We start from the raw sequence: 72,089 nt of genomic DNA, 5'->3' as shown, positions 1-72,089 counted from the left end.
GAGCTTTTTGTTTTATTTTTTTAAAGCTTCGCTCCTTTCCCCTTTGTCCCACTACTAGTGGGAACATTGGAGGCTTCAAGGAGGAGTGGATTTGGAGATAATGCCATGGGTGCTGACCTTGGTTCTGGGGACCCTGGTTCGAGTCCTGGCATCAGCTCAACATCATGTGATCCTGGGCAAAATCACTTAATTTACCAGTGACTTACGAAAAATGAATTTGACCTTGATTAATGTCGCTGGTGCTTGTTTGACATGTTCCAATCCCTAGAGCTGAGTACACAAGCCTAATATAACAAATATTGTGAAGTATGCCTACCTTCTGTCCTCACTTCTTTCGTAGACCAAATTTAAATGCATTCTTGTGCAGTTATTTCTGAAGCTTTCTAAGGCGATCTTCTTTCTAAGCCAAATATGCTAACAAATTGATGCTGCTAGAGAAAAAGATGTATATATCCTCTTGAATCACTTAAATCACATGTGTATGATGTAAATGTTCCCTAGGCCTTCTTGGAAAACTGTGGCTGGGCTCCTATTGGCACGGCAACAACTGGCCATGCTCCAGATAATCACAGATTTTTGAATTGTGTCAGAAAGCATGTTTTGTGGATCCCCTTTTTCTGATATCTTGTATAGGGGCAAGGATGTGGCGCAAGAGCCAGAGCTGAAGACTGTGGAACTGGGGAAACAGGTTCAATTCTTGGTGTCTGCTCAACATCCTGTGATTCTGGGCAAATCACTTAATCTCCCTGTGCTTACAAAAAATGAATGTTTGCTTGTGTAATGTAAAAGATGCTCCTGTAAGACGCTCCAATACCTTTGGGTCATGTTCGCACTATATAAAACAGCAAAAATATTTTACAAAATGTTGTGAGCACTCCTGTTTCCGGGTGCTGCTCAAGACTGGAAGTGGAGCACAACCTAAGGATGGCAGAAGCAAGAATCCATCCACACATTGACTGTCTCTGTGGAGAAAAACAGGCACACCCCTCACCTGTGTTTTGGGAGTGTTTTTACTAATCTATCCTAAATTTTGTGTTTTATTTGAAGAATAAAGCACCAATGTAATTTTTTGGGGATATTGTTTTCTTGGAGACTTTTCATTTGAACTTTATAATAAGCACAAGCACTACAAAAACTTTAGTTTACTAAACACTCTTAATTTATTTAATATTATTTTCCCTATACGACCAGGGCTCTGCAGGAGGGAATGGCCATCAATGACGCAGAGTACCAGCTTCCAGAACTTTTTTGTCAGAGGGTAGTGGTGGGGAGGCTCGATGTGTAAAAAGGTTTAGATGGGGGGCTCAGCCGACAAAAGTTTGAAGACCTCTGCCCTAAAAGAATGAAAGGCTGACTGAGTTACAACATTCAAGCCTTCAATCTTCAGGCCCCTGTTTACAATAGGAACCCTGACCACCCAGCTACCAAAACCAGCTCTACCTCTACTGGACAACCCTATCTACTGGTTTTTGCGTGTGTATGCAGGTATGTCTGTCTGTCTGTATGTATGTATGTATTTATGTAGGTATGTCTGTATGTATGTATGTCTGTCTGTATGTATGTATGTGTGTCTGTATGCATGTATGTATATAGGTATGTCTGTATGTATGTCTGTCTGTATGTAGGTATGTCTGTATGTATGTATGACTGTATATGTGTATGTATTTAGGTATGTCTGTATGTATGTATGTAGGTATGCCTGTCTGTATGTGTGTATGGATGTTTGTATGTATGTAGGCATGTCTGTATGTATGTCTGTAGGTATGTTTGTATGTACGTCTGTATGTGTGTATGTATGTATGTAGTATTTCTATAGCGCACATCTAGCCAAAAGTCAGTGAAGATGATGTAGGCCCTAACTCACATGAACAGAAGATGCATGTATGTTACATGTGTTTTACGTGTTTGATACATTCCACCACCGATTTGGCATTTTGCCTTATGCGTTCTTTGAAGGGGGGGGGGGCTAAATATATGGAAACTAAGTTCCTGTTTGCAAGTGGGAGGATGTAATTTTCAAATATTGAGGCTTTTTAAAACAAGCATTTGCAATGCAATAGGTCTTGCATTTACGTGAGTTTAAGCTATTGGCATTGTAAATGACAATGCCTTATATTTATGTTTTAAAAAAAGGCATTTTCATTTGCAATGCCAATAGCTTAAACTTGCGTAAATGCGAGACCTATTGCATTGCAAATGCTTGGTATCTTGTCTTTTTACCTGTGCGTTCAAAGATAGTGGTCAAATGTCATGTTATTTATTCTGACAAATTGCTGCTTGCTCTTTTAACATGGAGATTGGTGTTTAGTAGTCTTTCCCTTACTGCAAACTGTGAGGTTTTTGTAAACTGAACTACCTGACAATCTTTCTGTGGTGCAAGCAGCGTGAACTGTAAATGAACTGAAGCATGATGGAAAAAAGATTTGAATGTGATTAAAACAAATGAAGACACTTTACTTGGTGATGCGCATAGTAATATGTATTCAGTGAACACAATTTCCACACATTATCTTTTTAACGCTATATAGTTTTATCAGTACAACTGCATGTTTGCTCAAATTTAGTGGACATTTCAATGGAAAATGTGCTGTCTATAAATGACACTTAGCTACCATACCATGCCTTAGAAATATAGTTGCAATACTATGCTCCTAAATGCCCAATCAGCTACATGCTACACCCTCGCCACTCCTGCTGATTGGGTGTGGCTCATTTGCTACACTTGTTTTTATAGGACAATTGGATTTTTCACAATCCCCATGACTTCAGTGATGTAAAACTGATGGCAGCACCCCCGCTCTAAAAATTGTTCCGGTACCACTACCTATCTCTGTAGCACACCTTGTAGCACAGAGCTATAAAAGGCAGGTGGACTAAGAGTGATCTATATGTTTTACAGTGGTGGAATAGGCACCTAATCCATTATCAGGCAAGGGCCCATCATCACCTATGTACTTGCCCATTGGTCACTACCAAACCACCTATGAGAGCTACCTTCTTGTTGCAGGATTAGAGATTCCGGTAGGTACTCGGATGATAATTGTCTTAATCTTTTCAGAGACAAGAGGGAACCAATGGCAATCACCAGACACAGCACCAGAAATAATAAGATGCGCTGATATCCACCATGGACACCTCTAACAAGACACCCCAAAAGCCCCAATGGAAGCCACACATATACCATATACCTCTGACTAGGCCACATTGCTGCAAAGGGGGCGTATGCCATGTGTAACATTTTTATTCAGTTCTGCACTTAACTGCCATTGCTTTGGGAATTTTCTCTTATTGCTATAAGGAGACCAATCCAACTACAAGACCCAAAATGCATAGCACTCTCTTGCTGCATGAGATAAGGTTGCTAGAAAGTCAGGACTGGACAAATTAGTTCTCCAGGTGCACCTGGAAATCTTTGCAAATAGAAGGCACAGGACTGTGGCAGACAGGAAATGACCGTTACAACCTGGCCAAATTAAACAGGCAATGCCAGCTGACATATACTAGAACCTTTATGTGGCCTGGCTCAGTAGTGCCACTGGATGATGTGGTGCAGTATCAGCCCCTGTACCTGGGCACATAGAGTGCAGCTCCACAAGAGAGCTCAGACTAAACGTTGCAGGGGTTCAGGAAATCCATCATCATCCAGCCCTGTGCAGACACCATACGACTCGCGTGAAACATAGCCTTACCCCATGTAGCTAAAATTATTAATTTAAAGCGACTACCCCATGTAGCTACAATTATTAATTTAAAGTGACTAACCTACCCCTCCAGACAGCAGCAAGTTGATACTGTGTACATGCTTTTCTCCCTGCCTACCTTTTACTTATACAGCCTCATGTAGAATAGTGAATAGGATGTAGTGACTCTCATACAGCTGGTAATTCTCTCGTACCTTGTGTAGAGTGGCGAAAAATAAAGCAGTAGTGTATCTATTGTCCCACGGGAGTGGTTCATGCATTTGCTATGGTTATCCATGGCCCACTCAGACATATACACATCTGCATATTATTCAGCGCACATATACACACAGACACTGATCTGCATGTATCCACAGTACACATGTGTAGGAAAGTAGGATCTGCTTCTTATGGTTACCCCCACTTTTGGCTTCATGTGATACTGTTTTAAACTAGTCTGACTGGGATCCTGCTAATCAGGACCCCAGTCTATCAGCTTTCTCCCTAAACTGTTATGTCATGTACTTAGGTGCATCCAAATTGGATACTGGGGTACCCTTGTCAGTCCCTAGTATATGGTACCCATGTACCCAGGGCATAGGTACCCAGAGGACTCCCATGGGCTGAAGCATGTATTAATGCACCCATGAGAGACCATGCAAAATGGGTCTACCGGCTTGCCATTGCAGCCTGTGTAAGTTGGTGCATGCACCACTTACTTAAGATATAGGTTTACTATATCTAAGGGTCACTACGCTTAAAAGCTATGTCACCCCTATAGCAGGCCTTAACAATCCTGAAGGCAGGGTGCTTGGTTCTAAGTGAGAGGGTGCCACTGCATGAGCAGGACACCCATGCAGCCTACGGAGTCCATTCTCCAGGTTGTTAGTGCTGCAGCCATTTACGACATATAGAGTGGCATTATGCGACCGCGTGATGGCCAACTCTAAAATGGCTGAAAGTAACCTCATGATGTTTGGTGTCAAACATTATGGAATCATACCCCCACACCAGTAAGGTATGATTCCATCCCTCAGAATCATGCTTTGTGAGGTCTCTGGTGTTCCCGGTACCAGCCTTCTAGTCCCGGGCAGCCCAAAAGTGTTGCTGGCGACCAGAGACACATTTCTGCACTCCTGCTGCTGAGCCAAGCTCGAGCTGGGGAAGGCAGAACAATAGGCATCCTGTCACAGGGAGGTGTGACCACCTCCCAGACAGAATTTAGACTATTAGACCTGGGTGGGTGCCCTTGCCAGCGATGAAAGTCTGCATGAGGGGCACGTTTGGTGTCCCTGTGCATAGTCCAGTTCAAACCAGTCCTGGGAGCCGTTGACTCCTTCTCTGGCGCAAAACTGGACAAAAAACATGGGAGTAACCTCCCCACTGTCCAGACCCTCTCCTGAGAGGTCCCCTGAATCTGTCCAACACTCTCCTGTGGGTCCAGAAGGGCTTACCTGGCTGTAGGACCCTCGATTCGATGTGGAAAAGATTCTGAATCAGAAACCACTGAACTTCGACCGTCTGGACACTCTGGACTTTGCTGGACAACATTTGGGCCGGACTTCGTTTCCCTCTCAGTCCGAAGCATCGCCTGTGTCCGTGCACCATACAGGCTCCGTGCAGGACCTGTGGAGCATCAAGGACAACTGAAGATATCTCCCTTGAAGTGAAGGAGTCATACCCCTGCAACCGCAGGCACCACATCATGACTGACCGGTCTACTGCTTCTGAGGTGGTTTTCTACGTCCCTTGAGGTCCGAGCTGCCTCTCACCGAGTTTGAGGCCAGAATCCCTTGTGCGGGCTGCAATATCCGTACCCCTGTGCACCGTGTACTTTTGTAAGTTCATATGCTTGTTGTAGTTTCCAGGACAAGTGCACTGGGCTCCAAGTAGCCCCAACATTTCCTACAAAGAACACCGGCCTCTTCGCACCGAGTGCTCGCCGGGCTGTTGCTTTGTGAAACTGCTCGAGGTCTCCTTGCGAATCCTGTGCCTCCGGCCTGTGGGTCCACTTGAGGGTCAACACTGCTTTTCTTGGGCTCCCCTAGTTGCTCCGGCTTGCCCTGACTCCCCTGTATTTGGTGAGTCTCCTGGACCTTGCTGGTCTGACCCGTAACCTTCCTTCACCTTCTGCATGGGTTGCCGCTGCCAAGGCTTGTTGGTGGTCCCGCCGCACACCGACCCCTCAGCATTCGACATCCTTCGTGGGACAACTCGAATTCAGCTCCTGGTCATCCTCAATGTCTCCTAGTCCCTGTGGCTGCAGAGTCAAGAACCCCTCAACGCACCTGAAGCACCCGATATCGGTGGGCATTCGTCTACCGAGCCGCTGGTCACTCATGAGTGACCCAGACTCTGTCCCCTCTGCTTTAAGGTTCTCTTCAACAAGAATCCACCTTTGGATTCTGATGGACACTTTTCTTCTTCCCAGCAGGGGCTCTTCTTGGAAGTCCTCCATACAGATCAACAGCGGTTTCCGACACCACTTCAGACCTATGCACCTTGCTTCCCTGGGATAGGTAATGCTGGTACCATGGTATCACAGGGTGGGGTGGCTCTCCAACCTCCTAAGTTCAACAGGGTTTCTTGGAAGTCCACTTAGAAGGGTCCTTAAACTTTAAAGCTGCAACCGGTACTCTCCTAATGAATTGTACGGCGCACACAGTCGTGTTCTCACACTGCACCCGTCCTCCGTGGAGTCCCTACTTACTCACATTGGGTGGTTCCTTGGGGTCCCAGTGATTCTACATCCTCTAGACACTGTCTTGACTCCAGTTGTGGTTCTTATACCACTATTTTAGTATATTGTTTGGTCTCCCCCTGGAGCCCACTTTGTATTAGTGCTATTGTTGGACTTGGCCCTTTGTGGCTAAAGTTCTCTAAACCTTTTGTCTTCCCCCTAGACCTTTTTTTAGACATGGTGTTGCCAACTTAGATGCTTTGGGCACTTTGCCAGTGCTGATCAGTGTCAAAGTGCAAGTGCTCCCAGTGTAAGTGTAATGGTAATTGGTTGTCCATGATTGGTATGTTTGCCTTACTAGCAAGGTCCCTAGTAAAGTGCACTATGTGTGCAAGGGCTGGTAACGCAAATGCTACTAGTGGGTCTGCAGCACTAACTGTGCCACCCACACAAGTAGCCCTAAAGAGAGAACTCAGGCCTGCCACTGCAGTGCCTGCGCGCAGTTTGTTAAATTGCCTTGTTGTACAGACAAGTGCACCCACTTGCCAGGCCTTACCCTTCCCTTTTATGCACATCAGATATCCCTATGGTAGGCCCAAGGTACCCCCCTGGGCACGGTGCAGTGTATGTGAAAGGTAGGACATTTACTGAGGTGTGCACCATGTCCTAACAGTGAAATACTCTCCATTTCGCTTTTCACTGTTGAAAGGCCATCTTGCCCATAGGACAGAATGGGGAGACTGTGTAATATGTTTCCAGCCGATCTCCCCATAGGCTTAAGATGGAGAGATGAAGTTTAGTGTGCCTGAACTCACAATTTAATAACACATCTTTTTGTGAAGGTGGTTTTTGCATTGTGTGTTTAGAAACCACTCTTTTAGAAGTGGCTGGGTTTTTGTGTTCTAACATTTCTGTGTGTCTCTGCCTGGCTGTGGATTGACTGTCTGGATTTGAATGTGATAGGATCTGGGAAGTGTCTTGACCCAGGGGAGGTGTAGGTGAGACAGCAATAGGCTGACCTGCATCTGGAGTGTAGGGGGGAGGAGTAGATCCTGGAGGTGAAGAGGCCTGGGCTGCCGCCATAAAACAATGGCTCCATCTCCTGCTGAGTGATTGAGGAACCAGACCCCACTATCAAAGGAAGAAGGTGTCACTGGCAGGGAGACTCCCAAAACTGATTTAGACAGTGGTCAGTGCCCCCGGAGCACAAAGACTTCAAAGGCTTTGAGGGGTATAAGTATTAGAGCCCCATGTGTTTAGAGGGCTGCTGTTCGTCTGGAGGAGGAGAATTGCTGCTGATGGACCCCCAGGGGGAGACCTCCACAAGGGACTGCCTCCCTGCTGGAGATCCCTGTGTGCTGGCCTACCTGGACCCAGCTGGACCCCAAGAACTTCTAATTCCTGCCTGCTGGATTATTTGGCCAGCTTGTCCCCAGGAACTTTGGGGGGCTTAGCGCCTCGTTAGCGCTTTATCTTTGTTGCCCAGGGGAAGAGGAGAGCGTAGATACTGCAGCATGGGGCTGCAGCATGGGGCTGCAGACGTGCTGCAAGGGAATCCCGGCGTGTGGGATACATCCACGTTTTGAATGGGTGCCCACCCCGCATCTGTGCTCCTTCCTGAAGAGGGAGCCCACCTCGCACTTCAAAAATGGCTGAAGGGGCTGCTGCAATCGAGTGCGGAGAACCGGAAGTCAGGCACAGTCAGCCTGACTGTGGTCGGGGCCGCGAGACACGAGCGGATGCCAGCCGGAAGTAAGGAGAGGTGCTGCGGCTGGTCGTCGGGGCCCCGTGGTACCGGAAAAGAGAGCCCCACATATGCTGAGTTGCTGTCCCGGTGAATGAGGGTGGTGCATGTGGCCGTGTTGAATCTCCCGGAGGCAGTGCTGATCTCTGTGTCGGGCGCAGCACCTAAGGAGACGAAAAGAGCCCAGGAGAGCCTCGTAGGCTCACCAGACGATGAGGAGCGGAGTCCACGAAGGAGCCCCGGTGAGTGGGGCTCTTTGATGCATAGTGGGGCGCCCCGAGGCACGTTGTCGGTGCCTGGAGCTGCGTTAGTGCTCCTTGGGGCACCGGGTGGTCCGGGCTGATTTCCTTTGGGGGCAAAATGGTCCTTAGAAGCGGAACTGGAGAGGCACAGTGGTGAACTTGGTGTAAGGGGGTGTGTCTGGGCATATTGTCAGTGCCAGCCCCCCCCGTGGTTGCTCTAAGGGACCCGTAGGTGCTCGGGCTGTTTTCACAGCTACCCCACCTGACAGTGGGAAGCTACAACGTTTGGGGGCCATTTCTACTATTAAGGAAGGGGTGAGTTGCACCCCTGCCCCAAAGCATTGCGCACCATGGTGGCCCTGACATTCTGGACGAAAGGGCGCTTGTGCCCTAGTGCAAGGCCAGTTGGTCTGGGGCTACTTTGGATGGTGGAAGGGCGCAAGGCCCTAAGTGATGTATCAACCTTGTGGCAGTGTTACTAGGGTGCGCTGCTGAGTCACTGCATAATGTGTTTATGCTTATGTGTTTTAGGATGATGCATAATGTGTTTATGCCTACTGCTTATGCCTAATGTGACTTATGCAAAGTGTCTGTGCCAGTAGTTACTGGTTGTTTAATTTTACTACTAAGTGAGTTCTAATGGTTCTGACAGTGGCCTGATTGGCCCTGTCTTGTATATAATCCCCTGTGAATATTGCCTAGTTCCAGTGCGCACAGTGTATATTGTGTGATTACTATTCAAATGTGTTTTGGATAATACAAAGGCTATTTTTATATATATGATCAAAATCAAAAATGAAGAGAGAGGAAAAGGTTGGAGCCAGTTCACTTCCCCTGAGGTTATATGTATATATCAAAGGGAAATAGCTACCATGTAGAAGCTCCTAGGGTGTGTTTGCGAGACAACGCATTTGTTGTTTAAGAAGACCCTCATTCACCAACCTAGTTGGTGACATGCTTCATCATCGGGTCCCACCCAAGGTACCGAGTGCACCTCGGGTGTGCTTCAACACCTGGATGCTGAGGAGCTGGTTTTGTGCAGTGAGTGTGCAGTGAAAGTTAAATGAATGTGATTTAATACACTGTCCGTAGGGTCCCAATTTACAACAAAAGACTATTTTAATGTGTGGGCCCTCTGCAGTGGTTAGAAACGAGAGGTGGATATGTGTGGAGGTAATTAGGCTCCAATATCCTCTGCGGTCAACATGTTTCAGCCAGACTCTCACTACTGGGCTGGTTTTCTTCAGGACCTTATGTGTGTGATAACTAAAAAGGGTGGTCTAAAACTGGGTGTATTAGAGACCATCAATGTGGCGCACTCGCTAAGGTGCGTTATGTGATAGAGGATAGTAGCGGCGCATTCCTGTTAGGAGGTAAAAACAACAAACAAACATACACATAATACATTTAGAAAGTGTCTCAAGGCACATCTAAAAATTATGACTAAGGAGCATGGTGTCCATGCTCTATGCGGATAAATAGCGGAGTGACGGACTGCGGCGTAATAGTGCATTGTGCTGAATAAAGACAATGTATACGCCTCATTTTAGATGCTTTACCATGTGTTTAGTCAATATGCGGTAATGCATGATAGTGGTGATAGATAGGAACCCATATACTCCTTACTCAGAGATTCTCTGGAAAATGCCCCATGAGTTCCATGTGGGGGCCCGACCTATTGCCACACTCTGTACAGAAGAGAGAGAGAAAAGGTACATACAGCGTAGTTAGCTTGTGTGCCCTGAAACCATTGGACTACGTGTCCGTCATTGGCTGGAAACGCCCAAATCGCACCCCACTTACTTCTTCAAGATCTAGGACCCGCCTCCGTACCTAGTCTCGCAAGTAATCGTTTATTATTAGATCTTAGAGTCCTATTGGTGCGATATAGTTGCACCATGGACTGAAACAGCGGGGGGTCATTACCAGAGATAGATTTGTGGACGATACACATTGCCTTAAACCTGATTCTTTCCTGGACAGGAAGCCAAGGCAGCCGACTGAGCGCCAACTTAACAGAATTACGTTTCGGAACATTCATTAAGAGACGGGCCGCGCAATTCTGGACAATCTGAAGTATCCTAATAGTTCCTTGAGGCGCACCCAGATAGACTGCATTAGCATAGTCCAGCCGTGACAAAACGAGAGCCTGGACCAACATACGTCTGGCATCAAACGGAAGAAGAGGAAGAATCCTCCTTATCAACCTGAGAAGCCCATTGCAGTTACCAGCAACTTTACATGCTTGGGCTTTAAAATTCAAACTGCAATCAAACCATACGCCCAGACTCTTGATTTGTTTCTTCGAGACAGGAGGGGGACCAAGACAGCCAGGCCACATAGGATCCAAATTCATAGGGGCAGCATTTCTGTCTTGGCACCATTAAATTTAGGAAAGGACAGATCCATCCACTCAGAGACCTTCATAAGACAGGAAGTTAAACCCGGCTCAAATTTATCTTGCTGACTGAGAGACACCACCAACTGGGTGTCATCAGCGTAAGTAACAATATGGATCCCCCAGGGAAGTACCACATCCGCAAGGGGCCTCATGTAGATGTTAAACATGGTAGGACTTAAGGAGGATCCCTGGGGGACTCCATACTGCAAAGGGGTCTGCTTTGAGAGGAAATCTTCTTCAAAGACAGCAAAAGATCTGTCTGCAAGGAAGGTCTGCAGCCATTTCAGGGCAGTTTCTATTACCCCCACCTCCCTGAGTCTTTGTAACATAATTTGATGGTTCACGGTATCAAAGGCTGCGCTGAGATCTAACAAAACAATTGCAGCGCAGCCTCCGTTGTCCAAGATTTTTCTAGACTCTTCGACCACGGCGAGGAGGGCGGTCTCTGTGCCCTGTTGGCACCTGAAGCAGGTCTGAGTGGGATGAAGGCAGTTATTTTCATCAAGGAAAGCTACCAGTAAAGAGTTGACATATTTTTCTGCTAATTTACTTGTTCCTGGCAGCAAAGAAATGGGGCGATAATTGGCCCAATCCTCAGGGTTTAAATTAGACTTTTCAGAAGAGCTTTAACTCTTGCTTTTTTCCAGAGAGGAGGGACCTGCCCCATTATAAGGGATGAGTTTATCACATCCTGGATAACTGGTGAGACTATCTCTGAGACATGATTGAAAATAGCCGGAGGGGCGGGGTCTGCCGGGGATCCTGATTTAAGTTGCCTCAGAAGTTCCTGCAAAAAGGGTAGGGTCAACGGGGGAAACTCCTCCAGCATGACTTGATATATTGGTGGAGAAATATTTATATCCAAATTGTTTTGCTGAAAAGTAGAATAAATGTTGTAAACTTTAGTGGAGAAGAAATTTGCTATTTCATCGCAACGCTTTTGAGCGTTATCGCATTCAATAGGAGGGCTGGGAGGAGTAAGAAGGGATTTCACAGTTTTAAAGATTTCCAGAGGGGAATTAGATACAGAGGCAAATTTTTCATGATAATAACTAACTTGAGCGGCTTTTATTTCATTTTTATAGAGCTTAAGTGCTTCTCTATATTTACTCTTGCTCGTCTCTGTAAAATCTTTCCTCCATTTCCTTTCAAATTGTTTACAAGATTGTTTAAGCTCTCCACGTTTATGAGAGTACCAGGCTTTCTTATTAGGTCCTACTCGATGGCATAATTCTTTCCTAGGGAGGACTGAATTAAAAGAGGACTCCAGCCAACTGTTGAAATTATCATTAGCCACCGAAGGATCAGAATGAGACAACGGGGTAGAGTTCATTAAATTCATTGCCCAGCTTTCCACAGAGAGTTTGGACCATATGCGGCCACATTTTTTTGTTCTAGTAAACGGCTGCAATAAATCTTGTGGGGTCCAGACAAAAGATAATAGCAAGTGATCAGACCAAGGAACCGCGATGGACTCAACCATAGTAATGTTTGTAAGTTTAGTAAATAAAGGAGCAAGCAGATGACCTAAGTTGTGGGTAGGGCCGGTCACTATTTGCATGAATTGAAACATTTCCAGGCCTTCAATAAGGTCCTGCAAAGAAGAGGAGTCAAGATCATCAAAATGTATATTAAGATCACCCAAGATAGAAAAATTAGACGAAAGGCTAGCCCCATTGATGGCTATATCTGGGAGATCATTGCAGAAATTGCCCAAGGCTCCTGGGGGACGATATATCAGGATTCCTGAAAAGATACAGGTAGGTGAGAAACTTATGCTAAAGGATAGGCTCTCACAATCGGATAAAAGGCTATTGGTGGAACTACATCTATGAACATTTTTGTAAATAATGGCAATTCCGCTGCCACGGCCACTAACACGATCTTGCCTAAGAATGGTATAATTGGTAGGAAGAGCTTGAACTACATCAGCATCAGAGTCCTTGTTAGTCCATGTTTCCGTCAAAAAGAGGGCATCTGGGCTCCTCTCTTCGAGAAGTATGTAAACTTCACTTGTGTGTTTAGGGAGGGAACGACAATTAAGTAATAACAACGAAATAGATTTTCCTTTGCTCTCGCTAATTACATGGGGGGGGGTAGTATGAGAGAGCTTAAAATTGAAATTACAGAGAGAACATAACGTATTCCCCTCCTCCAAAGACATAGTATGTGTACACTCACTCCTGATCTCACCTCTAATTCTGAGGGGCTGCTCCCTATTATAACAATAATCATCTGACAGAGATCTAACAGGGGTCCTGGCCCCTAGCCCCGGCCTGGCATGGACGCGCCAGCGGCACGCCCGTGCGTGCGTGCGCTGTGCGTATGCGTCATCGGCTCATTTTGAGGCCGAGAATGCGTGAGTGCCTGTCGGCGTCCCAAGAAAACTAGAGCGCCGACCTAAGTTAGTCAAAGATAGCGGAAGTTCCCCCTGAGCATTTAACACAACTCAAAGTGCCCCACAAAGTAAGTTCAATACACAACAATTGTAAATTTTATAAAAATATTATAAACAATAGCAGCAGTTAAAAGAAAAAAAGCTTCTCGTTCCTGACCAAGATCAGAGCGAAAAAAGCGCCACAGCGTGGCCGCGTCGTCTGCTCAATTTGAGGCCGAGTATGCGTGAGTGTGCGTCGGCGTCCCAAGAAAACTAGAGCGCTGACCTAAGTTGGTCAAAGATAGCGGAAGTTCCCCCTGAGCATTTAACACAGCTCAAAGTGCCCCACAAAGTAAGTGCAATACACAACAATTGTACATTTTATAAAAATATTGAAAACAATAGCAGCAGTCAAAAGAAAAACAGCCTCTCGCTCCTGACCAAGATCAGAGCGTAAAAAGCGCTATCATGCATTACGGACACCACGCTCCTGAGACACAATTTTTAGATGTGCCTTGAGATACCTTCTAAATATATTATGTGTATGTTTGCCTGTTGTTTTTAACTCCTAACAGGAATGCGCCGCTAGAGGAAACTATCCTCTATCACATAACGCACCTTAACGAGTGCGCCACATGGATGGTCTCTAATACACCCAGTTTTAGACCACTCTTTTTAATTATCACACACATAAGCTCCTGAAGAAAGCCAGCCCAGTAGTGAGAGTCTGGCTGAAACATGTTGACCGCAGAGGATATTGGAGCCTAATTACCTCCACACATATCCACCTCTCGTTTTTAACCACTGCCGAGGACCCACACATTAAAATAGTCTTTTGTTGTAAATTGGGACCCTACGGACAGCGTTTCAAATCACATTCATTTCACTTTCACTGCACACTCACTGCACAAAACCAGCTCCACTGTATCCAGGCGTTGAAGCACACCCGAGGTGCACTCGGTAACTTGGGTGGGACCCGATGATGAAGCATGTCACCAACTAGGTTGGTGAGTGAGGATCTTCTTAAACAACAAATGCGTTGTCTCGCAAACACACCCTAGGAGCTTCTACATGGTAGCTAGCTCCCTTTGATATATACATATTTGTATATATAACCTTGTGTAGAGTTTCTTTTGTGGTGTGCCTAGTATGTCGTGGCTGTGAGTGTGTGTGCGCAAACGCTTTACACATTGCCTCTGGGATAAGCCTGGCTGCTCGTGCCAAGCTACCAAGGGGGTGAGCAGGGGTTTTCTTCAGCGTGTAACTCCCTTGCCATGACTAGAAGCAAGGGTCCCTATTTGGACTAAGGTACCTACCTCAGCCAACTGTAGACCCCCAGTTCTAACAGCTATTTACTATTGTTTCTGTGCTACAGTCTTGTGTGCTTTGTGAGTATCTTCGTGTAGAAGATACTGTGCCATACTTAGAGCGTGTTATAATAATAAATACATATTTGTATAACTACTGTGTGGTTCTCCTTTCATTTAACCAATACTATAAGGTTGCATTCTGGTAAAACAAGCTGCTTAATATTCCTTCAAGAGTAAGCCTGAAGGCTGCTCTCCACAGCTACCACTTGGATAGCTTTCTAAGGTTATTTTACACCTCTTAAATCACCATAAGGGTTGTTTGGACTGGTGCAAGGTGCCCACTTTAATTAGTGGACAGCATATACCAGGCCAACTTCTCACATTCCTGTGCAGCGGTTGGGATTCAAGCCTCCATTGTTGTACTGATTAACTAAAAACCGCTAAGTACTAGGTACATATAATACTAGCTTAGAATAAGTAAGTTCTATTGAACTTAGGGTTGGGTAAGTCAAGGGTCTAGCACAACCTTTCTCCAACCCCTGGGAGTTTAGTTCCCACTAGGTTAGCTGGTGCAACACCTCACCACACTTAGTATGTCTACTAAAGTAGATGCCAGTGGCTCTCTGCTCTCTAGATACAGTGAGCTTTCATTTCAAGAATTGAAAGCCCTGTGTGCCTCCAGAAAGCTGAAGACAGGGAGAAGTGCCAACACTCAACTTCTAATAGAGATGTTACTGTTAGATGACCTAAGGAAGACTCTTGGCCAGATGAACAGGACAGAGTGGGTGGGACAAGGAATGAAGACAGGTCAGGAGATGACACCTTTTATGACCTGGAATCTAACCCTGACCATGGGGACCAAGATGGGTCTCAACTGGATAACTCAGATCTTCCAGAAGGCAGTGGAGAAGGCCATAATGACCCCCTCTTCGCCCCTCCTGGCAGAGTGCAGAGTTTACCAAGGAGACCCAGATCTCCCTCTGCAGAGTCTAATCACTCAGGACAGTCTGCAGGGACCTCTGTATCTAGCAAGAGGGACCATTCTTATGATAGAGAATACCAATGTCTTGAACTTGAGAAAGCTAGGATTAGGCTCAGGCAAGAGCATTTGGCCCTTGATAAAGAGTCCCTTGAAGTCCAGAGACCTGAAAAAAGTTGGCATTAGAGTCCCCTGGTGGGAGCAACAGTGTCCCTAGTATTAAAGAACATTCCTTTGATAATAGGAACCTGAGCAAGATTGTCCCGCCCCACCATGTTGGGGATGACATCCATAAGTGGATAACTGCTTTGGAGAGGGCCTGTAAAGTTCAGAAGGGTCCTCAAGAGCAGTGGGCAGCAGTTGTGTGGCTCTCCTATGGTGACAAAGGTAGAGATAAGCTCCTCACTATTAGAGAATAGGATGCTGACAGCTATTCAATCTTGAAGAGTGCTCTCATTGATGGGTTTGGCTTAACCACTGAACAGTACAGGATTAAGTTCAGAGACACCCAGAAGATACACAATCAAGATTGGGTAGACTTTGTGGATAGCGCCATCAAGGCTCTGGAAGGCTGGTTGCTTGGCAGCAAAGTGAATGATTTCAAGGGATTGTACAATTTGATTATGGGGGAGCAGATCCTTAATAATTGCAAAAAGAAGTTATCGCATCAGTACTTGGTTGACTCTGTTTTTTTTTTTAATTTTTGTTTTTTTTTCAGTGGCAGAGGCATACAAATACAAGGATGAGAAAAACATTTTAAACAATGACAATCATTCGCATAATTGCTGATACATTATTAACAAAACCAAGTAAGAAATAAATGAAAAAAAAGAGAAAATAAACCGGTGAGACATAGAAAACATAAGATATCTCTTTTTACAGATGTGGTCGTTATTAGATTAAATCCAGTTATCAATAGGAGACCATAGTTTCCTAGCAAATATCTTCTTTCTGTGTCCTTTCAATTTGTACACTGCTTTATCCATTCTATAAACATTTAACAACTTTCCCAACCATTGCTCGAATGATGGTGGATCAGCATCTAACCATCTTGAGGTAATACAAAAACGGTAAATGGACATTCCAATAAAAAGAAAATGTTCTTGATCAGCAGATAAGCTCTCAGATGGAACATATAAGCCAAAAATAATCACAGATGGACATAACTTGATATTAGTATTAAGCAAATTAGTCAAAAACTTTTCTATCCTATTTATATATACAGTTAGTTCAGAGCAGCTAAAAAACATATGACATGAGTCTGCTGCTAAAGTTCCACAACGACTACAATTGATACCTTTCGTAGCTTTCCATTTGGCCAGTTTTGCCGGTGTATAGTAAAGATCTAGAGATGCCATGTAATGTTGACTTTTAAGAGAACTGTTGATTAATGTTTTATTGCTAATCTCAAACGCCCTTGCCAGATCTATCCCTTCTATACACAGTTTCCTTTCCCATTTCTGGGCTTGTTGGTCGAGATCATCATGCAGCCTGTTGACCATTAGTTGATAGATTGTACCAATGCGACTATCCCTCCTGCCGCTCTCCATAACAACATTGGTCTCCATTGCGTCACTATATAAGAGGTTTTTTTTTTCCAGAAAACTACGAATTTGTAAGTATTTAAAAAATTCGTTTCTGGAGAGACCCAATATATCTTGAAGTTTGGAAAAGGACATTAGAGCCCCATTTTGGTACAGTTGCCCAATTGAATGAATCTGTCCCAGACGGAATCGATTCGTGGGGATATCTTGAGAAATACCAGATAATGAAATATTGCAACAGATGGGTGTATAAAAATTATATTTTGAGATTATCCGTAAAGCTTTATTAATTTGTCTCCAAACCAAAAAAGCAGAGAGAAGAACCTTAAATTTTGTTTTTTTGTAATAACTCGGCTCCGTAAATATCAATAAACATTGGCGCACATGAGCACCCATAAGCATTTCAAAAATGGATGGTGACATAAAGGTTTCGTTGACATGATCATAAAATAATAAAACCTTAATTGTTTTAAGAGTTATAGCCCAATAGTACATTCTAAAGTTCGGAAATCCCAACCCACCACGCCCTTGCGGTAAGGTGCACCATTTTAGAGATCTTCTTGAGCGGCGATACCCCCATAAAAATCTGGACAGCATCGTATCTATTTTATTAAAAAGGGACATAGAGAAAAATAGGGGAATGGTGCGAAAAAAATAAAGACATTTTGGAAAAATCAACATCTTAATGACATTGGTCCGTCCAAATAAAGATAAATGTAGATTATTTATCCTTTCTAAGGTTCTGTTAGTGGATATGAGTAAAGGATCCAGATTTAGTCCAACAATGTCATCTATTTTAGATGATATAGTTACACCAAGGTATGTAGCAGTATCATTTAGTAGAATATCAGTGGGTGTACCAGTTTTAGAATGTACAATTTGGGTTTTTGAGATATTTAATTTGTATCCAGAGAATTTACCAAATTCACTAGCAATTTCTATTATTTTAGGTAAGGCGGAAGAAGAATCAGAGGTTACAATGGCCACATCGTCTGCGTATGCTAAGACTTTGTGGTCTATCTCATGGAGTCGGACAGGTGGAATACCGGGTTCTATAATTAATCTATTCAAATAGGGTTCTAGATAAAGTGCAAATAAAAGTGGAGAGCAGGGGCACCCTTGCCTGGTCCCCCTGGTAATTGAAAATGGACTAGAGATATCCGTGCCTAATCTTATTACACCCTTTGCATTAGAATAAAGTGACTGTATAGCTTTAATAAATTGTGGTGGAAAACCCTTCCATTTTAGTACAGACCAAAGGAACCCCCAGTCTACTCTGTCAAACGCTTTTTCAGCATCGAGTAGGATAACTCCGACTGGGGATTCCTTTGCTTGAGCCCAATCCAACAGTGCAATAACACGTTTAACGTGATCTGTAGTGTCCCTGTGTTTAATAAACCCGTGTTGAATATTAGAAACCAAACCCGGCATAACATCGTTTAGTCTATTTGCAAGAATTTTAGAATAAATCTTACTATCAGCTGTAATCAGGGAGATGGGACGATACGAGCCTAATTCCTTTGGATCCTTGTTCTTTTTGACAAAAACAACTATAGTAGCTGTGGACCAGGAGTCAGGAGCTTTGTCTTGAAATGCTACATTAAAAATTTTAAGCAACTCTGGTTTCAGCAAGAATCTAAATGTCCGATAAAATTCAAGAGGAATCTGATCGGGCCCCATAGCTTTACCAGCTGCAAGACTCGTAATAGCCCTTTCAATCTCTTCCCAGCTTATTGACCTAGAAAATAAATCTATATCATCTGTGCACAAAGAAAGTTGGTTAATGTTTTGTAAATAATCTGTGGGATTAAGAGTCTTGTCAGTTTCATTGTTAAAGTCGTTATACAGCATCTTGTAGAAGCCCTGAAATGCCTCTAATATTCCTTCCCTACTTTCGTGAAGGACCCCATTTGTATCTTTAACACATTGTATTTCGTTAAAAGAAGATTTTTGTCGTAAGCGCTGTGCTAGAATTTTTCCCGTACGTTCGCTAAATTCGTAACGTTCCGTTTTATATTGTTTAAATTTTGCAGCTACTTCTTCAGCAATATGTGTACGAAGACCTGAACGTTCAATGGTTAATCGTGTTTGTACATCCTCTATATTAGCATTGTTTTTACATGCGATAGATAATTCCAGCTCGACCTGCCTTATCTTGTTTAACCTGTCCCTGAGATCTGTTTGGTTTTTTTTCCTCTTATAATTTGCAAAACTGATTGTCTCGCCCCGTACAATAGATTTGAAAGAGTCCCAGACTACTTGTGGAGAGGCAGTATCGTTGTTTATTAGAAAGTAATCTTTAATAATATTAACCATAAATTGAAGGTATTCTTCATCTAATAATACATTTCTTTGAAATGACCAGGATCTAGTGGAGTTTTGGCAATCAGTAGAAAATTGCATCTCAGCAATTATAGGATTATGATCTGAAATGACTTGTGGTAATATCTCAATACGAATTTTCTCCAAAAAAACTGAGGATACAAAAAAGTAGTCTAAACGGACAAATTTTTGATAAGGAGTAGAAAAAAAAGTATATCCGGGGTCATTATAATGAAATTTATTCCAGACATCAGTTAACCCATTACTTAGTACCAGGTCTCTAAGTGCTTTATAAGTTTTAACCTTTCGACCCGTATATCTCTTCTCTGATTTAATATTCCAGTCGGCTGACATATGTATATTTAAGTCTCCACAGACTATAATCGGTTGTGTCCAAGTGGATAGCTCTGTATTCATAGTGTTAAACAATTCGGCATCGTCCAGATTGGGACCATACATACAACATAAGGTAAATTTGCAGCTTCCAATTTTTAGCTCAGCCAGTCCCCATCTGCCCCATTTATCAGAGAGTGTTTTTAAACATTTCCCTATTCCCTTTCGCATACAAATTGCAACGCCTCTTTTGATACCCATTTGCTTAGATGTAATCAAAACTTCCAATCCCAAATTATTCAGAAGAAAAGGTTTATCCCATGAAATGTGAGTTTCCTGTATACATAGCAGATCAATATTCAGCACTTGGAGCATTGTTCGGAACATAGCAATCTTCTTTAAATCATTAAGACCATTGATATTAATAGTACATATTTTCACCTTTTTATACATATCAAAAGTGATAGAAAAAAATTATCGACCATCATCACAAGTATTTGCTCTTCAATGTTATCATTTAAATGCCTTATATTCATCCCTGTGTTGAACACCTCTGCCTTACACCCCCACCACCAACCCTTGCCCTTGCCCACCCCCACCCTTGTTCCCAGAACCCCTCCCCCCACCCTCCCCACTATATGAGGCACAGGAACTTTCAGTTCCTGGAGCGTATGGATGCCGTGTCCCTAACCCGTGGCGTCCTTACTAGAGAAAAAAAAGAAAAGAAAAAAAAGAAGAAGAAAAGCGAGAGAAGGAGAAAGTTCAGAAAAGAAGAAAGGAGAGTATAGAGATAGAGAAACATAATGGTCCTGCATTCAAATAATTATTAAACAGTATAATTATTACGCTCAAGTTCTAGATTTATCATACTATACATCGAAGATCTTCTTGTTTATTCAAAGAGATTCCAAGTACTCCTTAGCTTTGATTATAGAAATAAAGTATTTTGTTTGGCCCTTGTATATAGTCTTTAGTTTTGCAGGACCTTGAAGAAATACTGCTACTTCTTTCTTCTGAAAATCAGGAATTAGTTGCTTCAGTTGCCATCGTTGAGCCACAGTAGCTTTGCAGTAGTCTGGTCGCACAAAGAACTGACAACCTAGACCATCCGCTTTCTTATCTGGTCTGGCGTTTACAAATATCACTTCGCGGGCAAGGAAATTATTGAATGACACCAGAATGGCCCTAGGATAGTTTTCTTGACCTTGTCGTGGTTTCCTTGTTGTGAAAGGGAATCTATGTGCTCGTTGTATTTCCCGAGCCCAATCCCAATCAGTAATTTCAGGAAAAGCATCGTTTAGTAAATTAATGATAAACTTCCTCGGGTCCCCTCCTTCTTTATTTTCAGGGATCCCCAAAAAACGCAAGTTGCTTCTACGGGCCTGATTTTCCAAACTAGCTAGTTTGTCAGATAGGTCATCCTTTTGTACTTTGAAATCTCCCACTTCTTGTCTTTGAGCCATACATTCTTCTTCTAGTACAGATATCCTGGCCTCTGCTTCAGTGACCCTATCAGCATGCTCTGAACATAATTTGATTGCACGTCGTACTGCGTTTTTGACTTTGGCACATGTCATTTGCGTGCGTTGATTCTCGGCCTTGCTCTCTGCTCTATGACACATCATAGTATCAAATATTGTTTTCAGTGTAATCTCTTCGTTGTTCTCTTGCTGTAGACTAGGATCAGGTATAGCGTTATGGCTAGACCCCGGAATATCATTGGCAACAGAAGCGGTGGATATTAAATTAGAAGATAGGGGATTCGTATTGTTTGGTGAATTAGAAGCAGCCTCTTGGCTCATTGTGCGAGAAGATCTCTTCTTCCTCCGCTTCTTTTTTATAATGGTTGCCGCATTAGTATTATCAGGACTCATACTGATCTCACCCTCAGAAGATAGGCTCTCACCACTAAAGTCTGCCCAGTCTTTATTAAGACCCGTCGCTTCATCGGATGAGAGTTCTGATAGTGAAAAAAAATTTTCAGGGAGCTCTTGATTATGTTGATGCCCAGTAGTTTCTTTTACACTTCGTGATTCGCTTGGTGCTTCATTTGATAGTAATACCAGCGATGGAAGAGAGCATGCTCTATTGGTGATAGCTCCACCCGGAGCTGGAACTGCAAGTCCCATAATACCCTTCCTCGAAGAGTCGGTCGGTATCAGAATGGGTATCAGAGTAGAAGGATTATTAGAGTTATTCTGATTATCACCGCTTGTAGATGATTGATTAGCAGACTGTGCTGCGGTTATATCAGTGCTTTGATTATCATTATCAGTTATTTTCTTTTTTGCAGCATGCTTTTTAAATAGATCTGGTAAAGTTTGTAACACAGAGCTTTTTATGCCGGGTATTTCATTAGATTTAACAGCAGCCCCCTTATTAGAGTTCTTACCCTGTTTGGTGATGGTTTTACCAGGGATCAGTGGTGTTGCCTCTGCCATCTCGGTCTCCTCGTTCTCTTGCTCCACGTTGTTCAAATCAGACCCAGGGCCGTTTTTTCTGTTGCTGCGTGTAGCAATAGAAAGTGGAAGTGGCGTCCTCTTTTTCTTCCGTGAGCCACCTCTGCCGGGAAAAACGCTGCTCTGTGCCCAGCACAAACAAAGTGTAGCACGCCACGGCGGAGACCGCCGATTGAACTCAAAGAAGTTTAGCAACATTCGTAAGCTCTGCCTGACGCAAGGATAGTTTGTAGCAAATTGTTATTACTATATGCTGGAATAACGCAATGTGATTATTTCTTCTCCGTTTTTGATACGTTTTGTCTCCGTGGCTCTGTGGCTCTGTGGCTTTGTCTGACCTGCACGAGCCAAACTCCGGTGAAATCAAAATCAATTATGGGACACTTTCCCCGCTGCTAAAATCTACTCGGAAATGGTCGACGCCTCTCTGCCTCTCTGCCAGCGCGGAGCTTCGGATCCAACCCTCCGGTCAAGAAATGGAAAAAACACCTTTCAGGTTCCGCGCTGCTCCGTTTTCCGTCTCTCCGTCTCTCCGAGTAGCCCAGCCCAGCCCGGGCGGCTTCCACAACAGCGATAGTAGCAGCAGCTGGCCGATACTGACCAGCGTGTTCCACGGTCACCGTCACCAGGTGAGATGAGCCCAGCTGAAATGAGCCCGTTTAGCTGTAATTATCCATAACATCGACACGAGAACCCCATAGCCGGTTTTCGCACATTTAGATTCGTAGAATAGCTAGATTTCTCCTTCTCTGACGATGGAACAATAGAACGCCAGGAGCGAGGGAGCTAGCTGCCTACACAGCCTTCCCACGGCAGCCATATTGCCTCCGGAGTACTTGGTTGACTCTGATCTGACTTCTCCCCAAAGAATTGGGAAAGAAGGCAGATAACTGGGTCAGAACCAAGGTGAAGCAGAAAAACCATAACAATGGTGGTGACCAAAAGAAGCAAGATGCTAAAACTCCAGATAAGGATGGAGACAAGGGTAAAGGTCAAAAGTCTTCATCTGGGCCCCAAACCCCTCCATCTGGTGCAGAGTCACAATCCAGCAAAGTTAAAGGCAAAAAGAAACCTTGGTGTTATCTCTGTAAACAGAAGACACATTGGACAAGAGATGCTGACTGTCCAAAAGCCAAGGACAATCCTACTACCACCACTGCCCTTAAGGCAACTGAGCCCCCTAGCACTAGTACAGGTGGTATTCAATTGAACAAGGGATTAGTTGGGTTAACCTTGGGCTGAGAGATGGGTTCTGGCCTAGCCAGAACTCCAGCTCAGGATGTGCTTGTCTGTGATGGTGGCATGGATCTTGCCACCTTGTTTGTCAGTCCCAGTAACCTGGGCAAATACAGACAGCAGCCTTTGATCAATGGTAAGGAGGCCGTGGCACACAGGGACACAGGTGCAAGTGTCACTATGGTGACAGAGAATCTTGTGGGCCCTGACCAAATCATACTTGGAGAAATGTACCAAGTGACCAATGCTAACAATGTCAGGACTGATCATTCATTGGCAGTTGTTAATTTCAGCTGGGGAGGGGTAACTGGCCCTAAGAAAGTTATGGTTAGCTCAGACCTTCCAATGGATTGTTTGTTGGGCAATGATTTTGAAACTTCAGCCTGGGCTGAAGTAGAGTTAAGGACTCGTGCAGCAATGCTGCGCATCACTGCAGATGTGTTTGCTGTGACCAGGTCACAGACTAAGCTGGCTAACACTGAACAGGCCTTCAATCCTGGAAAAATGGACCAAGGGCCTTCCAAGAGAAGGTGTTACACATCTCCCCACCCCTCGAGCGACAAACGAGATATTTACCGTTCCAGTTTCACCTCGAGGTGGTGGGGGCGCTTCCTGGCGAGTCGGTGCCGAGGAACTCTGGTGGTGGCTGGTCGGGTGGTGGAGTCGGGACGGAGAGGGCGCGGCGGCGAGGAGCCTGGAGGCAAACGGGCGCAGCGGCGCCAAACGAACTACAACTCCAGTGACGCTTTGCGGTACTTCCGCAAGCCTTCCCGGTCACGTGAGGACCAGCCGGAAGAGGAAGACGGCATAAAAACGCCGTCCAGTCTTCCGAGCGCTGCTGGCTATTCCTTTTCGAAGCAGCCTTGGACACGGAGCGTTGTCCTGCTTATGACCTGTGTAGGCTAAGGGTGCACCTGCACCACTCGAGAACCTTGAAGCAGTGTTCCGTTTCTTCAATCCTGAAAGTGGAAATTCCTTTATGTTTGGCAGATAGTATTTTCCGCCGTTCCGGTGGGGAACCCTGCACTTGTTATTCTTTATATGTTAATTGGGTGCTAAGTTCTGGGACCTTGAGACACTGTGCATTGCTCACCCATTGTGGGCTATTTGGTGTTTAGGCGTGCAGGACTACTTACAGTGCCACAAAGCCTTGTGTGGGTGTATTGGATACCTTGATATGTAAACCGGAGTCAAAAGACGTATTTTGATTCCACTCTTTATGTTTTAACAGGGGGTTTAAGAGGCGGCCTACTGCTCTTCCCCTGTGAGGTGAAGCACTACAATTCTTATGGTGTGTATGGTTGTAGGTGTGAAGGGTGTTGGTGACACAATGAGCAAAAGCGTGATATGGTATGTGTTTCATGGTGCCTTTCTTTCCATCATTAGAGCCTCGACTATTGCACAGACCTGTGTTCATATTTATATTGGTTCCAGGACGGTTACACCTGGGGAAAGCTGTTCTTATTTTCTTTACAGGTATGGGTCACTCACAGGTTTAGATTAAACAAACCGTGACCAAATCGGTGGCTAAAGTGTTGAGTGTCTTTTCCTTTTCAGATCTCCCTCCCTGCTGTTCCCATCCTTTCCTTCCCCTACTTGACCATCCCACTCTCCTGTGCTTTTATAGCATTCAGGGTTGGGGCTGTCGAGAGGTGGACCCCTTTTGGCATCAATCCGCTCCTGAGGAATCATCGAGCTGACAGAATAACCAGCCCACGTATCAAGTCCTCCTGGGCGGGTCGATGCAAAACATGGCCACGTTAGAAGATGTCCTAGGTGCCTTAGTGTTAGTACAGCAGGAGTTAGCCACCTCTCGTGAAGAAACAGCAGCATTAAAACAGAGAATAGAAGGGATACAACGGAATCCCTTTGATGTAGGGACCAGGAGGTTTCCATCAGGAAGTTTTTCTTCATCTGCTGCGCCGTTTAGCGTAGAAATGCCTGTCCCTATCACGCTGGCTGCGCCAGAAAGGTTCTCAGGAGAAGCCCATAAGGTTCAAGTGTTCATTACTCAAATCCTGCTTCATTTCTCTTGTAAACCGAAGGCCTTCCCTTCCAATCAATCCAGAGTTGCCTTCACCATCTCTTATTTAAATGGCGGCGCGGCTCAGTGGGCTGTTCCTTTGGTGCGGCGCGATGATCCACTGTTGTATGATTGGGACGCGTTTCGAGAGGAATTTGAGCGTGTGTTTGACTGTAGAGCAGCAACCTTTACAGCTGACCGTGAGCTTCTTGAATTAAAACAAGGGAGCAAAGACCTGGTAGCTTATGTGAATACCTTTCAGCGTTTGATCGCAGAAACAGACTGGCCCAAGGGTATGCAAAGTGCACTGTTCTATCAGGGCCTTAGGGACGAACTCAAGGATGTGTTAGCTACTATTGACCCTCAGCCCACCTCATGCAAGGCTCTTATTAGTGTAACTCAGAGATTGGATCATCGGTTGTCTGAATGTCGGTTTGACAAGAGGCGGGGGGAAAAACCCGCTCCAAGATTTGAACGTACTAGAACAGCCCCAGGAGGGTATAACAATGCATATGAGCCCATGGAAATAGGTTCAGTTCGAGCATCTCTTACAGCAGATGAAAAAGAGCAGAGACGCAAAAGTGGGTTATGTCTGTATTGCTGAAAGAAGGGTCACTATGTGAAAGATTGCTTAGCAAAACCTAAGGGAAAGGTCAGAGAGGCACTGTCTCGTGCAGTTGTGGAAGCACAGAAGACGGAAAACCCCAAAGCCCAAGAAGACAGGAAGGGAGGTCCTTGGGCATAAAGGTGGTCCCTTCGGTTCAGGAAGCATGTGAAGGCCCGGCGTCCCACTTTCATGTAACGTTACAGCTATATATTAATGATCAAAGACACTCTCTCAGGGCAATGGTGGATTCAGGAGCTACAGGACTCTTTATGGATGAAGAGCTGGCTCACAAATTAAAAATAGAACTCCTTACTAAAACCGAACCAGAAATAGTGATGACAGTAGACGGGCGACAACTGGTTTCCGGCCCTATTCGTTACTGTACCAAAGACCTTGAGATCTCATGGGAAGAGAAACATTGGGAAACACTTACCTTCAATGTTATACAGGCACCCCAATATGGTATCTTATTGGGTCTTCCTTGCAAACACAATCCAGTTATTGATTGGGAAAGGGAGTTGTTAGAATTCCCCTCGCCACATTGCCTAGAACATTGCAGTAGGAACCGAATTAGTCCTGCAAGAGAACTATCTCAAACGCATGTGATTGCCACTGCCGAGGAGAAGGAGGTAGACCTACCTACACCATACCATGATCTTCGGGATGTGTTCGATGAAGAGCAAGCCAATGTATTGCCACCGCATCGTAGTTATTATTGTCAAATTGACCTTGTACCAGGGGCCATGGTACCGTGTGGAAGAATATATGCCCTCACGGAGCCGGAAAACGAACACCTACGGCAATATCTAGACACATATCTAAAGAATGGGTTCATAAGGCCATCCAAATCACCGGCAGCCTCGCCTTTATTTTTTATACCAAAAGCGAATTGCGAGCTTAGGGCTTGTGTGGACTTCAGAGCCTTGAACAATATCACGATTAAGAACCGTTACCCCTTGCCACTCATTCCGGTCTTGCTAGATCAAGTACGACAAGCCGTGATATACACCCGTTTGGATCTTAAAGGGGCTTACCATCTGGTAAGAATGCGCAAGGGAGATGAGTGGAAAACGGCCTTCCACACTCGATATGGACTATTTGAATATTGTGTGATGCCTTATGGTCTGTGCAATGCACCAGCAGCGTTCCAGTTCTTCTTGAATGATGTGCTGCGTGAATTCCTGGATATCACAGCCATCATTTACATTGATGATATCTTAGTGTATTCTAACAGGGAAGAAGATCATATAGTGCACGTACGTGCTGTTCTGCTCACTCTCAGGGAGCATCATTTATTTTGTAAAATAAGCAAATGCGAGTTCCATGTGAGGAAAGTGGAATTCCTGGGGGTAATGCTATCTGCTGATGGACAACAGATGGCCGTGCGCAAGGTGCAAGCAGTTACGGACTGGTCTCCTCCCAAGAAAGTAAAAGAAATGCAATGCTTCTTGGGGTTTGCAAATTTCAATAGGCGTTTTATACATCAGTTCTCCCAGGTCGCAGCTCCTCTCACCAGATTACTTAGGAAAAACGTTCCCTATAGGTGGACTGAAGAAGCCCAAACAGCGTTCACTGTATTGAAAACAGCTTTCACCTCTGCACCTGTTCTAGCTCATCCCGATAGTGAAGTGCCCTACATAGTGGAGGCGGATGCTTCGGATGTAGCCATAGGAGCGATTTTATCACAAAGAAATAGAGAGAGTGGGCAACTCCATCCTGTGGCCTACATGTCACGGAAGTTGAATACGGCTGAGTCACATTATACCATGGCAGAGAAAGAACTCCTAGCCATCAAAGACGCCTTTATGGAATGGAGACATTACCTGATGGGAGCTAAACATACTGTAACAGTGTATTCCGATCATAGGAATCTGCAGTTTATGAAGTCAGCTCGGTTGCTCACCCCACGACAACTGCAATGGATGCTGTTCTTTGCCGAGTTCGATTTCATCGTTACTATAGACCTGGAGTGGAGAATAAGAAGGCAGAGGCTCTCTCTCGCCATGATAATTCTTCTGACATGGCTAAACAGGAAATGAAAGCCATCATTCCCTCAAGCAAAGTTATTTGTTTTGTTCAAACAGACCTGTTCTTGGACCAGGTGAAACAAGCTATAAAGAGTTCCTATTGGAGGGCCTGGATGGAAAAGAACTCTGAATGGCATATAATGAATGGACTTCCGATGCAAAGAAAACAATTGTTAGTACCTACGGCTGCTTTAGGAAAAACCGTCTTCCGCTGGTGCCATGAAGATCCTTGTGCTGGACATACAGGAACATACAAAACCATGGAAAAGGTGTTGCGGCGGTTCTGGTGGCCTACAGTTAGACAAGACATTGCAAAACAAGTCCAGCAGTGTGTAGCGTGCAATCAAGCCAAGGCAGACCATAGAAAACCCCAAGGTTTGCTTCAACCATTACCCACTCCTGAGAACCCTTGGGAATACATATCCATGGATTTCATAGTGTGTTTACCCAAAGATCAAGGGTACACAACGATACTGGTAGTAGTGGATAGCCTCACTAAATTGGGTCACTTCATCGCTTGTTCAGGTCTTCCGTCTTCATCCCAGTTGGCAACATTACTACTCACTCATGTTATTCGTTTTCATGGATTGCCCAAGGTCATCATCTCAGACAGGGGCCCACAATTCACCAGCCAATTTTGGAAGACATGGTGCTCAACTCTTCATATCTCCAACAACACCTCTACGGCCTTTCATCCGCAAACAGACGGTTAAACGGAGCGTTTGAACCAAACACTGAAGCAATACCTACGTTGCTACGTAGACCAAACAAAGGAGAAATGGGTGGATCTTCTATGGTTGGCTGAAGTGGCAAATAATAGTGCTCAACACAGCTCGAGCAAAATGACACCTTTTTTTTGTACCTATGGGTTTCATCCTCGTTTCCTCCCCATAGCCGAACCCAGTTGTGATGAAAAGGTTCCTGATATACGAGAACGTGTTGGACTAATACAAGAGGCCCTGAAAACAGCTCAGAAGAATCTACTGAAAACCAAAAAACAATACAAGGAACATGCCGACAAGCATCGTCGTCCAGACCCGGAATACAAGAAGGGTGACTTCGTATGGCTATCTACAAAACACCTGAGGTTCCAGAAGTACAGCATTTTTAATCCAAGATACTTAGGCCCATACCGAATACTGAAAAGAACCAATCCAGTGGCCGTCAAACTAGCCTTTCCCTCCAACATGAGGATTCATCCGGTCTTCCACGTCTCCCTGTTAAAACCGTCTGCTACACCAGCCCGGAGAAAACAACCACCTATCTTGATTAATGGTGAGCCCGAGTATGAGGCGAAGAAAATATTGGATTCCAAATGGAAGCGAAATTCCTTATGGTATCTTATTGCTTGGAAAAACTACGGACCTGAAGAGAATTCGTGGGAACCCGCAACAAACGTGCATGCTCCTCGCCTTGTGTCACTCTTTCACAGAAACAATCCTGGTAAACAAGGTCCGAGGAGAAAACCCCCAGAGGAGGGATGTGCTGTTACACATCTCCCCACCCCTCGAGCGACAAACGAGCTAGTTACTGTCCCAGTCTCACGTCGAGGTGGTGGGGGTGCTTCCGGGCGCGTCGGTGCCGAGGAACTCTGGTGGTGGCTGGTCGGGTGGTGGAGTCTGGACGGAGAGGACGCGGCGGTGAGGAGCCTGGAGGCAAACGGGCGCGGCGGCGCCAAACAAACTACAACTCCTGTGACGCTTTGAGGTACCTCCGCAAGCCTTCCCGATCATGTGAGGACCAGCTGGAAGAGGAAGATGGCATAAAAACGCCGTCCAGTCTTCTGAGCGCTGCTGGTTATTCCTTTTCGAAGCAGCCTTGGACATGGAGCGTTGTCCTGCTTATGACCCGTGTAGGGTAAGGGTGCACCTGCACCACTCAAGAACCTTGAAGCAGTGTTCCGTTTCTTCAATCCTGAAAGTGGAAATTCCTTTATGTTTGGCAGATAGTATTTTCCGCCGTTCCGGTGGGGAACCCTGCACTTGTTATTCTTTATATGTTAATTGGGTGCTACGTTCTGGGACCTTGAGACACTGTGCATTGCTCACCCATTGTGGGCTATTGGGTGTTTAGGTGTGCAGGACTACTTACAGAGCCACAAAGCTTTGTGTGGGTGTATTGGATACCTTGCTATGTAAACCGGAGTCAAAAGACGTATTTTGATTCCATTCTTTATGTTTTAACAGGGGTTTAAGAGGCGGCCTACTGCTCTTCCCCTGTGAGGTGAAGCACTACAAATCTTATGGTGTGTATGGTTGTAGGTGTGAAGGGTGAAGGGTGTTGGTGACACATTGAGCAAAAGCGTGATATGGTATGTGTTTCATGGTGCCTTTCTTTCCATCATTAGAGCCTCCACTATTGCACAGACCTGTGTTCATATTTATATTGGTTCCAGGACGGTTACACCTGGGGAAAGCTGTTTTTAGTTTATTTACAGGTATGGGTCACTCACAGGTTTAGATTAAACAAACCGTGACCAAATCGGTGGCTAAACTGTTGAGTGTCTTTTCCTTTTCAGATCTCCCTCCCTGCTGTTCCCATCCTTTCCTTCCCCCGCTTGACCATCCCACTCTCCTGTGCTTTTATAGCATTCAGGGTTGGGGCTGTCGAGAGGTGGACCCCTTTTGGCATCAATCCGCTCCCGAGGAATCATCGATCTGACCGAAGGAGCAGGAGGGGTAAGGCTGTGTCTTCTCCCCTCCTCCCCCCCCACCCCCCGACTCAGTGTGCGGATCAATCTCTTGAGGGAGATGATCTCAGTTCCTGTGAAGGAACTGTCTCAGATGAACTGGAACCTGATCAGGTTGAGTTCTTGGGGACAGGGGGCCCTTCCAGGGCGGACTTGAGTTTGGAGCAACAAACCTGCCCCTCTCTTGAAACCCTCAGACAGGAATCTGCTGCTGAGGCTGTTGGGAGTGTCAGTGGATCCCACATGATCTATTGGGATGAAGGACTCCTATACTTAGAGGGTAGAGACCCCAAGCCTGGTGCCACCAGAAGGTTACTCATACCTCTGACGTTTAGGGGCTTCCTACTCACCTAGGCACATGATATTCCCTTAGCAGGGCACCTAGGCCAAAGTAAGACTTGGGACAGGCTTGTCCCTTACTTTCACTGGCTTCACATGTCAGAAGACACAAAGGGGTTTTGTCGCTCCTGTACCACCTGTAAAACCAGTAGTAAGTCAGGTGGTACCACAAAGGCCCCCCTCATATCACTACCTGTGGTGGTGGTTCCCTTTGAGAGGGTTTGGATGGATATCATTGGTCCCATGAACCCTCCAACAGCATCTGGACACAGTTACATTCTAGTGGTGGTGGTCCATGCCACTAGGTATCCGGAGGCCATAACCCTTAGAACAACCACAGCTCTTGTGGTGGCCAGGGCCCTCCTGAGAATTTTTTCCAGAGTGGGTTTCCCTGAAGAGGTCTTAACTGACAGAGGTACCAACTTCATGTTAAGTTACATTACTGCAATGTGAAAGGGGTGTGGAGTGAACTACAAGTTCACCACACCCTATCACCCACAATACAATGGATTAGTTGGAAGGTTCAACAAAACCCTCAAGGGCATGATCATGGGCCTCCCAGAAAAGCTTCGGCGAAAATGGTATGTCCTGTTGCCCTGCCTTCTCTTTGCCTACAGAGATGTCCCACAGAAGGGGTTAGGCTACAGCCCTTTTGAACTTCTGTTTGGGAATCCAGTTAGGGGTCCCTTGTGTTTGGTGAAGGAGAAATGGAAGTTACCTCTCAAACCTCCAAAACAAGACATAGTGTACTATGTACTTGGCCTCCGCTCTAGGATGGCTGAGTACATGAAGAAGGCCAGTAAAAACCTTGAGGCAAGTCAAGAATAGCAAAAAGCTTGACATGACCAAAAGGCTGTCTTGACTGTTTATCAGCCAGGACAAAAGGTTTGGGTGTTGGAGCCTGTGGCCCCAGCAGCCCTCCAAGACAAGTGGAGTGGACCTCATACCATTCTTGAGCAGAAGGGAGAGGTCACCTACTTGGTGGACCTTGGTACTCCCAGGAGCCCCCACAGCGTGCTCCATGTGAACAGGCTCAAGCCATACATTGACAGGGCTGACATGGACATGCTCATGGCAACTGATGAGGGTCAGGAGGACGAGAGTGACCCACTCCCTGATCTCAGAACCCTGATGATGGATCTGTTGATGGTGTAGTCTTGGCAGACAGCCTCACTGGTCAACAGCAGATTGATTGTAGGAAGGTCCTCAATCAATATAGGCATTTGTTTTCTCTGACACCCAGTCAAACCACCTGGTGTACCCATGAAGTGAACACAGGTGAGAGTCTACCTGTCAAGATTAAAATGACAGGCAGCCTGACCATGTCAGAGATTACATTGGGACAGAGGTCCAAAAGATGCTGAAATTGAGAGTAATTGAGCCCTCAGATAGCCCTAAGGCTAGCCTAGTAGTCCTGGTACCTAAACCTCACACCCAGGATGGTAAGAGAGAGATGAGGTTTTTGTGTGGATTACAGACGACTCAATGCAGCACTAGGACTGATGCTCATCCAATTCCTAGGGCAGATTAGCTTATTGATACTCTGGCCTCAACCAAGTATCTAAGTACATTTTACCTCACTGCTGGCTATTGGCAAATCAGACTAGCTGAGGAGGCCAAACTAAAAACAGCATTTTCAACCCCTGGTGTACATTATCACTTTATTGTGATGCCCTTTGGTTTGAAGAAACCACCTGCCACATTCCAAAGGCTGGTTAATACCATCCTTACATGATTGGAAGCCTATAGTGCAGCATATCTAGATGATAAAACTGTTTGTAGCTCCACCTAGGAGGATCACCTTGTTCACCTGAAGAATGTTTTGGAGGCTCTGCAGAGAGTAGGTCTCACTATTAAAGCTACTAAATGCCAGATAGGGCAGAGCAAGGTTTTGTACCTGGGCCACCTTGAGGGTGCAGGCCAGGTTCAGGCATTGCAGAGCAAGATCCAGACCATCATGGACTGGGTTGCTCCAACTACCCAGACTCAGGTCAGAGCTTTCTTGGGCCTGACTGGGAAATACAGAAGATTTGTGAAAGGATATGGATCTATAGTGACTCTCTTGAATGATCTCACATCAAAAAGAATGCCAAGGAAGGTTCAGTGGACAGTTAGCTGTCAGAAGGCATTTGATGACCTGAAGCAGGCCATGTGCACTGCTCCCATTCTTCAGAGTCCTGAGTACTCCAAACAATTTATTGTCCAAACAGATGCATCTGAGTTGGGGGTAGAGGCTGTGTTGTCACAACCTAACGCAGAGGGTCAGGATCAACCAGTAGCTTTTATCAGCAGAAGGTTGACACCCAGAGAGAAATGTTGGTCAGCTATAGAGAGGGAAGCCTTAGCTGTGGTCTCTGCCCTGAAGAAGCTGAGGCCATACCTGTTTGGCACTCACTTAATTGTTCAGACAGACCTTGGTGTAGAAGGTGAGTCGTCTGTTGAGGTATGTCGGTCCGGTGTTGTGGAGTGCTTTGTGTGCGTGGGTGAAGAGCTTGAAGGTGATCCTCTTGTTGACGGGGAGCCAGTGCAGGTCTTTTAGGAGGGGAGTGATGTGACTGCGGCAAGGGATGCCGAGGATCAATGATAAAACAGATGAAGGGTGAAAACCCCAAACTTTTGAGGTGGTCCATTTCCCTACAGGGGATGGACTATACAGTGGAACATAGACCTTGGAGTAACCATGGCAACGCAGATGGACTCTCCAGATATTTCCACTTAGAAAATGAAAACTCAACTGGGCAAGGCTAGTCTTACCTCCTTACTTTGGGGGGGGTTGTGTAGGAAAGTAGGATCTGCTTCTAATGGTTAACCCCACTTTTTGCTTCATGTGATACTGTTTTTGACTAGTCTGACTGGGATCCTGCTAATCAGGAACCCAGTCTATCTGCTTTCTCCCTAAAATGTTATGTCATGTACTTAGGTACACTCCAGATTGGATACTGGGGTTCCTTTGTCAGTCCCTAGTATATCAATCAATCAATACATTTGTATAGCGGACTAATCACCCATGAGGGTCTCAAGGTGCTGGGGGGAGGGGTGCTGCTACTGCTCGAATAGCCAGGTCTTGAGTAGCTTCCTGAAGGTAAGTAGGTCCTGGGTCTACCGTGGGTCTACCGTAGGAGGATGGGGAGGGTGTTCCAAGTTTTGGCGGCGAGGTGGGAGAACAATCTGCCGCCGGTGGTCGCTCTTTGGATGTGGGGGACGGTGGCGAGGGCGAGGTTGGCGGAGCAGAGCTGGCGGTTCGGTGTGTAGAAGGTGAGTCGTCTGTTGAGGTATGTCGGTCCGGTGTTGTGGAGTGCTTTGTGTGCGTGGGTGAGGAGCTTGAAGGTGATCCTCTTGTTGACGGGGAGCCAGTGCAGGTCTTTTAGGAGGGGTGTGATGTGACTGCGGCGAGGGATGCCGAGGATCAAGCATACAGAGGCGTTCTGTATGCGTTGTAGTCATTTCAGGAGTTTTTCCGAGGTTCCTGCATAGAGAATGTTACCGTAGTCCAGTCTGCTGCTGACGAAGGCCCGGTTGACCGTTCTTCTTGTTTCAGTGGGGATCCACCTGTAGATCTTGCGGAGCATGCGGAGGGTGTTGAAGCAGGAGGACAAGATGGCGTTGACTTGCTTGGTCATGGAGAGTGTTGAGTCGAGGATGAACCCTAGGTTGCGTGCGTGTTGGTGCTGCTCCCAGTGCGGTCGGCCGTCAGGAGTCGTCCCACGCCGAGGGAGTGGAGCCAAGGATGAGGACTTCCGTCTTGTCTGAGTTCAGCTTCAGGCAGCTGATCTTCATCCGCTCGACGACGGCTTTCATTCCTTCGTGGAGGTTGATTTTGGCGGTGAGTGGGGTCCTTGGTGAGGGAAAGGATCAGCTGGGTGTCGTCGGCATAGGAGATGATGTTAAGGTTGTGCAGTCTGGTGACGTGAGCAAGTGGTGTCATGTAGATGTTGAACAATGTCGGGCTGAGGGATGATCCTTGGGGTACGCCGCAGATGATCTTGGTGGCTTCGGATCGGAAAGGGGGAGGCGGATGCTCTGGGTTCTGCCTGAGAGGAAGGAGGTGGTCCAGTTCAGTGCTTTGTCTCGGATCCCAGCATTGTGGAGGCATGTGCATAGGGTGCGGTGGCAGACCGTGTCGAAGGCGGCTGACAGGTCCACGAGGATGAGGGCAGCGGTTTCGCCATTGTCCAGTAAGATCCTGATGTCATCAGTGGCAGCGATGAGGGCAGTTTTGGTGCTGTGGTTGCTGCGGAACCCGGACTGGGACAGATCCAGGATGCTGTTCTCCTCGAGGTGGCGGGTCAGTTGTCTGTTGACGGTCTTCTCAATGACCTTTGTTGGGAACGGGAGCAGGGAGATGGGTCGGACGTTCTTGAGGTCCTTGGGATCCACCTTGGGTTTTTTGAGTAAGGCATTGATCTCGGCATGCTTCCAGCTTTCCGGGAAGGTCGCTTTCTCGAAGGAGATGTTGATGGCCTTGCGGAGATGGGGTGCGATGGTGGAGCTGGCTTTGTTGAAGATGTTGTGTGAGCATGGATCTGACGGAGAGCCGGAGTGGATGGTTTCATGATTTTTATGGTGTCGTTGTCGTTTATGTTGGTCCATGTGAGCAGGGGATTGGTGAGGATGGTGTTGTTGCGGTCGGAGGTCTTGGTGACTGTCAGGCATTCAGGGTGTTGAAGCTGTCATGGATGACTGCGATCTTGCAATGGAAGAAGGTGGCGAGGGAGTCGCACAGGTCTTGCGAAGGTGGGATGTCGTTGGTGTTGGAGTTGGGGTTGGAGAGCTCCTTCACGATGTTGAAGAGCTCTTTTCTGTTGTGTGCGTTGTTTTCTAGGTGGTTTATATGTACCCATGTATCCAGGGCATAGGTACCCCAGAGGTCTCCCATGGGCTGAAGCATTTATTATGTCACCCATGAGAGGCCATGCAATATGGATCTACAGGCCTGCCATTGCAGCCTGTGTAAGGTGGTGCATGCACCACTTACTTAAGATATATGTTTACTATATCTAAGGGTCACTACACTTAAAACCTATAAGTCACCCCTAAAGCAGGCCTTAACAATCCTATAAGCATGGTGCTTGATTCTAAGTGAGAGGGTGCCACTACATGAGCAGGACATCCCTGTAGCCTACGGAGTCCATTCTCCCGGGTTGTTAGTGCTGCCGCCATTTACGACATATAGAGTGGCATTATGTGACCGCATGATGACCAAATCTAAAATGGCTGAAAGTAACACTATCGTGTTTGGTGTCACACATTATGGAATCATACCCCCACACCAGTAACCGGTGTTGGAGGTATGATTCCACCTCTCAGAAACAAGGTTTGTGAGGTCCCTGGTGTTCCCGGTACCAGCCTTCTAGTCCCTGGCAGCCCAAAAGGGTTACTGCCGACCAGAGACACATTTCTGCCCCCCTGCTGCTGAGCCAAGCTCAAGCAGGGGAAGGCAAAACAATAGGCATCCTGTCACAGGGAGGTGTAACCACATCCCAGACTGGATGTAGTGTATTAGGCCTGGTTGGGTGCACTTTCCAGCGACCGAAAGTCTGCATGAGGGGCACATTTGGTGTCCATGTGCATAGTCCAGTTCAAATCAGTCCTGGGAGCCGTTGGCTCCTGCTCTGGTGCGAAACTGGACAAAGGGCATGGGAGTAACCTCCCCACTGTCCAGACCCTCGCCTGGGAGGGTCGTCTGAATCTGTCCAACCCTCCCCAGTGGGCACAAAAGGGCTTACCTGGCTGTAGTACCCTAGATTCGATGTGGACAAGATTCTGAACCAGAAACCACTGAACTTCGACTGTCTGTACACTCTGGACTTCGCAGGACTTTGTTTGGGACCAACTTCGTCTCCCTCTCAGTCTGAAGCATCGTCTGTGCCAGTGCACCATACAGGCTCCGTGCAGGACCTGTGGAGCATCAAGGACAACTGAAGGTATCTCCCTTGGAGTGAAGGAGTCACTCCCCTGCAACTGCAGGCACCACATCACGACTGACCAGTCTGCTGCTCCTGAGCTCCTCTGGACTCCAAAGGCTTCAGCAAAACAGGAGGTGGGTTGCTATGTCCCTCAAAGTCCGAACGGCACCTCTCACCGAGTTTGAGGCCAGACTCCCTAGTGGGGGCTGCAATACCCGTATCCCTGTGCACCGTGTAGTTTTGCAAGTTCATATACTTGTTGGCATTTCCAGAACAAGTGCACTGGGCTCCAAGTAGCCCCACCCTCTGGCAACATTTCCTACAAAGAACTCTGGCCTCATCGCACCGAGTGCTCCGTGGGCTGTTGCTTTGTGAAACTGCTCGAGGTCCCCTCGCGACACCTGTGCCTCCGGCCTGTGGGTCCACTTGAGGGTCAAATATAAATTACAGAGCACAACCACTGATGTATCTTATTATCTGACTTAGTAGTTAGTATGATTTTAATAAACCAAAATGAAAAAAACCACAGTACAAGTAGAAGTAATAGAAAAACACCAAATGTCAGTAACAATTTTAGTAGATCATTTGAGATCCCCAGAAAACTTCATGAGGTCTGCCAGAAGAATATCTCGAGCTACTGTTGTAAAACAATTGCGAGCCTTGAAAAAGTCGTATTAACACGACGAAACACGTGTTGGCTGTCTGTTCTTCCAACTCGCACTTTGAGTCATCTACATCAAGACTCCAATGGACCTTCCATTTATCTACTAAAATTGTTACTGACATTTGGTGTTTTTCTATTACTTCTACTTGTACTGTGTTTTTTTCATTTGGGTTTATTAAAACCATACTGACTACTAAGTCAGATAATAAGACACATCAGTGGTTGTGCTCTGTAATTTATATTTGTTTGCTTTATATATAGAAAAGAGAATTCCTTTCTGTATATAGGACGGACACTGTTAAATGGCACGGTGTTCTACATTGAGCACACCTATAAATTATGTACTGTAACAATACTGGGATAAGACAGAGACGGAGGTGCTGACCTTTTGTGTCCACTGCTATTTCTTTTTCTATAAATCACTTGAGGGTCAACACTGCTTTTCTTGGGCTCCCCTGGTTGATCCAGGCTTGCCCTGACTCCCCTGTGTTTGGTGAGTCTCCTGGACCTTGCTAGTCCGACCCGTAACTTCCTTGACATTCTGTGTGGGTTGCTGCTGCCAAGGCTTGTTGGTGCACCCGCCGGACACGACCCCTCAGCACTTGGGACAGCTTGCATCCGACTCCTGGTCGTACTCGATGTCTCCTGGTCCCTGTGGCTGCGGAGTCAAGAACCCCCTAAACGCACCTGAAGTACCCGACATCGGTGGGTATTCGTCTACCAAACCCCTGGTCACTCCTGAGTGACCCAGACTCTGTCTCCTCTGCTTTCAGGTACTCTTCAACAAGAATCCACCTTTGGAATCCTACGGACACTTTTCTTCTTCCCAGCAGTATCTCTTCTTTGAAGTCCTCCATAGAGATCGACAGCGGTTTCCGACGCCACCTCAGACCTTTGCACCCGGCTTCCCTGGGATAGGTAACTCTGGTACCATGGTATCCAAGGGTGAGGTGGCTCTCCAAACTCCTAAGTTCCACAGGGTTTCTGCAAAGTCCACTTAGAAGGGTCCTTAAACTTTAAAACTGCAACCGCGACTCTCCCATAGAATTGTACGGTGCACACGGTCATGTTCCCACTCTGCACCCGTCCTAAGTGGGGTCCGTACTTACTCACCTTGGGTGGTTCCTCGGGGTCCCAGTGATTCTACATCCTCTAGACACTGTCTTGACTTGAGTTGTGGTTCTTATACCACTATTTTAGTATATGGTTTGGTCTCCCCCTGGAGCCCACTGTGTATTAGTGCTATTTACTATTGTTTTTCTGCTACAGTATTGTGTGCTTTGGAATTATCTTCGTGTAGAAGATACGGTGTCGTATTTAGATTGTGTTATATTATTAAATACATAATTTTATAACCACTGTGTGGTTCTCCTTTCATTTAACCAATACTATAAGATTGAATTCTGGTAAAACAAGCTGCTTAACATTCCTTCAAAACTAAGCCTGAAGGCTGCTCTCCACAGCTACAACTTGGATAGCTTTCCAAGGTTATCTTAGACATGTTAAATCACCATAAGGGTTGTTTGGACTGTTGCAAGGTGCCCACTTTAATTAGTGGACAGCCTATACCTGGCCAATTTCTCACAACATACATACACACACGTTTCTGTATATTATCTACAGTGCACGTATACACACACACGTATCTGCATATGAACTACAGCACACATAGACACACGTACTCACATAAGCTACTGGAACAATCCTAAATATTCTAATTCTGCTTTTGCAAAAAACATGATATGCAAGCAACAAGTGCATCCAGACATACAGAATACAAAGATATTAATAATATAATAAGGACTTTGTATCTAGTATACATTAATTTAAAAACAATTTGTTAGAAAGTACAGATTAAACCACACATATATTGATGTAGAATTTGTGTATGCCTCCTGTCAATAAATTAATAATATCTTTCCATTCAAAGAATTTGACACTGTTGTTGTCAAAACCTGCAGGTAGATCTTTGGAATGGAAAACTGCTAGGTGTGAAATAGGCCGCCCTGGCATTTTAGCCAGCAGCATGTTGCATCGTGGGAATTGCAGTCACATTTTAAGGGTGGCTCAAGATGGTTAAGACGCCTAAACTAAAGTGTCACAACGACGTGGTGGTTCCCCTGGCAGCTGTGTCAAAGGCTTATGCACAAGCCTCTCTGTGATTTTAGGGACAGCAGCTTCACAAATCTCAAGTGTTGGGAGAGCTGTGCACAAATTCTTTTCACGCGTAGTTGCTGTATTTATGGCAAAGGGAGCCAAAATAACTCTGGAAAGTTAGGAAACACCTTCAAGTTTTTTAAATTAACCTAACAATCTATTGTTAAAGACAGATGGTATTGTTACATTCATATCAAGTAAATGCTCGTTGTCTGTGATCTGTTTTTGAGAAAACAAAGATCTCAAATCAAACGTAGCTTACTGGATAAATGAACCTGCTGGAGCCATCAGTATGTACTTTTGTGGATCACACATAGAAATGTCAAACGGGCTTCACCGTTATTCTAAAGGCACCGCTAGAAAGAACCAATAAAATCAGCATCAGGAACTCTTGAATGGAGTGCGCTAGTAAATACTATCGGGCAATGGCAAAAGGGTCTACAAAGATACCAGGGACGGCAGTGCTTTAAATGGGCCGGTACTCACAGACGCTGAGTACCGGCACTTCTTATTTTTACCGATCAGAGTACCGGCACTTTTCCACTGCCAAGGAGAGTACCGGCAGTCAGAGTGGAGCAGATCTGTACGGCACTCTGGCAGCCGAAAGCACCTCTCTAGCTCTTAGCTGAGTCACTGTTTAACCATTCAGCAGCAGCTCATTTGGTTATGCACGGGATGTCCGAGTGTTGGATATTTCACGTCCTGCTGTGTTTGATAGAGTAGGGCCCCTCCAGGCCCCGCTCTGTCAATCACATTCACACTGTGGCTTACTGTGCAGTAACACGGGAATACTCCCAAGGGAACCTTTTATGGTGAGTATTTGCTTGTGTGTGTTTTTGCCTAGTTGGTGTAAGTATGAGTGTGAGAGAGAAAGCGAGCTCAGAGAGGAAGAGAATCGGACACTCAGGAGGTAGTTTCAAAGAAATGCGTGGAATGCTTTTGTGTGTGCATGTCTGCTTGTTTCAGTGGGTATATATAACTATTGTGCCAAATGCAACCAAGTATAACTGATTGTACTGTTTCGAACGATAAAACCAATAAAAATTGTGTTATAACAACATTTTTTACAAAAAATGCAACCAAGTAGGAACAGTGTGAAAGTAAGAAGATGCAAATATTTCAAAACAAGGAAACCGTAACATATTGTTAGCCCTTTATTTTGTGTAATGAGTAAGTTAACACATTTTGTTTATATTGATACTTTTTCTCACATGTTTTGGTATGTCCTGCACTCTGCTATTCCAAAGTCCCTTTTGTTCTGAGGCACACTGCTTATTAGCCTGAATAGTGCTGTTGATGGCTTGACTGCATTCATTTAAAAGCTCCTTCTATTGTGATTTAGGGCCTGTTCCCAGCAGGTCTTCACACCACTCTTTATCATCATATGCAGCTGTTAATCTACACATGCTGGAAGTTTGAAACCGCTAGCAAGGAAATGCATGAGCGAAATGAATACTCAATAGAAATATCTTTGTATCATCATGTCTCGCCCTGCCTCTAACACCGCCCACTAGCCACGCACCTAGTTCAAGTTAATGAGAACCTACACTTATTTTTCCCATTTAAAGCACTGAGGAACGACAAATCCAATTGGCCGCACTCTGCTCGTCTTACCAGCAAGTTGCCCCAAGGAACTGTGGTCCATGTAGTGGCGACGGCGAGTACGCCTGTGCCACAGTGGTCGAAGAAAGTAAATGTCGCATTAGCCATCCCTGGACACGTGTTTCGAGGTAGTTGCCTCTCGTCAGCAGGGAGTAGGTGAGTGTATGGGGGTGCCGCGTAGACTGCCAAAAAAGTATTAACAGGTAAAGTACCACTCATGGTGCACAGGTGCTGGTCCAGGGCTCGTCAGCCCAATGGCTCAAGGGAGCCTTAATACAACAAATCCAATTGGCCGCACTCTGCTCGTCTTACCAGCAAGTTGCCCCAAGGAACTGTGGTCCATGTAGCACTGAGGAACGAGTGAAGTTGGAAAATATTTTAAAGTTCATACCCTACTTCATTTACAACGTCTGACACCCATTTTCAATTCAAAATGACCAGTTTCTCCTCAGCGTCCAAAACATTCTAGCAATTTTTCAATAACATGGTTCGGGTTGTGCAGGCTCGGTGTGAACCGTACTCTGAGATCTTAATTCTATACTGCTTCTTACCTTTGGAATGTGCCTTAACAATCACATGGTGTCAGTCCAGAGATTTTCCCAGCCAGTCCCGTTGTGTCATGTTGGACACATATTGAAGAAGCCCCTGGTGGCAATCCTAATACCCACCCAACATCCATCCAACAAAGGAGTCACCAGATAAGTGACCCTGCTAATAAAAGGGCCTGGGCGGACGTGTTTGAGGCCAGTTGCATCCACCAGAATAATGTGTCCTTGTCATTCAGTTATTACATTAATAAACCTCTACATTGGCGACGAGGCGGCCAGCCTCCTCAGACTGCTCTGGGTGAGACATGAACAGTAGTTCTGCCCACCTTCTCTTGACACTGGTGAGGCTCCCCTCCTGTGCTGGATGGAGAGGTGCTACAGCAAGAGAGCGTCCTGGGCATATAGGAGTGGAGTCCTGGCTCGAGATCAATTTCCTACCGGGAGTAAGTAGCCTGCTGCAACATTGAGACCCCCCTCCCAAGAAAGACAAGAGCTCCCTGCGACCACCTACTAGCAGGGCCACTGGAACTACGTGATTGTACGGCCGTGGCGATATTCAAATAACTATATTTGCCACACTTGTCACATAATCCATCATATGCAGCATAATCTGCAGATTTTTACAAAAAAAACATTTTGTTTCTAGTTTAAATGGTTCAAAAGTAAGTAAAATAGCAGCGGCACGTGTTGCCGCGCATTGGAAGGCCCTTTGGAACAGCTAACCGACCACTTTTCAGTATCTTACTACTATATTTCGTATTTCGGTGTTAAACTGGTACTAATGATGTGAACCTAATGCCCAGACAAAGTTAACAAGTTTAAAGAAAGACAAAAAAATGAAATAATAGCAACACAAATTGTGCCACTTAATGCTGCATAATCTGTGAGTCAGCCACGTGATTCAGACACCAGTGTGGGTACGGTTTAGGGGAAGGCGGAGTAAGGATAGGAGACACGTATTTAATTATACACTGAACTGAACTGCCATTTACTCCTCCTTCCGGATTACAAATGTTTGCTCTGCTGTAACCTGACTTCTATCACCTGAAAATGTGTAACAGCTGCAATTTTGCTAAAAACACAAATAAAGGTTTTTAAAAAAAGCTGCATACTTGCCTTTTCTTGCCGCATAATCTACTCAACCCTGCCGCATAATTTTACCCTTCCGAGCCACATAATTTCAGTGGTCCTGTCTACCAGTCAGGAAGATACAGCTCCCATGAGAAGGGTTCCATCCCAGTGAGCCTGGGTGCTTTGATCCTTTATGCTGTGCTGCCATTCAACAGTGCCACAGTAGAATAACATTTCAGTGCGAGGCAGAGCAGGCACACAGCAGCACCACGAGGAGAGAGAGAGGACCGAGCGAGAGCCTGAAGGCGCATTGTCGGCACGGGACAATCAAAGGCTGCTAGAGGATGTGTGTGCCCCATTTAACAAAGCCCAGAATTTTGCAGCCCCCCCACCCATGCACAGGATTGGAGAGTCTATCCCGACTCGGTCGTGGTTACAGGGGCTGAGGCAGCTCACAGGGGTGGCTCCTTCACGTGGGTGAGCGTTGCTCCACTGCTTTCTCGCAGTGCGAGAAGCAGAAAAATAACATGGTATTATAAATACCATTTTATATTTCTGCTTCTCGCACTGCGAAAAAGCAGAAGGGTTTGGTTGGGGGCGGTCGGGTGGCGGGTCCTGCTCGAGGTGCTTGTCCACTCTGAGGGCGCTGATTATTTGGTCAGCCTCAGGGCCGACCAAACCAGTCATACGCACTCTGCATTTTCTCCATGTAGGCTGCAGCCTACATGGAGAAAATGGCCTCCCTATAGACCCCTGTGTGGTGGGCGTCCCAGCCAATCACAACGCTGCAAACAATCACAACGCTGCCATTGCAGCATTGTGATTGGCTTAGGGGAGGGGAGGGAGGCTGCCTGGGTTGCTTCCTGTAAGGCGCAGAGACTACACAGGACTGGACCGGCAAAGGTAAGGGAAAACATTTTTAACTCCCCTGCTCCGCGCAACCGTCTCCCCTCACGACCCCCCGCGAATCATGCCGGCCGCGACTGAAAATGGCACAAGAGTGAGGAGCACCGCGCACCTTCTGGTGGCCACTTGCAGTCACTGCTGGTCAGAAGAGTCCGCTTGCCTCCAGCTGCACCTCCCATCATCAGTCCGCGAAAGGAAGGCAAGTGAGGCCACAGCAGCTGGGGGAATAATAGCCTGCAAAACCATCTGGACAGGCGCTGCAACACTGGAAAAGATCAGTAGTCTTACCACAACTACTACCCTAATAAAAGGGTGAGCTGCCAGGCACACCAGTGTTGGAGTAATGATAATGATGTTGCCCCTACTAGAGATAAGAAGTACTGCAACAGCATTTCACTCCCCACAGGCACACACTAAAGGAGACGGGGAATTGGGGAACTCCTGGTTGTTGGTGGCATGAAACATAAACGGCTAGCCATCCCCACTTGCAACATGTTAGACAGACTGTGAACGCTAACACACTGGGGTACTAATTAGCACAATACCACAGAAAGACCCTAGGCATCTATACTATGGGAGGAACAACGTTCAAGTTTTCACCCAGCGCCCAAGAGCTCACTTGCTCTAACCACTCACCAAGGGTTCCACACAGGAAAGGTCTGCATTGCCCAAACACGTGACTTCCTTCCCCGGTCCCTGTTAGAAACTACCTTACTACCCAAGGGAAAAATAAAAGAGACCTGCCACCAACCTCCAAGCAGGGCTACAGGAACGGAACATAGCAAAGACAATGTCAAGGCGAAAAGACAGTAAGGTATGTGATGCCTACTGAGGGCAGACAGGCGAAACAGAGTGGCAAAAGCCTGCAACGCCACCCAGCAAAGGACAGATGGCAGCAATGGGCCCCAGAGACCTCCAGACATGATCTAACACCCGAGAAAGAGAATCCCAGCACAACTCTGTGACTAGGGCACTGCCAGAGTGAGTACAGACACTGTTTGATTGCACGCCATTGATGCCGTGCCATTGTAGCACCACAGTATAAGACAGTCCCCACTAGCCCTGTGACGAAAGCCTTGCCATAAGCTTGAAAGAATCTCATTGCCCCTGAGTTGAAAAGAGGATCGGGGGAACTGAGCAGCGAAAGAAGGGTTAGCTCTCTGACCCTACCCCTGCACAACAGAGGGGAGACATCAAGGAAACGCCAGTACCGTACCATACAGCTCAACCCACAAACTGCTGTCCACTAAGAAGACTAAGTCTACATACCCCAGAGCCACCAGTGTGACCATCCGTGCCTGCCAGATAGACATGACTCCAAGACAGGGAGAAGCCCACAGATTGCAGCACGCCAAGAATGTCTTCCAGTTGTCAAGCAAAACCACCAATGCAAACTTCGCAATGGACTCTGGCAACGCTCCTAACGCACCCTGTTTTTGAACTATTCACAGTAACCACAAATCATTCTGAGTGCCAGCAGAGTGGACCAACTTCAGATTATGGACATGTTTCCATCCAGTATGGTGCCAGAAGGTCCCTGATGTCTCTGAGCCAATGTTCGCGTCCTGAATTACTCAGGTTAAATTATGAATGTGAAAACAACAGTTGATGGACAGAATGCAGATCAATATACATTCAGCCCAGTACAGAGATCTGGGCATAAATCCATCGTTTTTTTGCTCACCATGACATTCCAGTTTGAACCCAGCCATGTGCAAATGAGTCTTGACCCTGTGCCTCATGGGAACAGTCCAGCCCGAACTGCCAAGCCAGGTACTCCCTGGACTGGAAACAAACATCCTAGGACCGATTTCGGGGTTTCACCCCTATTCAGCCAGAATAGCTTGATTCCAGTGGCATGGAGAGCACGGGACCCACGTCTGGGCATACCCGTGCCACTCGGGGTGACAAATGCAAAAACAACTGTTGATGGACAGAATGCAGATCAATGTCATACATTCACCCGAGTACAGAGATCTTAGACTAAATCCATCGTTTTTTGCTCACCATGCCATTCCAGTTTGAACCCAGCCATGTGCAAATCAGTCTTGACCCTGTGCCTCATGGGAACAGTTCAGCCCGAACTGCCAAGCCAGGTCCTCCCTGGACTGGAAACAAGCATCCTAGGACCGGTTTCGGGGTTTCACCCCTCTTCAGCCAGAATAGCTTGATTCAAGTGGCATGGAGAGCTTTTCGGGCTGGACTGAACTGTTCCCATGAGGCACAGAGTCAGACTGATTTGCATATGGCCATGTCTGAACTGGGGTGGTGGAGTGAGCTAAAGAATGATGATGGATTAAAACCAGATCAGTTGACTGGGGGTGAGTGTTTGATTTGCTCAAGCGCTCCGTCCATCATCCCCTTTGGTATCGCTTTGTTTGCCCTAAGTTGGCAGGGTATGCCCAGACGTAGGTCCCTTGCTCACTTTGCCACTGGATACAAGATAACCTGGCTGATGAGGGTTATGAACCCGAAATTGGTCCCAGGATGCTTGCTTCCGGTCCAGGGAAGACATGGCTTGGCAATTCGGACTGGACTGTTCCCATGTGGCAATGGGTCACACTGATTTGCATATGGCCATGTCTGAACTGGGGTGGTGGAGTGAGCTAAAGAATGATGATGGATTAAACCCAGATCAGTTGACTGGGGGTGAGTGTTTGATTTGCTCAAGCGCTCCGTCCATCATTCCCTTTGGTATCGCTTTGATCGCCTTAAGTTGGCAGGGTATGCCCAGACGTGGGTCCCTTGCTCACTTTGCCACTGGATTCAAGATAGCCTGGCTGATGAGGGTTATGAACCCGAAACCGGTCCGAGGATGCTTGTTTCTGGTCCAGGGAAGACATGGCATGGCAGTTCAGGCTGGACTGCTCCAATGACGCACAGGGTCAGACTGATTTGCATATGGCCATGTCTGAACTGGGGTGGTGTAGTGAATGAGCCACTTTTGTGGTCTGACACCCTATGATGACCCTCAACCACCACCATTTTAACTGATTTTAGTGTGTTATGTTAGCCTAGCCTTAACGTAGGGTGACCCTGCATATGTCAGTTTCTCTCCTGTCCTGTAATCTTGGTGTCTTTCAGTAGAATAGCCTTGCTAAGAATAGAAGGTATAGGATGTTGAGGTGCAGTGTTGTGGGTGGTGGTGCACACATGTGCTCAAAATTGTATACTGAGGGATAAAGTCTATAGTGTTATTTGGGTTATGTGAATTATGTGTTGAACTATTGCCTTTGACATGGCTTCAAGTCATTCTGATTTCTGACTTTCTCTTGCTTAACGGCAGTGCTTGCTATTGGCTTTGGCCTGATCTTATGTCATCTTGCATACACATTTTTCTCTTTTGCTTGAATAGAGGTTTCTGCTTGAGTGACTTCATTTTCTGAGCTGTCGCCATTTTCTGAGCTTCACTAGGTGAGAAGGGCATGTTTTCCTTTTCACTTGTTTTTTGCACTTTACTGACCAGAAAGAACTGGATCTTGTAAGAGGAATGTGCTCGCTCTGCTCTGAAGCCATAACAGACGCCTGGCCAGCTGAAGCTGTGGCCTTGGTGCGGAGTGGTACGGACTCTGATGGGAAAAGGGGGCGAGGCTCACCCGGAGCTTCGTCTTACGTCTCCACTTGTACTAAAGGAGGTGTCTGGGTTCTGTTCGGTGGAAGTTCATCACAGGGCAGATGTGCAGCTGTGGCAGTGGGGCGTATAGTGTCACTACTGTCTCCTGTTTCGGCCAAAGAACCGGACTCCCCTTTGGCGAAGTGGAAACGGGATGGACATACAGTTGTTGAGGTGTTCCACTAATTTCTAGTTTTCATACTGTTCTTGCTTACTATAACTTTATTTTCAGGTTCCATACAAATATATACATATATATATTTCTACGTATATGTTTGCCTTGATTGTATTTCAATCATACTATTGATATGTTAGAGTCTGCTATGATAGATACATTTGGCTTACTGTGTGGTGCTATTTACTAATAAATATATCCCAGATATACCAATTCGTCTTTTCCTTGTAGCAGGAGGTGTGGACTCTTCTTGGCCAAGTATTCTGTTGTAGAAGGATGGGTGTATTCCCTTCTATTAGGTAATTGTGTTATAGGAAGTTGTTCTACTCCTGGCAAGTGATGTGCAAAGTATATCTCGCTCTAAAGAAGTGTTGTGTGTGTTACCTTGGTCTAGAGGAGACTCATGTGATATTGTTTTCCTGCCTTGCCTTTGGGGGAGTGTTGAAAGTTTGCCCACCTTAGGAAGTGCTGTGTATATGTTATATTCCATAAGTTTGGAACTGATATTCTCTCCCTGGGAAAGTGACGGTACATACCTTGGTCTAGGGGAGATCTGAGACCTTTCATTACAGGTGGTGGAGTGAGCTAAAGAATGATGATGGATTAAACCCAGATCAGTTTACTGGGGGTGAGTGTTTGATTTGCTCAAGCGCTCTGTCCATCATCCCCTTTGGTATCGCTTTGTTTGCCCTAAGTTGGCAGGGTATGTCCTGACGTGGGTCACTTGCTCACTTTGCCTTTGGATTCAAGATAGCCTGGCTGATGAGGGTTATGAACCCGAACCCGGTCCCAGGATGCTTGTTACGGTCCAGGGAAGACATGGCTTGGCAGTTCGGGCTGGACTGTTCCCATGAGGCTCAGGGTCAGACTGATTTGCATATGGCAAAGTCTGAACTGGGGTGGTGGAGTGAGCTAAAGAATGATGATGGATTAAACCCAGATCAGTTGACTGGGGGTGAGTGTTTGATTTGCTCAAGCGCTCCGTCCATCATCCCCTTTGGTATCGCTTAGTTCGCCCTAAGTTGGCAGGGTATGCCCAGACGTGGGTCCCTTGCTCACTTTGCCACTGGATTCAAGATAGCCTGGCTGATGAGGGTTATGAACCCGAAACCAGTCCCAGGATGCTTGTTTCCGGTCCAGGGAAGATATGGCTTGGCAGTTCGGGATGGACTGTTCTCATGAGGCACAGGGTCAGACTGATTTGCAAATCAGTTCAGACATATGCAAATGTCTGAACTGGGGTGGTGGAGTGAGCTAAAGAATGATGATGGATTAAACCCAGATCAGTTGACTGGGGGTGAGTGTTTGATTTGCTCAAGCGCTCCGTCCATCATCCCCTTTGGTATCAAATTAAGAATGTGAGCAGAGATGTCCCATCACAGCCAACTTCATCAGTCCATGTGTCCACTGCTGCCCTGCTGATTGACTCTAGAGACTGATGGACTATGTAGTATGCAATTTATTTTTGTTTTGTATCCACGGTTTAAATTTTTTGTCCTTTCTTTTGGATTTTGGAAGGAATGTAGTGTCCTCCTGTACGCATAGTAATGCAGCCCCTCCGTGCAGGCAGTCCTAATGCCCACACCCATCCAACACAGGCATCACCAGTCAGGTGACCCGGCTAATAAAAGGGCCCAGGCGCACATGTTCAAGGCCAGTTGCACCCACCAGAATAATGTGTCTGTGTCATTTATTGAATTAGTATATGGGCCTAGGGCCCACAACTCTACAAAGCCGAGTCTGTACCGAGGTTCTGACACATCCTGCCACAATATGTCCAACGCACACCTCAGCAGAGGGGGCGCCACATGCTTTCACATTAAGTACTAAATTAACTAAAATAACCAAAGATGGCCCTGCAGAAGTATATCTCCATGCAATGAAAAGGACTTGCCAAAGTGTGACATTTTGGCATGGCTGCCAGACAGGCACCTGAGAATTGACTGTCCCACATAACTGACCCTGCAAAAGAGGAACTGCTGGCAACAATAACTGCGAGGCTAGGAACAGAGCAGACACTGGATCTACATACGACTGGACTGAGAGCCTAGTATTTATTTTTTAAGTTAAATGAAATGTGCCAGATCCATATAGCGCATAGGAGATCACACTTAATTTGAATGTCAAAACAAAGTAACAACTTCTTAGCCGGCCAGGCCCAGGCCATCATCTAGCAACGAGTCATCCTCTCATTGACCTGGGCCTGGCAGCTTACTATTCATACTGTCTAAAGCAGGAGTGCACATCAACCTCAATGGCTGGTTTTACTAGCACAGAGCTGCCTGAAGTGCCTTGTTGCTCGTCTAGGAGCTACTAAAGCATGACCAATGCATTTTAGTGTGGTGATGTATCCACCATCAATAGAATGTGTTAGTGTTATCCCTGGTGCGTGGTACTTGTCAGGGCCGGCCACATCTGAGTCTTGGTTTGTAACTTCTCTGTTAACATTGAAATTCTATATGAAAGGAGTCATAAGGCTATCCTGTGATGAAAACATCAACCATTGGAGTTGCTCAACTGGGGACTAAATGTGTGCCATGAAATCCTCGTTTATTGTCTCAGTGATGTCATACCTGGCCTCATTGTCTTTGCAGTGTTTACTTATGTGCATGCGTGCGTGCATGCCGCGTTGCCAGCTATATTTCTCCCCACCTTAGTATGAGTTAACATGACCAATGTGGAAGCATAACTGCTAAGATTCCCAGATCTAAGCATGACCAGGTAGGACAATCCGGGTTATTTTTTATAATACTGGGACTTGTAGTCCCGGTTTTATACTCTGTTAAATGAGACTACAAGTCCCAGAATTCCACAGAAAAAAATTGCACTGGCCTAACCAGTCACATATGGACCTGGAAAACTTGGTAAATGACTAGGCCCAGGTGCATGGCCGCTAAGCATGGTCATCCCACTTATAGTTATTTGCCATTTGGTAGAAGGCATAAGAGGGCATTCACTTCCACCAGAGTAACATGTACTCACAGGGTCAGATTGGGACAGAAAATAGGCCCAGGCACCAAAATAAAAGGGACCCCCTTTGGTGAATCAGATAGCTAAAAAAGTTGCTGAGGTTTACACATTGGGGCATTCTTTAACTTGTAAAAACACCCAGCATAGGTGTTTTGTAGGATATGGAATCATGCATAGATTTGGGATTGCTGCAGACAATCTTTGTTTTTATATAAGGGAAATGAACAGTAAAAACCATCTGCTCTAGATTGGCACCTCGCCTCACAATCCCACCATGCAAGAAATAAAACATAGGTTGCCCATCCTTCTCTGTTCAAGCTGCAAACTATGGAACTCTTTACCCCCAAACCTAAGATCCATGGATAACTACCTTATCTTCAGAAGACTACTCAAGAGTTGGCTCTTCCCCACAAAACCACCATACTCAAACAGATATATACAGCATATTCCGCTGTATATAAGCATTTATTTGGACTATAGATGTGTACCTACATATGTGTATTGCTTTGTATTAACATGTATAATAATTTGGTTTATAAATATATAGATATTCGTTAGTCCTGTTTAGCAATTGTACATATTACTTATAGTTATATTATTCTATGCTCAACATTTGACTCCATAAATAAGTACATCTTTTACCATAACTATTTATCTACAATTGCTTCACTATTGAATTACAAAAAAATATATAAAAACAAATACATTAACTTTAAAGTACAGCAACACTTGAAAGTCTGAGTTTATTAAATACAACTTAAATATACATATATTACCTTCCATATCTTTATATAAATGCCTTGCATGTACTAATGCAGCTTTATATGTATTACTTTACTTCAAATTCAGCATATCCAAAGCACTACCCTTAATCTCACCCTGTCTTGCTCTCAATATATCCCCTACCTCCACTCTCTGACTCATCGCAAACCTCATTCTACTACTCTCTCCAATGCACTACCCTAATTCTCACCCAACACCTCTCCCAATATATCCTATACCTCCACTCTTTGACTCATCCCAAACCCCATTCTACTATGAACCACAAAATAACCCTTTTGAGACCCCCCCTCCTCTATCTCTCCTTGCCTCATCTCATACCTCTTTTACTATTGAGCTCTCCCAAACAAGCCTTTCTAAAGCTTTCCATCTGACTCTTCCCTCGTGCACCTCTCCTTTTTACTCATCCCAAACCTTCTCTTACTGCTACAAGCTTCTCTTCTGCCCCGCCACTATCCTTTTCAATTCAACTAACAGACTAACATGCCCATCACTCAATTTAATTTCATATTTCCCTATACTAATTCCCCACTAATCCTGTTTAGGTTCCAGAGTAGCAGCTACCAGCCGACAAGCACTTCGACACCTCATCATAGGTAGAAAACGCTATATAAATGCAAACCCTTCCCTCTTCCACCCCTCCACTATCCTTTTTCAATCCAAATAACAAACTCACATGTGCATCGCTCAAATTACTTAAATATCTCCCTATACTAATTCACCACTAATCCTTTTTGGGTTTCGGAGTAGCATGCTACTCGCCGAAAAAGCAATTTGACTCCTCATCAGGGGTAGTATAAATACAATTACAATTATAATTAAGCAACTAAACAGGCCCACAAACAGACTAAAAAACTGTCCAGCACACTGTCTTTTCAGACCAGCCCATTGAGCACTGTGTAATTATCCTATAGCATCATCACAAAATAAAATGTTGGACGGAGTGTTGAAACATTTCAAACACTCACCCTCATCCACAGATATGGGTTTAATTCATTGTTATTTTGCTCGCCACGTCACCCCAGTTTGCACACAGCTATATGCAAATCAGCCTTGGCCCTGCTCCTCATGGGAACAGTCCAGCCTGAACTACCAGGCCAGGTCCTCCATTGACCTGAAACAAGCATCCTGGGACTATTTTCGGAGTATTACCCCCTCATCGGCCAGGCTAGCTTAAGTCCAGTGGAGCAGCAACCAAAGAACCCACGTCTGGGCACCCCCTGAGCCACTTAGGGCACACATAACAACATCACAAAATATAATTATTTGGACAGAGTGTTGACATTTTTCAAACACTCACCCCCAATCACGTGATCTGGGCTTGATCCACTGTTATTCTGTTCGCCACATCACCCCATTTTAGACCCAGCCATATGCAAATCAGTCTTGACCCTGCTCCTCATGGGAATAGCTGCCTGAACTGCCAGGTCAGGTCCTCCCTGGACAGGTTTCAGGGTATCACCCCTCATCAGCTAGGCTAGTATGAATCCAGTGGCGCAATGAGCAAGGGACCCACGCCTGGGCATACCATTAGCCACTTAGGGTGCACATGGCAACATCACAAAATAAAATGATAGATGGAGTGTTTAAACCTTTCAAACACTCACCCCAGTCACAGATCTGGGTTTAATCCATCATCATTTTGTTTGCCACGTCACCTCAGTAGGCAGTTTGGGCTACACTGTTCCCATGAGGAGCACGGTCAAAACTGATTGGCATATGGCTGGGTCCAAACTGGGATGGCGTAGTGAGCAAAAGTACAATGGATTTAACCCAGATCTCGACTGGGGGTGAATTTGTTATTCAATTAGCATTCCGTCCATCATTTGTTGACGCAGTAATCACCCTGTAGATTAGACAAACCCTGTGATTCTATGAAAGGACTGGAGGCTTTAGATTATGCATCATCTTCTCTGCTTTTACTCATTAGTAGCCATTCATAAACATTTTATGTAGATCCAAAGCACTACAATATCCATAAACTGTATCAGAAAAACACTACAATACCCACAAACCCTCCATAAGCCAATCACAGTCTTGATGTGCATATAAACTTCTGCAGTAATATAAGAACCGCCTCTTCTTGGCTGACCAGCATCCACGTTAACTATCTCCTTAAAATTACTATTTGGACTTTATTATGTTAAGGTAATTTGTTGCATTTATTTCAGATTTTGCAATTATAATTGTCTTCGCAGAATTGAATTTTGTCGGTGGCTACAATATTTTAATTCCTTTATCCCTGATGGTCATGTCTGATTGGGTAACATGTCCTCCGGCGCCTGTTCCGCTGTCGTTTTGAAGTCTTCTCAAACAGCAGTAATGGAGCACACGTCCCTCTCCTGTTTCCTTTTTCTTCTGGTAAAACTTTTTCCTGCAGGTCCCGGACAGCGTTTGTTTTGGCACACCGATTGCTCCTCCGATGGACCGGCTTCCTTTTTCATAGAGCAAGTCAAGCACGATCATTGGTTGCGCTGGAGCTGCATCAACACTACCATTTCCCTGCCTTTCTGCCTGCCCTCAGCCAGCCCATGAGGGTGGTACCATTTCTGCATCTTCTCTGCTGCCTGCCCCATTTACAGTAATCCAACCTATACAAAAGGTTTTGGGTGGATTTTTTGGTTTTGCCTCCACACACCCACCACATATTTAAAGCTTTACAGGCTTATTGTTGACCTAAGACACCTTGGCGAAAGACAAGATGGTTTCAATAATTTACTGATTTTACTATAGGAACCTTCACTTCTGGTCTGGTACCAGCTGCTTTTTACTATACCTCACTGAAGGGTGTCCCCCTTATTTATACAGCTTTGTCTGTGGCAAAAGTAAGTGTTTACACTATATATAATCCATTAAAGGGTGTGTTACTCTGCAACTAGGGACTTTAATTGAGTGCACGAGACCAGGCAATTGCTTCATCCACAATTTCACAGGGAAATTCCTCAAACATGGTAGTAGATTTAACTACTGACAACCCTGCTGAGTTTGTATTAGGCTCTGACTGCTTGGTGTTAGATCACATCATGCAAATGTATGTTCAGGAAACTATTTCTAACTCTATTTCTAACTCATTGGGCCCGATGGGTCCATAAATCAAGACTCTCTTATCTTTTCTGGCTGATTCCTCTCCCGAATCAGCTACTAGAATTCTGGCAATATTACTCACAAGGGCAGGAAGCCTCAAGCCAAGATGGATGCCCTAGAAAATCTAAAGAAGGCATATTTGGACACTCTTCCTAATGCCCCTGGAGAGGAAGATGACGATGATGGAACAGATGGCATGATTTCTATCCAGCACATCAATGATTGTAAGATAGAATCTGACGCCTCAGATGAAGATAACATGAAGTGTTGGTTCCTCATGGCAAAAAAGAGACAACTTGATGATCCAGAGGCATCTGAGTGCACTCCTTCCCCACAAATAGCTGTACATGTTCAAAGTAGGCTCTAAGTGCCTTTTCACATAAAAAAAAGTCTGCAATAGACTCTGGGCTGACTGCCCTAGATACTCATTGCAGGGACAAGTTGCTATGACTCCAGACAATGACCCCCAAGCTGACCACCGTCTTGAGCAAATTAACCAAAGACCCTACAAAAGGCAATGATAGATCTAGAAAGGCATGCCAAGACAAACTGTTAAACTTGTTTGGTTCACTTTCCATGATCCTAGATTTGGCCTTCACAGCCAAAGATCAAGACACTCTAATTGACTTGGGCATTCTGGCAGGCTTGGTCCAGTGAGCCATTTGCAAACTTCTTTAGGTCACTTTGTGAGGCCCAGGCTGCTCCAAAAAAGGTTTCCAACCTCAGGTTTTCACCATGGCTGGGAGAGGCAGGGGGGCTTCACCAGCCGCTTATCTTAACAGACTCTTTTCTTCAAGAGAAACCCACAACATCAAGAGGCCTGGAATGAGAGCCAAAGTGGAACTCCATTCTTCTCTTTATGGTTTAAATCTTTTATTGATTTTCAAGACAGATAAGGGAAGAAAGAACAAGACCCCCGGCTCCCAGATACAGTGTATTACAGACACTAAGTGTCGCGATTAGAAGCATTAACAAGGTAATAAGCATGGAGCGGGTCTGCAAAAAGGTACATGTAAAAAAAAACAACAAAGGCAACACAACAAAGGAAACCCCCAACATTTCCACCCTCCACCCCCCCCCCCCTCTCGTCCACCGAATAAAGCACCACGGGAAAAGGAAGAAAGGGATCATGAAACGTGCAAAGAATTATCTTGGCCTGGTAACTTTACGCGAAGAGCCCCTCTGTGGGATTTGTGTGTTGGCAAGGCGTAGAAGTCTGAGGTAGTGGGGGCAAGTCAGTTCCCTAAATTTAGTTATAAACAGTGTGAGAAAGGGATGCCACAGCTCCGGGAACTCAGACCCCCTACCCACCAGAGTGAGAGTTAGCTTTTCCATCCCCAGTATTAGCCAGAGTCTCTGTAGCCATCTGGAATGAGGTGGGGGCAGGGGGGAGCGCCAGTGCGCCAGTATATTCTGAGTGACTGCCTTCAGGGCGATTGCGATCATTCGGCCCCTTCAGGATTTTAGAGGATACATCAACGGATTAGGAAGGCCCAAAAGGATGTAGGCTGGGAAGCGTGGGAGTTGCGTGTCCAGATGAGAGTCTATTTCGTCAAGGATTTGGGACTGATATGGCTGAATGCGGTCACAGCTCCACAAAAGGTGTTCTAGAGTACCCACCTCCCCGCAGCCTTTCCAACACAGAGAGCTCTGACGGGGGTCGAAGTGATGGAGGCGCTCCGGTGTGTAATACCAATAGGTAACCACCTTGGTCAGTGTCTCAGTAAGGCCTGTGTGGTATGCTGAGTGTCGAGCCCTATAGTAAATATTGTCCCATTCCTTAAGGGTGAGAGACCAGCCTAGCTCCCGTTCTCATCTTTCCCGACCCGCGTTATATGTGAATGTAGTAGTAGCTAATAGGTGTTTGTAGAGATCAGAAATGAGCGTCTTATCAGAGGTTCGGGTAACAAGCCATTTCTCAAATGTGGTTAGGAGTCGTTGGGCACCAGGTTTAACTTGTGGCTGCACAGCCCAATGTCTGAACTGCAGGTAAGGTAGTCTCTCCGATTCCGGGATGCCATAGTCTGTGCGGAGTTGCGGGAATGGAATAATACCATTCATGTCAAACAGGTGACCTAAGCGTCTGCAAGGTGAGGGCTGTCAGTGTGTAAAAGCCTTAGCATCCATGCCGGGTTGGAATTCTGGGTTATTAAATAGTGGTGTTAGGGGGGAGGGAAAGGATGTCAGTTCGTGAGTGGTGGCAGTGCGGTCCCAGGCCTCCATAGTCGTGCTCGTGATGTAGGATGCATAGAGGTTAGGTGGCCTATGAGCCTTGCGGAGGAAGGGGACACCCTGCAAGGTCGTAGCTGCAACTGCCTGGTCTTGAACCAACCAATGCTTCTCGGACTCTAGGCGGCTCCACTCTACTAGGTAGCGGAGCTGCGAGGCAAAGAAATAGAGCTGTAAGTCAGAAATGTTCACCCCCCCGCTCCGGCGGCAGAATCGCTATTGCGTGCTTGAACCTGGGCTTGCGGCCCTGCTAATTGAATTGTGCTAAGTCCGACTGATTTTGCTGAATCCAGCCAACAGGGGGGCGGAGAGGGAGCGTCTGGAAGAGGTATAGGATCTGGGGCAGTACAGTCATCTTATTACCCAAGCAGGAGAGGGTGTGATGTTTCCGTTGGCCTAATTCTTTGCGGATATGGGTGCGAAGCCTATCGTAGTTAGCGGTGACTGTAGCTTGAATGGTAGAGCCTAAATGCACCCCCAAGTATGGGATCGTGGAGGCAGCCCACTGTATGGGATATTCTTCTCGTATCTGAGCCAACGTGTGCGGAGTGAGAGAGATGTTAAGAGCAGTAGATTTATCCATGTTAATTTTAAACCCCAAGGCCTGCGCAAAACCGTGTAGTTCGATGAAGAGTGCCCTCAACGACTGGATCGGGTTAGTGAGGGAGAGCAGGATGTCGTCCGCATAGAGGCTAATGGTATGGACATCCCCGCCGAATTTGATACCAGTTATGAGGGGGTGGTGTCTGACCCGTAGCGCGAGCGGTTCCATATAAAGCGCAAAGAGGAGGGGGGAGAGAGGGCACCCCCGCCTCGTGTCCCTACTTATGGGGAATCGGGAGGATGTCTGCCCGTTCACCCGAACTGTGGCCTTGGGCAAGCCATAGCAGTTCAATATCCACGTGCGCAGTTTCTCACCAAAACCGAATCTCAGCAGGACCTGTTCCAAATAGGGCCAGTCACCCTGTCAAAGGCCTTCTCTGCGTCGATGGCCAGTAACATATATTCCCCTGTGTGCGAGAATCCTTTTCAGTGAGGTGGAGGACCCTTTTTGTCTTATCACTTGTCTGTCTTTGTGGAATGAAACCCGCCTGGTCTGGTTCCACCAGTTGAGGCATATGGGGCCGTAAGCGAGTTGCAAGTACGCTCGTGTATAGCTCAAGATCTACATTTAGGAGGGAAATTGGTCTATGTGCACTGCAAAGTGTTGTGTCCTTCCCAGGCTTTGGGATGAACACCACAGACGCTTCCAGCATTTCCTCGGGGATGGCTCCAGTTTGTGCAAATGTGTTAAAAAGGTCCTGTAATAAGGGGGCCACTTGAGCACAGAAAGTTTTATAAAAGGCTGCCGAATAACCATCTGGCCCAGGTGATTTACCGAGCCGTAGGCACGAGATCGCAGTGATAACTTCTTCGGTCCCTATGTCCCTATCAAGATAGTCCGCTTGCACTTGAATGAGAGTCGGTATCTGTGCAGCCTTTAAGTAGGTGTGGAAGAATTTGCCCTGGCCTTCATTCGGGCCGTAAACGGAGCCCACTATAAGGGAGACCCCCGCCACTAGAAATTGGTATGTAAGCAAACAGCCCTTAATCTCAGCCTCCTTTTGGAGTATTCTGCCCCGAAAGGAGCGGGAGACCAGGATAGCAACCCCGGCTGACTTAGTGGAGTTAGAAGAAAACAGTTGCGTGGGGAAGGCACGGGACTTCATCCTATGGTGGTCCTTGGGAATGAGATGTGTCTCCTGTAGGAGGCATATGTCTGCACCAGATTGTTCCAGGCAGTGGAGAACTGCCCTGCGTTTGACCGGGTTGTTAAGGCCCCGGACATTCAGTGTTAGGATCGTAAGGAGCTTGTGTGGCATCTAGAGTGTATAGGGAGAACCGGCTAGACCACGTCCTGCAGCTACCTTTCTGATGTACAGAACTGGGGAAAGAAGGTCCCAATCCGCTATCAGTAGGGCCATCGGTCTGGAAAGGAGAGGAAGGTGGACAAGAGGGACCAACCCCAAAGCAACCCAAAAACCCCAGAAAAAAAAACCACCCTCCCTAACCCAAGAACAATGCGAGCAGGAATGGTCAATAAAGATAGTCCGTCGTCACGGGACAACTGGTCAAACAAGTTGTTGTGGTCCATAGCGTGGCCAAGAGAAGGGGCACCTCCCCCCCACCGCCCACCCAAAGTCAGCAGGGATGCAATAAGAGGGTCCAGGAAAGGAAGAAGATCCTGAGCGTCACTTGCTGGTGGAGTCCTCTCCAGCAAGGGCCTCCGTGGCTGCGGTCAGCGCTGCCTGTTGACCCCCAGCGATCTCTGATTGGGGCGGCCTCCGAGGACGTCGTCTTCTGCCCTGTCTTTGCCATCCCGATGGGGAGATCTCGGGCCCTGAGGCGGTGCTACAGTTGTCATCTTCTTCGCCCTGTGTCGCCAGGCCCAGCAGTCGGCAAGCGTCCATGAAAGAGCGGAGTTGGTGAAGTTTGCCGTTGTAGTGAAAGATAAGAGGAAATGGGTGCCCCCACGAGTACGAGATCCCCTGTTGCCGGAGATGTTCAGTCATGGGGCGGAACTGCCGGCGCCGCTGTAGGGTGATCAGGGCCAAGTCTTGGTATAGCACGGGGGAGTGTCCCTGGAATGAAATGGGGTGGAGAGCTCTTGCTTTGGTGAGGATGGACTCTTTGATTTTGAAGTCTTGGACGCACACCAGGATGTCTGCCGGTGGGGAGTTGGGGCCTCGGGTGGCCCCACTCTGTGTGCTCTGTCCAGAACAATGTCGGCCTCGTGAGAATCCCCCAATATATGCCTAAAGAGGTGTTTAGTGAAGGTGAACAGGTCCCGAGTGTCGTCTGAAGTTTTAACGCCTCGGAACCGGATATTGTGCCTTCAGGACCGGTTTTCAAGCTCCTCCAGGTGTGTTTGAATGTCCATGTTCTGGTCCTGCAACCGGATTACCTCCTGTTGGAGCATTGTCAGTTCATTTGCTGTGGTATCGCTTTTCTCTTCGAGGGTGGCAACTCTCTCTCCAACACCGTCAACATCTCTGCGAATTTCTTTGATCTCCGCGGTGAATTCGTTTTTCACTGATTGGATGTCTTCCCTAAGAGTAAGGAACAGCGACTCCAGGAAAGCCTTAGTGATGGGTTCATCTCCAGCATTTGCAGGGTGTCTAGAGGCCTCAGCTTCTGGCGCCACGGTAGCCATGCTGGAGATTGACTGTGAACGGCCAAAGATGTCTTTCAGGGGTTTCACCTTGGAATTTCTGGATTTGGACATGCTCTGCCTTCCCCTTCAGGCTTCCGCCAGTGTACAATCAGAGTGAGCAAGCCTCCCCAAAGGGCATGCCTGTCTACAAATAGGAGTCTGTGGTTGGAGGTGCTAAGTTCCGCCGAGTAGGTTTGGACCCACCACTGCCTTCCCCCTACTGCGTTGAGCACGTGCGGCTTCGATTCCCCGGGACTGCCAGCTCTCCCACCTCTATGGCTGCGCTACTGCGTTAAAATCCTGCGTGTGGTCTCCCTGTGGGTCTGCCAAGAGGAGTCTTCTACTGCCAGAAGCGGTGTCGCCGGGATTGCTGCCTCTGTGGGGGCCCTAGAAGTCAAACTGGCGCTGCGGTCCGATGCGGGGAGGGAGGTCCATCACACCCCGTTGTGGATCAAAGAGGGATAGTGCAGGTGTGTTCGTTAAAGCCCTCCTGCCGTCTCACCGCGCCTCCTGTCCCACTCAATGCTCAGGCAGCAGTTGGCTGGGGAATGATGGAGTGCAGCCCGGGTTCCTTCCCCAGTGGTTAGCTTCCCCCGCCGCTCATGCACCAAGTCCCGCTGGGTAGGTAAATACTGCTACACCGGCCCTGGGTTAAGGCGTATGCGTCGCTCACCGTGTGCTCTGGGGCTTCCGCCAGGGACGTCCACACCGCCTGCTTCTCCGAGGATTGGCCTGCGCCGGGGAACTGCAGTCCGCTATTCTGGGCCCACCAGGTCCTTCGTCATGCCGGCCGACCACAGGGTGCAGGGGATGAAAGGTGCAATGACCGGGAGGGGGGTAGTGCCAGTCTAGTCTCCAAACTCAGGCGGTCTAGGCCTGCATCAGGGCTCCACCCCTAAAGCCGCGGCCTTGCCTGGGCTGCAGCCGCATTCCTTGTGGTCGTGGTGGACGCTCCTCTCCCTCTAGTCCGGGGATCAATGCGGCCCAGCACTCCAGCCAAGCCACTGGGCCGCAACAGCACTCCACCCGTTCCGTGCCTGTCTGCGTATCTTGCTGCTCTCCAGGCAAATTACACTGATATAACCAGGGGCCCCCCAAGCAGCTCCAGACCTCCGCAGCTCGTGGGGCAGAGCAGGCCTCACTCAAAGCCCTGATCGCGGCCCCACCGTAGCGCCGCTCTCCAGGAGGCAGTCCCGGTTCCGAGGGAGGGTCACCCGGCACCAGTGACTGGTGCCGGCGCGACAGAGAGCGAGGTGTCTGGCCTCGGTGGTCCCGGCCGTGGGCCACCACGTTGTCAGAGGTTCCCCGCCCCGGGGAGGCCGGAGCTGACTCTCCGCGGCCTCGACAGGGTTCCCGCTCCTGCCCCTTCTGCCGGGAATTCAGGCTCGATGCAGGTCCGGAATGTTTCGGGCCTGGACCCAGAGTCACCTCAAGCTATATGTGCCTTATGCGGGCCAGGCTATCCCGCTCCGGGCAGACGGCGGGCTGGAGCGGAGAGAAGTGCGTCCCACCACGCCGCCATCTTGGCCACGCCCCTCCAGTCTTCTGTTTAAAAGTCTAAGTTACAGAGGTTATTTTCCACATGAAGAATTCCTTGTTGGATCATCCAGTGCTTCTTTTCAAGGTAAGTCACCAGCCTTCTTCACATCTAGAACTGTGGCGATAAATGTGTCATTATATTCACACATGGTAACAGATCACGCAGGATGTGTAGATTCATCAAATTGTATTCAACCCCTATCCAGACCAGGCTTCCTTCCTGGCAAGATTCACTTTTAAGTGTAGATACAACTTTTCATAGATCAAGACATTTCTACACTGATTCATAAACAAGACATCGGATCTTGCATTCCCCTTTCCAACGGTTTCCTTAGCAATGTTTTTCTTGTGGACAAGCAGGGCAGAGGTTCTTGCCTAGTAATCAATCTCAAAGAATTCAGGGGCATATCAGCAAGGCGAGGCGATAGAATTATCGCCGCTTTTGAGGCCGTTTTCAGCTGAAAAGCCGCGAGAATTTTATCGCCTAATTAGCAAGCTCACGCTGACGCGTGAAAACTTGCGTTAGCGTAGGAATTCCTAACGCCCAGCTTTGCATCTCTAATGAGATGCAAAGTGGGCGTTTCTGACCTGACATGACAGGAGAAATGTCGCTAAGCGACATTTCTCCTATCATCAAGCCCCACGCTATGAGGCATAGCGGCAAGAAAAGTAGCGATAACCCCTGTTATCGCTACTTTCCTTACGCCTGCTTTAGGACTGACTTAGCCATGATATCCTATGGAAGGTGGATATCATGGTTAAGTTTGTGTGGCCCTATCAACAAGCTAACGCCACATTGCGTGAGATTATCGCTGGGTTTCCAGTGATAATCTCACGTTAGGCAGTTAGCGTGAGGATTTTTATCGCTTTTGAGATAAGCGTTGCTAATAGCGCGCTATCTCAGCGATAAAAATCCACGCTAGCCGGCGATAATTATCCTAGCGCTAAGTGCGCTTAGCGATAATTATCGTGTGACCTAAAGGATAACTATTTAGTGGTTCCTATTTTCGACCACATCAACATTTTCTGCAGTTTCAATGGTGACAGCAACAGACACGTTTTTGGAGCTACTATTTAGGTGCTCTCCAGCTCCTTTGTGCTTCACTAACTTGCTGAAACCAGTGACACAATATTGAGCACCCACACCAATCGTCTAAGACTTTATCTAGACTTCTCATTTCTCCAGATCCCCAGCTTCTCAAGCAACAGCTGAGTTTGAGAGTCTCTCTTTAAGAGAAGTTGGGGTTTGTTATCAATTATGAAAAATGGGATCTAAATTCTTCCAATAAGATGACTTCTCAGGGGTTTGCAATAGATTCTATCTTAGTTATCGGAGCCCTACCAGTTCAAACAATTTGCGCTTACAAGTGGGAGATTTTAAAGGTCTTGACAGAATAAAACCTCACACTCCACTGGATAGCCAGACTAGTAGGTCTTCTAGCCTCTTCCATTCAAGCAATTGTTCTGGTGCCACCACACTAATGTGCTCTTCCGAGGCTAAAAATCCCTCAATTACAGAAAGGTCTCTTATACTCAGACCAGATTCAGTTGTCAACAAAAATATACTAGTAACTCCAGTGGGGGCTACATCACTTGGACTCACAGAACAGGAGAGCCCTTTTCGGTCTCATTCCAGAAATGGTGATCAAATTAGACTCAAGCCAGTTCAGCAGGGATGTGAGATGCAGAGGAATGACAATGGAAGGTAGGTGGTTTGAAGACAGATAATCCCTCCATCAACTGCCTCAAACGTCTGGCAGGATCCTTTGTGATCTGTTTTTTTCCTCACATACAATCTGTTAGACCTTACATCCTTGGTGTGGTTTTCCCCCAACATTTTGCCTTCCATCCTCTTGTTGTTGCTGGCTTTAGGACTCTGCAATTTTTACTACTGCGATCCAGAGCTAAAGTACTTATGCTCTTTCCTTTAAACATGGTAACATTGGCTTAGAGAGAAATTGACACATTTAATTTATTTATCAGGGCCTGTAAATTAAAAGCTACTTGTGGGCCTGCAGCATTTATTTTGCCACTCACTTAAGTAGCCCTTTAAACATGTCTCAGGCTTGCCAATGCAACCTATGTGTGCAGTTCTGTGCAGTTTTAAACTGCCATTTTCGACCTGTCAATAAAATGTTTTGCCAGGCCTGATCCATCCTTTATAATACATATAAGTCACTCCTAGGGTAGGCAGTAAAAATTGCCCATAGGGCATGGTGCAGTGTATTTAAAATGTTGGACATTGGGTTAGCTTATTACATTTAATAAGGAATAACTTTCAAATAGGAGCAACTAGAAAAAAGTTTCTTGTATAAAGAATTGTGACTGGACCCTCTTAAATGGTAAAGTCAGAATTGAAGTCACGATTTCCTTTGTCCCACTGTATGGGAGAAATATGCAAAGACCAAATGCCAGCTACATTTATTCATGTGACCCAGGATCAGGCTGCAGGCACCAAATGGTTAGTACAAGAAATTGCAAGCTTTCTGAAAGTGGCATTTTCAGAATTGTGATTAAAAATCACACTATACCATTAAAGAGGGTTTTAATTGCATTTATTTTACAGCAAACTCAACCTGTTCAACTGTTCCCAAATAGAAGCTGCAGCTCAATAAATGTAATATGGTAACTGCATTGTTATCCTATGGGAGAGGTAGCCTTATAGTAATGAAAAATGACTTTAGGAGTTTTTCACTACAAGGACATATAAAACGTTAAAGTACATGTCCTACTTTTTAAATACACTGCACCCTGCCCTCTTGGCTGTGCAGGTCCTACCCCTGAGGTGACATATATGGAAGGTTTAGGCCTGGCAAAAGGCTTAATTTGTCAGTTTGAAATAACAGTTTATGACTGCACACATGGGGTGCAATGGTAGGCATGAGACATATTTAAGGGGCTACTTAAGTGGGTGGCACAATCAGGGCTGCAGGCCCACTGGTAGCATTTAATTTACAGGTCCCGGGGACATGTAGTACCACTTTACTAGGGTCTTACAAGTAGATTAAATATACCCATTGGGTGTAAGTCAATTCTATCATGTTCAAAGAAGAGATCACAAGCATCGGGTATTCGTGCGCTTTACAAATGTATTACCATAACATAACATAATATTTTAGCACTGGTTATCAGTGGTAAAGTGTGTGAAGTCCTAAAAGCCAACAAAATGCGTTCAGAAAACAGAAGGGCAAAGACAAAAAGTTTGGGGATGATCCTGCAGAAAGGGCTACATCCAACACCCCCCCTCAACCAGTAATCCAATTTCCTACATTGGTGGCAGCGGTGGGATAAGGACTTGTTTGTACCGTGCCATAAAGGGATTTTGTGTAACACTAAAATCTCAGATAAATAATTTAGATTTTTTTTGTAAGGATTGTCTCTTTTTGTTTTTTATTTTAATTCACTCTCATTCTACCTGTCTTTTTTTTATATATTTCTTTTTATTAACATGCATCGACATAGACATACAGTACAGTGAATAGGACATTTGAGAACACAGTGGAGACCAATTACAATCACAAGTACAGTAGGATATTGCATTGGGTGTCATGGAGAAGGGACATCATCGCAGTCAATGCTACGGGGCGGGACACATATAGTCCCTTGATATGAGTTTCAGGAGTCCCAAATCTTAGACCACTTGCGGGGGCAGCCTCGGGCTATGTAGACTGTCTTTTCCCTGTGCATACACCAGTTGAGATCACTCTTCCAATCTGCAATTGTGGGTGCATGTGCAGCTCCCCAGAGCTGTGCTATATTCCTTTTGGCCACCATAAGCCCGAGTGTAACCCATTGTGTTTTGTCAGTGGGTTAACCAGATGTTTAAGAGGCACCTGCGTGCCTCTGGGTGGAGAACCACTGCCAGAACCTCAGTGATTACTTCATGCACCTTCTGCCAGTAATGTTGGATATGTTCGCAGTCCTAGAGTATATGGATGAAAGTGCCTAGCTGAGTACACCTCCTTCTACAGTTCCCTCCCCCGGCCATTCCCATGTGTAACAATTGAGGCCCTGTGACATAGATCCTGTGGAGGATTTTAAGATGTATTAATCGGAGACGTGCTGGGATTGCGACTGTCCTAGGGGAGGACACTGCCTCCTGCCACTCCTCATCCTCTATTTCGATGCCATCTCTGACCCATTTTTCCCGCAATGTGCAGAGAGGGTTTTCCATGTTGTTTACACGTTTTTTGTATATAAGGGATATGGTTTTCTGGGGTAAGTGTCCATCGAGTATCCTGTCTTCTAGTGGGGAGGCGTCGGGGGGGGGAAGTCCCTTCCGGCAAAATCGACCGGAGAGCATGTTGGGCCTGCAGGTATCGGAACTGTTCCGAATGCACCAAATCATGCTGATGTTGAAGCGTAGCAAAGGATTTCACCTCACCTTTGTCCCAGAGGTCCTTTATACGTGAGATACCTATTAGTTCCCACTTGTCAAAGCCCTTTGATTTCCACAGGTCACCCAGCATCTGAGAGTCCCGTAGGGGCGTTGCTAGTGTTGGTTTCTGCCCCCATCCGAGCGATTTGTTGGCTGAGTGCCAGACATCGACCACATGTTTAGTGGGGCCCATGAGTGGGTACCTATCTGGCTTGGAGTAGAGCACTCGATTGTAGACTCCTTCAGGAAGGAGCCACCTGTCCATAGTGAATCCCGGGTCATCAAGACGGCCATATATGCCGTGATTAATAGCCGCAAGGTGTGCCGCCCAATAATATTTTTTGATGTCCGGCAAGCTGATTCCCCGCATCCTACCAGTTGAGTGTGAGCTTGTGCAAGGCGATGTGCAGTTTTCCGTCCCACAGGCTAGAGTCCTTCAATTTCTTTGAAGTATGAGTTAGGGACAGGGTCGGCTGAATTTTGCAAGGTGTATAAGAACCGGGGTAGCAACATCATTTTAAAAAGGGCTGCCTTGCCCAACATTGAGAGTGGAAGAGACTTCCAGCTCGCTATGTCATGTTTGATTCTTTGCACTGGGGTATGCGGTTACGGGAATAACGGAGCGTCTGATCTAGAGAGATGAATATTCCCAAGTATTTAAAACCATCGGTGACGGTTTGTATTGGGCAATTTGGCAGTGGCAGAGGAGGGTCTCCCCGGAGGGCATACAGGAAGGATTTCTGCCAATTGATACTGAACCCGGAGTATCTACCAAATATGACCAGGAAATCAAGGACTGCAATCAGGGACTTCTTGGGGGAAGTAAGGTACAACAGGATATCGTCAGCGTAGAGGGAAATACGATCTTCCCAGTCAGGGGACCAGCGCATTTCGCGAATGACTGGGTCTCTCCGGATCCACGCCGCAAGGGGCTCTAGGGCAAGTGCGAATAACAGGGGGGAGAGAGGGCACCCCTGTCGGGTCCCACGACTGAGCTTAAAGGCGTCCGATTCTTTTATTGTTAACTACCACTTGGGCCATAGGTTCGCAGTATAGGAGACGTACCCACTGAATAAAGCCAGGTCCAAATCCCATCTTTGCGAGTACAGCGAAGAGGAAGGACCACTCAACTGTATCGAATGCCATAGTGGCATCCAGGGAGACGATTATAGCCTGCTCCTGTATAGTAATCGCTCTACCTAAGACACCATGGACCCTGCGCAGATTTAATGCAGTGTTCCTGCGTGGCATAAAGCCGGATTGGTCAGGATGTACAAGGTCTCCTATGACTTTGACTAACCTGTTGGCTAGTATTTTCGGTTCTGCATTTAGGAGTGAGATAGGGCGATATGAGGCACAGTCAGTTTGGGGTTTCCCTTCTTTATGGATAGTGACAATAGAAGCAATCCTCTTGTCCATGGGTAATAATCCTCGTTCAAGGGTCTTCTCGTACATGGCCTTTAAATACGGAGCCAGTTTATCTGGTCGAAGTTAGTAGAGTTCAATAGGGATACCATTCGGACCCAAAGCTTTACCAGGTTGAAGTGAACGTATTGCAAGTGCTATTTTGTCTGCGGTTAGATTACTATCAAGATATGTACGGTCATCAACCGAGAGAGTGGGGAGAAAAATGTCCCTTAGGAGGTCTGCGGAGTCATCTTCAATGTATGGCACTACGGAAGTGTAAACAGTGCGGAAATGGTCGGCGAAATGGCTGTCAATAGCTTAAGGGTCTGTTATGGGAGTCATCGCTGTGTCTTTGAGCTCAGGGACAAGTCTGCTAGCCCATTCCTTTTTGTCAAGCCAGGCTATTCATTTCTCTGCCTTGTCACCCCAGTCGTAAATCCTGCCCATCGTGTCCTGTCCCAATGCCTTAGCTTTGTCAGTTACTAGTGCCCTGTATTCATCTTGTTTGAGGCGGAGCGAGTGGAGCCTCTCAGGTGTGAAGTCTGAGACTAAGTCCCGTTCCAGTCGGTGTATCTCCTCTTCTGCATCTGAGATGTCTTTGTGTCTATCTTTTTTCATTCCGGATATCAATGATAGGTCTTGACCTCGGAGTACAGATTTGAAAGCTTCCCACAGCGTTTGGGGAGAGTCCACTGACCCCTCATTCTCTCGAAAGTATTCGTCTATGGATTTGATCAGGTCTTTGCGGACTTTTGGATCCCGTAAGTACCACGGGTTGATGGGGGCAACTCTCCACACCTGTGTTAGGTCGAGGACCAAGTGTACCCATAGCGGGGAGTGGTCAGATATGCCCCTGGCTAGATGCCTGATCTCCTGGATGTTCGTATTCTACCTGTCTTTAACTATCCCACAAAAATGGAATTCAAACTCATCAACCTGGAGAGCTACACTAGGTTGAGCTAAAGCAGTTCTGTAAAGAAAAGCGACTTCCAACCTCACAATCAGGAAAGATACAAAAATTTGGAGCTTCAGAAGTCTCTGAGGGCCTGGGCAGAGGCTCACCAGTTGCTGAATGCAACATGTGACCAAGATAAGGAGGATGGAATGGAGGTGCAGGAGCAGGAACTGGATACCAGTACTGAGATGCAGCATTCAGATTAGGGGAATAACTTGTTTCTTGAACTTGAACTCCCTGCCAGGGCGGAGAGCAGTGTGTCTTCACAAGGGCTATCCCTAGAGGAGCTAGCGGACAGGAAGGCTGAAAGGGAGTTTAGGTTGGAGGTGGCCAAATTCAAGTTGGAGGGAAATAAAATGGCCATGGAGGCGAAACTGGCCCTAGAACAGCTGGCTCCTGAAAGGAGCCTCCGAGAGCCAGACATCAAGGGCAGACAGGCAAAGTCTAGCCATAATGGTGGTAGAATACCCCAGTGTCCTAAGGAGACAAGAAGTCCCACATTTCAAAGGATCTGATACCTAATTATGTTGTAGGATTTGACACTGACAAGTGGTCTGAAGCCACCGGGGTTGATCTGAAAATGCATAGGGTCCCTGAGGAGGATTGGGGGGGCAGTCTCTGGAGGCACATACTTAATGAAGGAAGGCATGCCTTTGTTGCGGGAATTCTGCTCATGCACAGAACTATGCAAGGAACCCAGGACCTCAGTGAATTGTGGTGTACTAAAAAACTCACCTCAGTACCCAGAACCCCTTTCCGACTAGCATCAGTGTCTCATTCGTTCTCCGTATCACCTCGAAGCTACCAATTATTAGACAACCCAGAACATGTGACTTAGAGTACTCTCAGGAAGTGTGGGAATCAGAAACACCTTTTCGTTATTATTCTCATATCAGTCCACAACAAGAGTAATCAGAGACATGGAAAAGTTTAAAATGTTTATTTTTAACTACGTGCTCTAAGGTGCAGTACTTTGGCTAACATAGGCAGGCAAATGATTAAAAATAAAACCCTCAGCATTGTTACAATACCATAAAACATGAAGGGAGAAATCATATTACAAATGATAGTGGAAAACAAGTCCTATAATACTTTGTGAACCACCCTCCCTTCGCTAGTAAACTAATTTCATAAACTAATAGAAGGTCTGTAGGCTTGAATGTGGAACCCCATATCTCAAAGATCAGCTTAGGTGAATCACATCACAGGATCAGCTCTGCTCTCTGTGTCTGGAAAGGTTTTCTCCAAGTGTCTGAATCATGCATGCAAATGCAATATTAAAGGCACCCGAGTTTCAGATATTTGCAGCTGTGTGCGTGTTGTGTCTAGAGCGTGGGCCGATCAACCTGAATTCATCAGCATACATTGTTATTTGACCATGACGGTTTCTGCACACAGTGTTCAGACTAAGGTCGCAGTGCACGTCTAGGGAGGTGAACAACAGACCGTTCTCATGTGAAGAAACAGCAAGCAAGCAGTTTTACTCGTAATAACAGCTACCTGCAATGTCGTGTGCAAAAGCAGCAAAGTGGCAAGATGGCGTTTTACAACATAGCAATGCTAACATAGCAATGTGTCTATATGTGTCTATATAGAACCCCGTCTCCACTACACCCTCCCTTGATCGGACCACAAACAAAAAGGGAATCAATGAAGGAACGCAGAGTTCAAGTTCGAGTGAGACAGAACCAAGATCATATATTGCCAATCCATATAATTGGTAGTGAAAGTTCAAATAATTTGTTGGGAAAAAGAAAAATTAATCTCCCAGGGATGGTATGCATCCCAATGTGGAGTAAAAAAAAAAATAAAAATCTGGATTAGGACCTGCGGAAGATGGACAACTGCCAATTCAATCCATCAACGTGTAGGCACAATAAGTTGCAACTGCCTCCAAGAGGAAGTCATTATAATGTTCAGTAAAAGAGTCAGCCATCCAGTCAAGTAAAGTAAATGAACATACATGTTCTTCGATAACTGGAGCCTCTAGCACAATCAGAGGACAACTTGCGTGTTCTTCAAGATAACTTCTCGCCAATAAGTCATATGCTGCCGGATATATATCCAAATTCCCTAGGACTCCATGCGCCGCTCCACAGGCCATAATCCCGATACCAGAACAGTCCAACTCTTGAGCCACTAAGGGACTCATTAGTCGATCATAATCCGGGGCAGGAGACGCCGTGTTCGGCAGACACAAATCCAGAGCCCATTCGAATGGACAATCTAGGCAATGGAAAACAGGTTGCACACAAGTAATGTATGAGAACCGGAAGGATAATCCATAGGCTACGCTTAAAGTGGCCAGTGGTAATGTTCCATAGTAATCAAGGATCCGGTTGCGCAGTTGAAGCAGCCGGGGCAGGCTGTCATGTGATACAGATCGTGCAGCCATTGCGGAGCAAGCAAACCAACAGTCAAGGCGAGAATCAATGGAAGCCCGCCGAAGACTCTGGAAAAAATAGAATGAAAAAATGCCAGTATCCCACCAAATATTGTTTGGAAGGAGGTCACAAGGCCGGAGCTCAAACTTTAAAAAAATGCACCAAGCCAGTTGTTGACGAGGCATTGAATATAGTATGAATCAGAGCACCGAAATGAAGGGGGAGATCAGTATTTAAAAGAGCATGCACCTCAGTGCGGGTGTTTGCTACGTAAAGGACAAATGTTTCACGGGAGGAAGTCAGGGCGACTTCTTTTTGAGACAATAGAGCCTTTACTCTGCTCATCTTGTTGAACTCTGCTTTCAAGGTTGGTATGGAAGGCCAGATGGATACATCCAGTCTCCCATGCGAGGGTGGGAAGAGGACATTTTTACAACAGACTACGCATTGTGAGACAGTTACAATGTAGGGAATCCCCACGAGCATCCCGAAGCATGCCTCACTATTTAAAAGCAAATAACTACAGCTTTCTAATAATATGAAAGTGGGCGTAATTGCTGGCACAGGATTTCCCTTCAGAATGCAAGCTAAATTGGGTGCGTGAACGTTGCAAGCGCCATGCGATTTGATGTTCCTACAAACTACTGAGTGATCAGGTGTGGAAGTGCATTCCTCTCCTTTTAAATAAACCTCTTTACCCTCTCTCAGGCATCTGTATGTAAATGGGAGTGACCAAACTTCATGCAGGAAAGCGGTACCCAATGGTTCGTACCTGCCTAAGGCATAGTGTTTCATACATGAACTGAACATAAACAATGGAAATGGTAAAGTGATCAATCCATGGATAAGCCACACAGCCAAGTTCGATTCGGCCACAGAGAAAGGTAAAGGTTCCAACTTTTCGATATGCAATAATGAGTATGTTGCATCCTTCATGGACATGAACTGTTGTTTAGCAGTCAAATTAAATGGCAGGAATAAGGATGAAGTGTTCATGTAGTCCCAGGGAACTTTCCCAGCCTTCAATGTTTGTAAAGTCCATGCAAACTGCATTATAGAGCGCAATTGATTTTGACCATGGTATAAAAGTGACATATCATCCTGTATAATATCCATAACAGATGAAACAATATTATCTAATGTATAAATTCTGGAAGAAAGGGTGTTAATGCTATTATCAATGACAGCAAGCACTTTTTCCAAATGTGCTTGATCAATAGCTCTCAATCTAGAAGCAGATTCAATTTGAGATAATTTCTAAACTTCGTTGTAAACAGCATACACCCATCTTTTGGACCTGCCACCCACAGGGCCTTTAACAAAATCATTTAAATCTACCTTGTCATTCAATTTTGATAAATGAAGTTTAACAGATGCCAAGGTGGAATGTTGCAGCCAGGTTTGACATAACTTTCCTACAGAATAGGTAGTAACAGAATGGGAAGATTCAAACCATGGGTCCACACTAACCTGTGTATAGCCGGGGTTCCAACCCAGAAAACGATGTTGACAGGAATCTGAGTTTTTCTGCCATAT

This window comes from Triturus cristatus, chromosome 7 (genome assembly GCF_964204655.1).
Source record: "Triturus cristatus chromosome 7, aTriCri1.1, whole genome shotgun sequence".
In the NCBI taxonomy this organism is placed as follows: domain Eukaryota; kingdom Metazoa; phylum Chordata; class Amphibia; order Caudata; family Salamandridae; genus Triturus; species Triturus cristatus.
Note: the sequence above shows the minus strand (reverse complement) of the source record.